The sequence below is a fragment of the Dermacentor albipictus genome, chromosome 6 (assembly GCF_038994185.2).
Source record: "Dermacentor albipictus isolate Rhodes 1998 colony chromosome 6, USDA_Dalb.pri_finalv2, whole genome shotgun sequence".
Lineage (NCBI taxonomy): Eukaryota > Metazoa > Arthropoda > Arachnida > Ixodida > Ixodidae > Dermacentor > Dermacentor albipictus.
This window is the reverse complement of record NC_091826.1, coordinates 72,473,694-72,534,641: the sequence shown is the minus strand read 5'-3', so window position 1 is coordinate 72,534,641 and position 60,948 is coordinate 72,473,694. Positions and strand designations below refer to the sequence as shown.

The following is a 60,948-nucleotide window of genomic DNA, read 5'->3' as shown; positions in this document are numbered from 1 at the left end:
TACACGGCCATACAGAAAGATTTATTATTCGTAAATAAACCAATGCTCGCGGCAGGCGCGAGTAGCCAGCGCCCGAGTGATCGGCAGCAGCCATCATTTATTTCTTTCGGAACGGAGCAGCCTGCTGCTATTCGAAGAAAATTCAGTTTTATTCGGCATATTAATGCATCCTTAACGCGTGCACGTCACTTTGACGCGTTGAGTTTTCGCGGTTTTGTGACGCCGCGTGAAAGGCAGGTGACGCGGCTGCAGTCACTCTTGACCCATAACCGTGGGCTAATGGGGAAAGGCGTGAAATCATAAAAAAAAAACTATTTTTCTTTCGTTCGGTCAAGCGATGCGTAATCAGTGTCTACACGCCATATGATATGGTGAGCTATCGCGGTTTTCGTGACGTTGTGTGACTGACAGGCGAAATGGGGGTGGTCCAAAAAACGTTTTTGACCAAACGCGCAGGGCTGATTGCAGAATTGCAATAGGAGAAGTTTGGAATAGCTTTAGGTTATACCGCCACTGTTTGCTTTCCCTAGCGTATAGTAGCCAACAAGAGGCGTTTTCGGTAAACATTCCCGCCTTATTTCCTCTCTATCTTTCTCTAGCTGTATGCAGCTCGAATAAGTGAAGACCACTTACGTGCATTTTGTTTTTATTATGACATACGAAGTGGTAGATCAACCTACGCAATAAATACGGGCGCCTTAGTATACAGGCCTATAGATCAAGACTCTTAACATATTTGTCGCTATCTCTGCATACTTGATTCACCCTTACGACGGCACCGATGAGCGTCAGGGTCAGTGGCGGTGGTAGTTCGGGAATGAAAGTAATATCGTAGCATTGTCTGTCTACAGTATATGTGCTTATTCTTCGCGTTCATGGTCTACGTTGCGCTTTATTGATGCTTATTAAAATAAATCAGGCAGTTTACACATGAACGTCGCTTGCCGGTTTATCCAGTCACGTATGTATATGGTAGTTCATGGGCACCAAGCCACTTACGTCATCCTTCACCTCAACTTGTGGTCACACCATTAAGCCTCACCTTGAATGTCTCATCTAGAATTTCTCATAAGGTGTCGTAAAAAACGACTTCCTGCTTCCGATTTATTGGCATTGACCGATCGGGCCCCTAGCGTTTAATGACATTATTACTCACAAAAATTGCGGCAATGTTAAAGAGCGCTAATTCACACCCAGCACGTTTCTCCTGGAGTTGACAATGTTGACGCCGGTCACAAAGCGTTCGATCATATTATACACGGTTTCGCACGCGTCGAACAGCACCTGGTGTCCAGAGCGAGTCAAGACAACATATGTCAGGTCCTTGGTCGTCTTGGCGTAGCCGACAAGTCTCGACCCGGGCCCGGACACATGCCAGGGTCTCCTAGCTGCCTTGCTCAGTGCCGCTGTCCCCGTCCAGTTGAGCGACAGCAAGTATTTCTCTTGCTTGACCGCTGGGAACACCGTGTCTAGCTGCCCCCAGAAGACCAGCATCTTCGTAGCGTCGAGCAGGTACTCGACTTTTTCTCGGAGGTCCACGATGTAGTCGCCGGCAAGGAACAGCATGACCAGCAGCCGGCTACTCTCTACTGTAGCCTGGGAGGGCAGGTGCAGAGATTTCTTGAAAAGCGGCTTCTGCATGTACCGGTAGTAGTGGTCGAACTCCCGGGGCCTCCGGTAACCGAGCAGGCTCCCGTGGTCACTGTAACCGGTGAGGTTAGTGAAGAGGCTGCCAGAATAGTGCAGCCGGAAGACGGTGTGACTAAGGAGGTGCAGCGCCACAGTGCGGTTGGTGGTCCACAGCTGGCGGATGCGGTGCATCGCCTGTGCGAACACGTCGCGCCCGTTGGCGTCGAGCATGCCGAAGTGGTACAGCGTGTCGGCAGAGTCCAAGTGGTCTAGGGTGCGGCCGAAGACTGGGGACGCAGCAATCAGGCCGGACACCTTGAGCGGTAGGCCGGGATCCGCATTCGTCATGAGGCTGTGAGCCAGGGCTACGGCTCCTCGAGCTGAACGGAGAAAGAAAAGCAGCGGCCTTATGTTCAGGCGAAACACGGGCAGGGACAGCGGGTGAAAAACGCCGTTTGCATCTGTGTGCCTGTAGACAGGCATTATGAAGGGGAACGCGAGAGCGCGTGAGCTGCATTCTGCGTCGGCCGCTTATGCCACTGCCAAATAGCGGCTGGAAAGGTGATAGTGATGATATGATGATGTTGATGGTTTCTACTGGTATTCGCTTTGAAACAGAACGGCGACCATCGGCTAATATGCGTAAGCTAATTATCTTGTACCATATCTATTACAATCTTGTATTTTGCCTGTCTACTATATCGTGTAAAATTATCCATAGATATGAGGATCCCACGCCCCATATCTTTCCTGCTCATTTTCCACCAATACTCTGACGCCTCTTTCTCATGTAGACCACTGTCCTCTTAACGCTTCTATCAGTTTTGAACCGCAGTGCCTCTGAAAGATGGACGTTCTCTACTGTTATGGCTGGATAAATGCCGTGAGATTTCTTTGCTGAGTCGTCTTCCTTGAAAAATCGAGACCTTGTCAGCTTTTCACGGTTTAGCAGAAATTTTCTTTCCTCATTAACGTACCGGATATGTAAAACTCCACGGACTAATTTGTTTTGATTCCTTGCATCAAGTTTACCCCCTCTGTTTCGGTAACTGTTTTTTTTTTCATGACTCTGTGTTGTCTACTTGGACTTCCAATTACCCTGTACTTATCTAACAGCAAAATTGAGCGTGCAGGCCCTACACCTGGTATATTCATGAGCAGGCAATCGGCAGAACTACCAATGCCAAGCCACGAACAAAAAACTCTCTCGAACAGAGAAAAGGGGACGCGGCAGCCATAGTTTCCGTCAGCAGCTGTGAAGCTTCCCGCCGCCGCTGAGCGACGGCACCATAAGCGACTGCCCAGGATCAGAAGTCACGCGCACGCGTGTTCTCTTTACCAAAGGTGCTGTGTGTACTTGTGCTTCGAGGTTGATCGATAAAAAAAAATGTTTCTCAGAAGAAAAGTAACTTGGGCCAGAACCAATCTCACGATAACTGTCGACGTTATTGAGACCAACAATAAAGCACTAAAGCGACACACCGTATTCCTGAAGGCACCTTTAGGAAATGTAGTGTCATTCCAAGAGTTTCATTGCTACGGCCATACGCGACCTGCACTGTCTCCGCAATCGGCCCAGTTTGCTGACTCTCGCTCGTCAAGATCGGCCATGACGGCGAACGGTGACGCAACGACGACGATGAAATGACAAAAAAGAAAAGATTGACATTAGGGGAAAGACGAAGGTGGTATGACGATGCCACCACGACAACGATGGGGTGGCGATACTGAAGTGATGACAATGGTATGACGATTACCGCGAGACAAAGATGGTGTGAGGTCAATGGGACGTTGTTGAAAGGTCAATAACGTAGATGAAACTATGAGGGTGGTATGACGGCGATGGCATGACGATAAGTAAATGACAATTCTGCAGTGATGAATATGGAATGGCGATGGTGGCGTGTCGACGACGGCACGACGAGAGTCGCTGAGCAAAACTGGCGTGACGACGCCAGAATGTCCACGACGGCATCACGACCGCGAGCACATACATAGTGGTGCAAGCTGGTAGACAACTTGACTAACTGCGTCGGCGTAAGACACAAGACAGATAGTCAAGGTGCCTGAAGTAGACAAAGAGGGCTAATTGCAATAAAATACATAAAAAATAAAGCTTTGACCACACAGGGTTGCCTGACAAAAGAATAGCCAATGGGCTTGGCGCTGGGCTTGTTGGTTCATGGTATATAGTAAGATAAGGGAGCATAAAAAAAAGAGATGGGCAAGACTTGGACGCTTGAATTGTTCAGTCTCATCAGTGTCCATTTTTGCGCTCCTTTAACTTTACTATGAGGCAATGGATTTTCTTTATTTTCCCGCTGATACCTTCGCGAAAGCGCTAGCTAATGGCCGCCAATCTGAGTGTTAAGAGAAATCTCCGCGAAACGTCTGACATCTTCCATTTCACAGATTAGTGTGGGAAAATTTACTGCCACTTGCGCGAAGTATTAACTCCTTTACTAAGTTTTTCTAAGGATAAATTGATTCGTGCAAGCAATCGAAGGGCAAGGATTAATTGCATAGTCCTAGGACTTCCGTACTTCAGAAAAACACATCCGTTAAACGCTACAGCCCTCGTCTTGGGCACTGGCCTTTAGCTAAGTGCGTCAAGATGTTAACGGAGCTGCAAGAACCTCGGTTTTACACTTTGTGGGGCGACATTCCGGTTTTTTTGTTTGTTACATTTTCTTTGAAAAAAAAACGGGTACAAGTTGTTATGCGAGATAACCACAATTAGTTTTAATTAGCAACATTATAGAAAGGAGTGACATACTTGCCGTTGGTTCGCCCGCTAAACCCCACCAATCAATCAAAGCCGAGCCGCTAGCATACTGAGCACTTCCTGAGGCACTAGTTACCGAAACTGCTACGTCTTTGGTTTGGATCAAGGAGAAAGCGGCCCCATCAATTATTTTGTTAGGTATCAGGACCGGTCATCATTTCTCTACAAGGTAACCGTCAGTGCAGTACGCCATGCAACATTGTTATTACCTTGTACTGATTAAAGCCAGACCCGGCGCAACGCTTCGCATTTAAATTATTTTTAAAAGACATGTTTTTTGCCGCAAGGTAAAACACATACACAAGGGAAACACATTAGAAGACAACACGGGTGGCCTGTGTTTCTTCTATGTTTCTTCCCGGTGTGTGTCTTTTAGCTTGCGGCAAAAAGCGTCTTTTAGCAAGCACCAACTAGGCCAACAAGCAGTTCTATTGCAATAAATTGTTTTTCTTGTCGTGTGTAAAAAGAGTGCTGCAATCTGCACCACTTGCTCCGCCGTCGAAAAATGGCGATGGAGAAAACGCTGAATCATTGAACGGTGAAATGACTAGCCCGGACGGCAACCCGCTACCAGTGACGCAGCCAACAGTCTGCCGCCGAAACATCATCCCCGCGATAAAGGTGGATCCCTTTCTTGCTAGCCATCACACACCACCCGAAAAGCGACACAGACGCTCACCAATGTTAAGAAAGTATCAGAGAGCAGACATTTCGGCGCCGACACGGAAGACTTGTTCGCAATAGCTTCGTCAACGCGAATACTGAATGCAAATGAAATTTTATTTTTTATTATTAGCTGTCTAGAATGGCACAGTGGGTTATGGTCCATATTTTAGTCTGGGACTCCGAAATATTTTGATCACGTGCAGTTTTTTTTTTTACTGTGCACGGTACACGAGTGTTATTGCAGCTGTTGGAGCTTACATCGAACCTCTAGCATCTTGCTTAGCAGGGAAACCCACTGCCACTGCGCGACTGCGGTGGCTATGTATCAATCAAGCAATAAATCAAAGTTAACGATGAACATCATACCTTGCTGGTGAAGCAGCGCACTGACACGGACACAGTGAAGACAAACAGGAAAAGACGACACTTCATTCACTGTGTCTTCACTGTGTCCGTGTCAGTGCGCTGCTTCACCAGCAAGGTATGATGATCACTCACCAACTAGCCCAACTTTCCACTTTACTTAACGATGAATGTGAATTCCCTGTGAAGGCTCGGCGTGGGGCCTGACAGGCCAATTTTTTTCGCTTTGGCTGGCGTCAGTTAAGTTCCTAAATCCTCCAGACCGCGCAATATTTCGTCACACTGTCGACTTCGTCTTACGTCGTGTTCCTAATCCTTTCGAAAATACTTTTTGACCCTGAATGCATTTTCCTTCTGGCCCTGAAGTCGAAAGAATCGACGTGACCTTCACGCCAACGTTCTCAACTCACTTCCGTAACTCTCGCCGGCGAGGTAGAGTTCGCGGTTCCTGTTCTCCGGGAACAGCAGCAGGAACTGCCTGAGGAACTCTCGCATCCCCGCCACGCAGTCCTCGATGCTGCGCGCGTAGCCCATCGGGGACTTGCTGAAGCTGAAGCCCGACCCTACCGGCTGGTCTAGGAAGATGACGTTGAACATCCTCTGGACGGTGTGCGGTCTCCGATAGAGGATCCCCTCCGAGTTGACGCCCAGAGGGCCAACCTCCAGGAACTGGCCGAACGTGCCCGACTTGCCGGGACCTCCTTGTAGGTATATCATGAGCGGCGCTCGCTCGGGATTGCTCTGACGAGGAAGAAAGTCGAAGAGAGAAGTTGCACACAAATTATGTGACGTTCAGGTGCGAAGTTTGACGCTGACCCGCAATGCCCAGTGGCTATGGCATCGTGCTGCTCGAGGACACGGGTTCGATCATCGGTCCGCGGTCACTGACCGCGGCGGCCATATTTCGATGTGGGCGGAAGGCAAGAACACTCGTGCACTGAGGTTTAGGCGCGCCTCGATTAATTCAAAGTGGTCAAAATGAATCCGGAGTCCCTCACTACATGACGTGTCCCTTGATCGGATCGTGCTTCTGGCACGTAAAATCCCCGTAAGTCGCTCTTCTTCTTTAGGTTGGTGGCAACCTGACTGGCCGACAAAGATACACGTCGCCTAAAGACGTGAAGGGAGGGACAGACCAAAAGACTAGTGAAATTTAGTGGATGCCGCGCAATGTCTGAAACGTTCGGATTCGTTCAGATTCGGCAGATGAAATCTCTGCCCCTCCACACCGTGACGCATCCATTCAACAGCAATAATGGGACACTTGCCGTGACGCAGCTGAATGCTTGCATTCCATATACAGTTGAGCGTCCTTCGTTTTCGGGTCAAACTCGATAATCTCACATCTTAGCACCTCGAACAAAATTTACGGAAACCCGAATAAATTCGGTTTCTCCCCGAAGCTTGTCGTTTCGTAAAGGATAATTATAAATGCAGGTGTCTCCAAACTTGCAAATGCAGCCCACCTTTTGTGAGCAAGTTGCAACTATATGTCATAATAATAATACTAGCACTAATATGTAAATGTGATATTAGGCCCTATCTTCAATTAACGCTCATACGAAAATCGGGATGCGTAAACATATATATTTAGCAGCTGCGGCCTTGAGTAAACTAAACCAACGTTGTGACATATTTAGTGGCCGGGTTTACAGGGTGCACAACAATCATGTAAACGCGTCGGTGTACTGGGAAGCGGATTACTGCAGCGCTGACGTTGCTGTCGATTGCGATCGGTAGCTGCGACGGTGTGAAGATGTTTACCGAGCTAGATTCATTTTAAACAGCGTAAAAAAACACACGGACAAGGAAGAGCACATGACCAGTGCTGTCTAGTGATGTCCGTGTCTTTTTTGGTGCCGTTTAAAGTGAATGATCCGTACCAACTAACTCGCACCCAGACCCTTCTAAGTTACCGAACCACGTTTCGTTCGAAGCAGAGTGGCTGATGAGTCTATTTGGTATTCCATTAATTTTGTTGCAAGAGAATATACGGGGAATTAACCAGTAACGAATGACGACAACAAGCAAATATGAAAGACGGGACCGGCCTCGTATAACGCAGAAATGCTCCCAATGCATAAAATAATGTAAGTCCACAGTAACTTTTTAGTATAAGGAAAAGCATCACACCTACTGCGACGCTTTCCCGTGTGCGCTTGTTTTTCTACTTTTCCTGTGTTAAATAAAGTGCACCTTAAAACAAAGGGAAGAAGTCATCGCTGAACTTGCCTCTATGTTCTTTTTGTTGTTTTGGTTTCTTTCAAATTTATTCATGATGTCTGAGTACCGGCATTCGTAGAGACGAGCCCGTCACGTAATGTGCGAGCAGATTTTATTGCTATTACATGTTCTTGTGAGGGATTTCACTCGTTTATTAGAACGTTTGCCTCTAAAGAGGTACTATTTTATGTGTTAATCAGTAAATGTTACCAGAAAAATCTCCGCACTTTAGGCAGCCGCACAATAAAACCCCAAATTTATCCCCGGGTTCTCTCTCTAATATTCCACCAAATTTTTCTCCCCGAATTTGAATTGAAAAAAAAACGATTACAGAGGGCCCTATAACATACTAAGCGTACACGAGCATGCTGTAATTGTTTCCATGGTTTTTAACAAGGGTTTCTTATAAGAGGCGAACCGTTCATTAAATCTCATTGCTATTGTGGTCAGTGCTACACTTACATTCACTTGGGACAACAATAGTTGATATTTGCGCACACAGCTAAGCACACAATAAGCCCAGACAAAATGTCACAGCATGCATGCTATGGTGACTCAGTGGCTATCACGCTTTGCTGTTGAGTATATTGTGTCGCTGGTTGAATTTTCAGCCACGGCGGCTCCTTTTCGACAGAGACTGAATACACAAAGCAGTGCTGTGCTAGGATTTTGGTGCACTTTACAGAGCTGCAAGTGGCGCAAACTAAACGGAAATTCCCCACTATGGCGTCCCTCATAAGACACCGTGAAATTTTAGGAAGTGAACTCACACAACTTATTTTCGACAAAACCAACAAAGCAACTGGAAATTGACACTCAGCCTAAATTAGGAGAATCCTTGCCACAGGTTCCTATTTTCGCTCTGTTATCTTTTATGATCAGTTTCTTAGGACAAGTCTCCCGTCTTATGGCATAACTGCGCAGCATTTGGCTTCGATGACAGTATTCACAAAGATCGTTGTGATGCTCTTGTAAAGCAAGTACAGTGGTTCTTTTATAGCATCTTTTCATTTTCCTTACATTTTCTTCGTATCTTGTATGGCTCCCATGTTTCGTAATGTTTTCTGCGGTTTCAACATTATAAAAGCCATCACGGCACTGCGTATTTTGTGGTTTTCGTTTCATATTACAGGGCACATAGCAGTGGCACAAAAAGTTCGAGAGATAACTTTAATCAGGAAGAGAAGAGCCCAATCTTGCTAACTGGCCTACGAAATAGGAACTTCATAATTTGTATGTGTAACAACGCTTGTACGCGTACTGAGTAAATTGAGGCGAATGCTTCAATGTAATATAAAATTCTGATAAGCTAATGGAGCAGTCATCTTAAAACTCAAACTTGCTCAAATCCAGTTTCGGAGCAGCGTAAAAGGAGTTACTGTTTTAACGCAATCCCAATGCAGCACTGTTATAAGAGTTCAACGGGACTTTCTGTTTAAGTACTACACTCCTGACGAGACACGCCGACTTAAAAGCCAGCTGACAGCTGCTATGTCTTCGAACGATCTAAACAAACACTAAGTAGGCTTTCGTATTAGGCATGGCATGTGTGAGCACATTAAAAGAAAAAGTAGACGCTTCCGTACGAGTGTTACGTAGACCTTGCAAAAGAGTACATTCAAGCAATTATTCGGCGAAAACCGTGCCCCCTTTTCACGAACTCAAACCCACTTTAGGTACTCTGCTTCCATTAGTCATTCCTCCTGAAATCTCGCAAAGCGTGTCAGAGCTGACGAAAACCAGAGTATTTAAAGAAAGCTTAGCTCAGGGTAGCTACAGTGCGAATTCAAAATTTGTTGAATCGCTTTTCGAGCAATTTAGCACACTAAAAATTTAATAGCAAGCGAAGTTATTATTCGCTGGTATTGCAACATACGTCATATGCGACTAATCATGGCTGCCGTCGTCAGTATTATAACAACCCGCAAGACCCGCTCGTGCAACGAGACTGTTCCTGAATGTACCGAGTACGCTTTATCACGTGCTCGTGATTGCGCGGTTACCCCCAAGTTAGCTAGACCGTATACGATGACACACCCTATATAGCGGGTAGAGCGTGATAGACGCGCAATTGTAATCAACGGCTGCTAACCGCGCTTGTACCTATCGCTGCCTGCCGAGTTGTAACATCATCATTATCAACATCATATTTATGTTCGCTGCATGGGGAAGGCATGTCTCGGTCATCTTCAGTTACCGCTGTTTTGCACCAGCTGGCTACATCTATGCACTCAAACGTTCATCACACAAGATCGTTCTCTTCCGTCCATCACTGCACGCACTTCTCTTTTCTCTTGGTGCTGATTCTGTGAATCTCATAGGACACTTTTTCTCACCGTACGTATAATATGGCTAGTCCCGCTCCTTTTATTCTTTATAACGTGCAATAGAAGAACGGCTACCCTTCTTTCCTTTCTTATCCACGTTGCTGTCTTCCTGTCTCTTAACAGTTTCGCTCTCATACAGGCTGTCCCACTCACTTTGAGCCAAAATTTAATAATATGCAAATGCCGCGTAGATGGACAGAACCAAGGTAATCTTGTTTGCTGTCGCTTTGAGCAAGTCAGACGATTTTTTTTTTGCATTTGGCCTAAAAACATGATTAGTTACTATTATTTATTCATTTACTGGAATATAATATTCTGAACAAAATTGTAATTGATAAAGTGTAGGCCATCGTACGAAAATTCAGATCCAGCAGTCTGTTGCTCCATACGCGCTACATGTGTATTTTCTATGCCTAATGGAAAGCCCGCGAAATACACATGGTATTCAAATGGTATATCTTCATTGAAAAGGCACGGCTTTAGTCGATAAAGCATTTCTGTCTGGGTAGGTTGTCTGCCTTATTTCCCGCCGGCCAGCCCTCGGGACTACCATGCGACAATACCGTTTCCTAACTAGGCCCTCCGATGCAAGCTTTACCTGAGCTTGCATATATATGAAGTACAAATTCGCCTGCTGTTCCTTGTTGACGGTGATGAAGCCGGAGTATGCAGTGGCGTTCGCTCTCATCTTGAACATTTTCACGAAGCTGGCATCCCGGGCGGATTTAAAGGCTTTCCTCTCGATCAAAGGCGTCAGAAACTGGCCGCTGTAATCGGTCTTCTGCGATCTGAGAAAATACAAGTAAGCGTGAAGTTATGGCGCACAATAACTAAACAATTTCAAACATCCCTCAAGTAATCTTTAACACTGAACAACTTGCTAATCATAATAAAACCCGATTTGCATTAGCTAACAAGTTCTTATTACCTAAAATTAGAACTTATTTTTGTAAATTAACTTCTGCGTTCACAGCAATGTCTTGCAGGAACTGTATTCCAACGGACATAAAGCTGTCTCCTAGTATAGGTAGCTTTAGAAAGCATTTATTTTCATATTTACTTAACTTGTGAATGCTGTGATGTAAATTAAGATGTCCTGCTTGCTTCATTATGTTGTAAACCATTATTTTTCTTTAAGAGTTCACCATATCTCAGTCCACTTGTTTCCTTCTGTCAGTACTTGTTAAACCTCTGCCTCTTGTCTACATTTCACTTCCCCTGATTTGTCTTGTTTTTAATTCAGTACAACATGTAATTCTGTACAGCGTTATGCCATGTTTTCAGTTTACTTGTTTTCTTGCATTAATACATGTTAACAATTCTACCTCTTTGCTGTATTTACATTACCCTGAATTGTTCTGTTATATTTTATTTGTTCAAAACGTAATTCTGTATACTATTATATAATGTCTCAGTTCTTTTGCTGTCGTGTGTAATTATTTGAAGACAACTTTACAACTTTGCTGCATTTTCTCTAACCTAATTTGTTTTGTTCCTTCTATTTAGAACAGGAGGTCCCCTTACAGCCTTGAGCTTTGGGACCCCACTCTGTACTATTTTCGTGAGTGAATAAATGAAATTCTTTTTCTTCTTGTTCTTCTTCAATTTCTCTCGAAAGTGAGCAATTGCGAAGATGTGCTTGATTACTAGCTAAAGGAAGAGCTCGCTAACGCTCTTGGAGTAACATTGTAGAGCATGAAAACGAGGATGCAAGAAGTGACATGAAACAGACACACACATCTTTATTGTGCCTTCTTGCGTCGTCATCTACATGCGCTACAACAACACACGAAGATGTCATACAAAAAAAAAACCGCATTGCAACACTGGTCGCAAACAGAATTTTGATAAACCTGAATTCTTTAGAACCCTCCCCTGCCTAATCACGTTCACTTCTGCTTCTTCAAGCGGTACCGCCACTAGACGGCGCAACGTGTTCAGCGGCAATCGCGAGAGAGGAGTCAGGCTAGATCACACTCGCCATGTATGACGTCTTTCTATGGTGGTTATAGGGTATGTTGCCACATTGCTTCAATGCTGTTCGCATTTGCGCCTGCAGTCATCCTGAGAGTCTTTCTGAGAGAATTCTCATTTTTTACTCATATTTGAACATATCTCTGTATATCGCCCGCAAAAGTCGAGCCGGGTTACTGACCTTGACACTGTAGATTCCACAGGCGGACCTTCTTGCGACGGTGAACAAAGCATTAGACACAGAAAAAGTAGAACAGACATTTTCGCAATCACCTGCATATCTTCAGGCTTTTTCTGGAGATCCCGCAACAGCTACAAAGAAAGAAAACAGCACATAAGTATAGATAGCTGCATGAAGCAAGGTTAGTAGTTTTATTGGTCGTATAAACTTTCAAACATTTGCTTACTAACTGAATCAACTGATTAAATGATAGAATGCGTAAGCGTGACTCAATGAGGACGTAGAATGCAACAGACACACAGAGACAACGCTGTCTTTGTGTGTCTGCTTTTTTATACGTCCTTGTTCAGTCGCGCTTACACATTCCATAATGGATTCAAACCAACTAGCCCCTCAACGTGTTTCAACTAAATCAACCTGCACAATGTCACGCGCGCACAGGTGAACGTGAAAACATCATGCTCGATGAGCGTGCAAAGTCGCTGTCAATATTTTGGAGTCAGGAATCGCGGCAGCTGCAAGTGAATTGAGCTTCAAGTGAACGCGAACGAAACGTCAAAAGCACAGCGCGTGAGAAGTTACCGGCACTACGCGCACTCTGCAAACATCGCAGATCGCTCTGAAGATGAGGCTCGTGCTGGCGCGAACTTGACCACGTCGCAGATCGCTTTCACTACACACTAGCGGCGGCAACGCGTCCCTACGGCGTCCGCCAAAGGCATCTACCATGGCGTCTACGATTCGCGTGGCCAACGCCGTTGCAGACGCCGCGGTTGTCTCCACTTCGTACGGAGCGGCTGGCGAGAAGGACAACGAGGCACCCTAGCAGCCGCCGGCGAAGAACGCCCCTCCTCCCTCGCCTGAACCCCCTGCCTCGCGCGCCACAGGCGTGGGCACGTATCCGGGCCGCGTTCCTCGCTCGCACACGCAAGATTGAACAGCGTTCGCTGGCTCAGCTTCACACGCTTTCACTCATACGGATCCGCATGGTGACGCCGACGGCGAAGGCAGAAATGCGGCGAGAGTGTCCATATAATTGCTTCATGCTACATAAGGATAGTCATGCTGCACAAAGACAGTCATGCTTTCTTTTCTGAATTATCTTTTCGGAATGGCCTCGCATATACTTTGACGCATAACTTGAACTGAAAAAGAAGAGGATGTTTCTGTCTGTTACGTTTTTTTTCTCCAGTGATAGGAAGTAGGTTTTCCCCTTACATAGTCGCGCGCTTGTAGACTTATTGAAGGCTCTGTTTTTCAGAATAATAATTATTAGCGAGTGCGCCGTTTGCCTCGTATCCATCTTCTCCTTTTTGTTCAGTCTTGTGCGCTGCCCCGCACAGCAATCAGTATGAGCACCGTCGAGTGAGCGGATGTGATTTTAAGAAGAACGAATGCTGGTGGGCGTAAATATAAGCGATAACAGTGGATTGCAGCCCTACTCGAGTCCAAGTGAAAGACGGTGACAGCGAGTGCAGTGGGCATGATTACGATGGGAGAGATACCGGTGTCACATGGCTACTTCCGATGGCAATCGAACGCGATCAGTATCGCTTTTCTTGATCGCGATAATGAATACCGCTATACGGTCCAAAGAGTTGGATCAAGTTTGGCGAGTTCAAGCGCATCAGGTGTCATTTGCGGATCCAAAAAGCTATGAAATCTCTAATATGCTGTAAATATGTTTGATGTAAAGTGCACATATTAAAAAAAATATTCTTGAATTTGTCATTGTGGGTAACGCTGTTATCGTGTGCTGAGAGTATACGATTCTCAGAACTACGCGGTCGTTAGCCTACGATCTAGAGGCTCGATCGCGATGGCCGGATGGCACGGATGAAGATTGTCTGAATCTGGAGCGACTGTGTAGCGGCAGTCGATCTAAAGCGACCGTGTAGCGGCAGTCGATCCCGATTGTGCTCATTGTGAATCGGCCCGGCCACGATTGAAAGTGACCATATGACGCCGATACAAGTGTTGGTGATTGCGAGTGGACGCGAGCTTGAGTATTTGTGGGTGTTTGCTGTAAGCGTGAACGAAAGGAACTGTGAACGTGGGTTAGTGTCTGCGAGTAAATGTGGGTGCGACTATATAGGAGAGTGAGTGAACACCGATGACTGAATGTTATTAGAACGCGTGAGTGAGCGTGTAGTTTGAAAAACGATTTGTGAGTTGTGGGAGCCAGTTGTGTCACTTAGTTTGCCAATCTGTGGGCCTACACAAGCCACGTCTATGCCGTCTGTGGTTCGCCCTTTAGCCACCATTGCCCTTTTTACTTCGAAGCCCACGAAGAGGAATTGGTTCACTAAATCCCCGCTAAGGAGTTGCTCACGCTGCCTTTCCCACAGTACACGACGAGTAAATTGTATAGAGAGAGATTCAGAATGATGGACGACGAGCTTATGGCGGACAATACGTGATTAAGGACCAACGCTTGAGTTTTGTAGTTGTGCAATTCCTACGCAATAAAATATTACCGTTCAATGTAGCCGTCTGAGCATACTTATTTAGTTTAAAAGAGGATGTGCACGATTTATTATACTGGGTGTTTTGCTCTGGGGCAATATTTGGCTCCTATTTAAAAAAAAGGCATACTTTCGCCCGAAAGGTGAAGCATCGATAGCGATAGCAAATTAATGGATATCTATCGGAAGTAAGGATAGTAGTTTTATCGGGCGTATAAAATTGTACACACAGGCAGACTAACTAAATTAACAAGCATAGTGTCACGTGCGGACAAGCCAACATGAACACATCTCTTACCCGCCGTGGTTGCTCAGTGGTTATGGCGTTGGGCTGCTGAGCACGAGGTCGCGGGATCGAATGCCGGCCACGGCGGCCGAATTTCGACGGGGGCCAAATGCGAAAACACCCGTCTACTTAGGTTTAGGTGCACGTTAAAGAACCACGGGTGGTCGAAATATCCGGAGTCCTCTCCTACAGCGTGCCTCATAATCATAAAGTAGTTGTGGCCCTTAAAACCCTATAATTTAATTTTTTAATGAACACATCCCAATCGATGACCGCGGAATCTCCCTATCGCAACACTGTACCGAGGAAACGTAGCAGCAGCGGCTAGCGAATTGACCTTTGCGCTGCATCTAGTGCCAACACGAAGTAAGCCACGAAAACACAACGCATGGCGGACTCTCTTCCCGTCACAGGTGGCTTTCAAGACACAGTCGCCGGGGCTGGCGGGCGCGGCCATTCTATTCTCTCTTGGTGCGTGGGTCGGACGATGTTGTACTTTACGTGACTAGCCACATGAATTTTTGTGAAAAGGCCTTTTGATTTGGTATAAAGGACATATCTTATGCTCCGCCACGCAATGGGCTTTTGTGCTGCATAGTAGAGAAAATAGACAGACATGGCGTTGTTGTCTTTCATGATGGAGCAGGTATCACTGCCGGTGGCTTTTTAGAATTGTTGCATGTGTATCTTGACGTCTAATTATGCTATGTTGGCCAAAGGAACTTACCCGCAGAAGGAGGACATCTGTATTGGTTCTTCGATAGCGCCTGTACACACTGACTTATCCTTAGCCAAGTGTGAGAGGAATCTTAACATCCAGTTGCATGGTTTAAACTTTGTTTGTATGCTTAGATACGTTGACGATCTTTGAATTCTTCCTGACTTGCCAGATAACGGTGATATTACTGTAGCAGTGAAAAATGTGCTTATTGTTTTTGAAAATGCTTTAGGTCCACTAACCGTCACGCATGGGCTTTCTGAAGAATATCACATTCGGTTTTTAGACATTAGCGTTCAGTTTTTGAGACAACACGTGTGCTGGATGTTTGAACCAAGGGCGAACAAGCCATTACTTCCATTCGGGTCTGCACAATCTAAACTCGTCAAGAGAAGTGTTGTATTCTCTTTCCTTACAAATGCCTTGAAGCAGTCCTGTGTCCACAAGGCGCAAGAAAAGTTTCAGTCGCAGGTATACCGCTACAGTGCAGCTTAATACGCCTTACGTTTGCAGGTCGATGTCCCGGAAGGCATACTTAAGAACGTAAAAAGAGCTGGCCACACACGAACACAGTTTACAGAAGGGCCAAGCCTGGATAACGCTAAGGCAGGTATTCCATATTTTCATGGAATTTAACGCTACCTTAAGATGGTAGGTGCGCAAACGTTGATGTTTTTTTCCGTGCCTAGAAAACTGGTGTCCCTGAGTAAGCAAACTTGCGCTGTTTTCTAAGAGAAAGCTCAGTGCTAAACTAATCACAGACAGTGTTACGCACAATGTGTGTCGTATATCAGATACCTATCTCACGTGGTAAAGTCTGCATCGAGCTAACTAGAACTGCATTACCGATCGGCTTAGGGAACACCACAACAATGTCAGCACCACAATTCAAGGTCATCTAGGCGTGCACTATTGCCACTCTGGGCGTAATCCTGTCTTGGACAAATGCAAGATTATATCTAGAAACAAATCAAGCATTGGTAGAAAAATTGTCGATGCGGCCGCAATTTAACGCGCGGAAACAAACTGCGTCAGTTGTCCATCGTTAGCCTTGTGTAAAAAGAGATGACCTCCTTAGATTCAAGTGCCAGGGTGCGATAGCATTTCGAGCAGGCTGTGCGCGCATGTGCGATCTCCTCGTTTCTTTTTACAAGTGCTTACTAGAGAACTAGCTGCGCACCGGCAAAATTATGAGCACTTTAAGATGGGTTGCGTAGGCCCGGCGATCATAAAGTGCTGGTTCTATAATAAATGTTTATCCCCCCCCCCCCACCCCAGCAACATAATTTTTTTAGTTGAAAGTAAGCGCTGCGTTTGTGCACTTTGTGCGCCTCCTTTGTCTCCATTGGTTCCCGTGCTGTGTCCTCCTACTAATTTAAGTAGGCTAGCTGCTTACGATACAATTATATGCAGCTGAGCAACGTTGTGCTTGTCCGCGGACTGAAACAACACTGTCATCTGTGCTGCGAATGAATCTTCGCCATGCATGCGAAGTGGTCATCATGCTCTGTTTACATCAGCCAAAGGCGAGGCAAGTGCTTACCTCTAATTTCTTTCCAAATATGCGCATTCACGCCTCCGTGGTTGGTAACGCCCTACACGTCGAGGCCAATTTTTGGGTTCCACAGAAGCTTAGATCGTTCCAAGGCTACCACATCATGGTGAAAATTTTGTGCCGCGCCGTAGCTGATGATGACGCCCCTTTAAAATGCACGCACCCACAATGAGTGATGGGTCAGAAATCGGGTAGTTCTAGGCTCAGTTAACACATTTAAAAACAAAGAACAGGAATAGATATATCTTCGAATAAAAAAGTATATGTAATTTAGCTAAGAGACCAGATGAATGGACGGTCTAAGGTAAAAGAAATAATAACGTTGTTTGCGCAATATGTGATTAGAAGACTCTAGTGTAATAATAATAATAATAATAATAACAGTAAGGAAAGTAGGGATTAGCATGGCATACGCTTTGTTGCATCCTACGTTATGGCATTGTTCCTGTGTGGCTGCATTCTGCGCGTGGCGTACGTTTCATTACTTACTGTATAATTCTATTATGCTTGAAAATAAAAACACAAAGAAAAAAAAGAAGAGAGAACTGCGATCCCCCACAGTGGGTATGCGCCATCATAAAAGGAAGACGAAATGAAATGAAATGCAACAATGCGTTCGTTTTCGGTAACACGAAGGAGCGCGCTTCGTTTAAAATTGCGCAAGTAAATCTAAATAGAACCCGTAACTAAATTTAGAACTTAACCGGACCTCATTGGTAGGCCATTCCGGGAAGTAGATATCGAACAGCAACAGACATACTAATCAGGGGCCGGCTTCCTTAGTTGATCCCCTACGCACACTTAAGAATTCTGCCTGTATACAGCTGCAAATATGTCTACTGACAACGCGTCAACATTAATGAGGCCTAGAAAACAAAACCAATTAGCATACAGACGCTGAGCTCAGGACTTTTGCACAAATAAACATTTGGGCACGAGTTAAACATGCACTGAGGGAGATAGCATGGGACTAAAGCTGCAGTTCTGATTTTAACTTTTTAATTGCTATTTATAACATTTATTCGCTCGTACGAAAGCAGCGTTCAGAGTCATTGTCTGTTACGACGTTGGATCCGGGAATAAAGTGAATGTAATTGCATTTTCTGTCTGCATTACTATATCTTCGTTATTGATCGCGTTCATCGCATATACACTGCGCTCTAATAAAAATTTAAGAACTCATTTCATGTACACGTAAACATTGTGTGGCGGTTGAATCCTTCCTACCCAATGACATATATACTGTTTCGTAATGACTGAGCCAAATGTCGTGGCAGTCATTACCTCAACACAAGGTAGCACCCTCGAGCCTCCGTTGAACGTCCTAGCGTGTTTCAAAAGCCCTTACAAGGAATGCCTCATTTCCATTCGATTTATTGGCAATAATCGATCAGGCCACGCATGTTTAAAGGCATTCCTGCATTCCTACTTTCAAATGTGGCGGCGATGTTAAGAGCGCTAATTCACAGCCAGCACGTTTCTGCTGGAGTTGACGATCTCGACGCCGGTCACAAAGCGTTCGATCACATTGTACGCGGCTTCAGAGGCGTCGAACAGCACGTGGTGTCCCGAGCGAGCCATGACCACGTATGTGAGGTCCTTGGCCGTCTTGACGTAGCCCAGAAGCCTCGACCCGGATCCGGACACATGCCAGGGTCTCCTCGCTGCCTTTCTCAGTGCCGCTGTTCCCGTCCAGTTGAGCGACTGCAAATATTTTTCTTGCTTCACGACGGGAAACACTGTGTCTAGTTGCCCCGAGAGGACCAGCATCTTTGTAGCGTCGAGCAGGTACTCGACTTTTTCTCGGAGATCGACGATGTAGTCACCGGCGAGGTACGTCATGACCAGCAGCCGGGTACTGTCCACTGTAGCCTGGGAGCGCAGGTGCAGAGATCTCTTGAAAAGCGGCTTCTGCATGTAGCGGTAGTAGTGGACGAACTCCCGGGGCCTCTCGTCACTAAACAGGCTCGCGTGGTCACTGTAACCGGTGAGGTTAGTGAAGAGGCTGGCTGAATGGTGCAGCCGGAAGATGGTGTGACTAAGGAGGTTCAGTGCCACAGTGCGGTTGGTGGTCCACAGTTGGCGGATGCGGTGCATCGCCTGTGCGAACACGTCGCGCCCGGTGGCGTCGACCATGCCGAAGTGGTAGAGCGTGTCGGCGGACTCCATGAGGTCTAGGACGCAACCGAAGACTGGAGACCCAGTAATCACGCCGGACACCTTGAGCGTTAGACCGGGATCCGGATTCCTCATGAGGCTGTGAGCCAAGGCTACGGCTGTACGCGCTGAAGAGAGAATAAAAATTAGCGAGCTCTGTGTTCGGGTTCAACATGGACAAGGACGACGGGTGAAACGTGCCCGGTGTATTTACGTGTCTGCCTACATGTAACCCCTGCGCTTTTATGAAGTCCACCACTCGGTCGTGTAACATGCGCTCCGCGTTGGCTGCTTGTGCCGCCGCTAGCTGGCGGCTGGAAAAAGCTCAACAGCTACGAGTGGAATCCGCAGGTCTTCTGTAACGCTACGAATAGCTGGGGGACATTGTGCACGGAGTAAAGAAAACTACAAGCGGCACCTACATTTGTCAGTAGCGTAACTCATAGCCGACTAATTGCAGCACCATAAAGCGGACGCTGCGGATGACAAACCGCGTGCTTTTGTACCTATGCTGCGAGACCGGCTAACCCCATCATCATCATCATCAACCTGCTTACATCTACTGCAGGGCAAAGGCCTCTCCCATACTCCTTTAACTACCCCGGCCATGCACTAATTGTGGCCATGTTGTCCCTGCAAACTTCTTAATCTCATCCGCCCACCTAACTTGCTGCCGTCCCCTGCTACGCTTCCCTTCCCTTGGAATCCAGTTCGTAACCCTTAATGACCATCGGTTACCTTCCCTCCTCATTACATATCCTGCCCATGCCCATTTCTTTTTCTTGATTTCAACTAAGATGTCATTAACTCGCGTTTGTTCCCTCACCCAAACTGTTCTTTTCTTGTCCCTTAACGTTACACCTATTATCCTTCTTTACATAGCTCGTTGCATCATCCTCAATTTAAGTAGAACCCTTTTCGTAAGCCTCCAGGTTTTTGCCCCGTGCGTGAGTACTGGTAAGACACAGCCGTTACACACTTTTCTCTTGAGGGATGATGGCAACCTGCTGTTCATGATCTGAGAATGCCTGCCAAACGCACCCAGCTCATTCTTATTCTGATTATTTCAGTCTCATGATCCGGATCTGCGGTCACTACCTGTCCTAAGTAGATGTATTCCCTTACCACTTCCAGTGCCTCGCTACCTATCGTAAACTGGTGTTCTCTTCCGAGACTGTTAAACATTACTTTAGGTTTCTGCAGATTTATATTTAGACCTAGCCTTCTGCTTTGCCTCTCCAGGTCAGTGAGCATGCATTCGAATTAATCCCCTGAGTTACTAAGCAAGGCAATATCATCAGCGAATCGCAAGTTACTAAGGTATTCTCCATCAACTTTTATCGCCAATTTTCCCAATCCAAGTCTCTGAATACCTCCTGTAAACACAGCAGAAATTTTTCCCAAAAATACGTTCATGGTAACGCAGGCCACATCGAGATGTTTGTCAAAAGGCTAACCAGAGCGCTTTCTCTCTCTCTTTCTCTCTCTCTCTCCCTTTTTACTTTCAAGTGAAGTCTAGCATGTTTATTTACAAAAAGAATGCACTATTCCTGCGGGAGACAAAGACTTAAGGCAAAACGCCAGATGAGGCCTTGGCTCCCCGACCAAAGATCCAGCCTGCAGCAGTGGGCAATACACTGAGAAAAAATTAAACCAAGGAAATAAAGTAAGTAAACGCACTAAAGCTTTTTAGAGATGTTCACATTTCTTAGATGTATGTAGCATAAGTTCACCTTCAATTGTTACTACGTGCGCAAGTCTACACACATTCAAGACCGCTTTTTAGACCATATACACCTCCGCGAAACTGCTAGTAAATTTCACTAATACATAAAACTCGGCGTCTAAACCTACCGAATAATAAAATGCATTGTGCAAGCTACCCCACGTAATTCAATTTAATCCAGAGCCCATCTCTGCATCCATGCATATGCTCTTCCGGAAGGAGTTCCACAGCTCGCGTCTTGATGCGACGGTCCTCCGTTGGTTTGGTGTGTAGAGTGCTTATTTAGTAGCAGGGGTGGGAGTTAGGACACTGATTAGAGCACCATGTAGCTGTTTGTTAAAGGTTATTTTCTTTGTTTTGGGGGGAACAAAACATGATGTGATTTTGTGTGCTAGACATACTCAAGGAGCTCTGATTTGTAGGTTTCACTGGAGAAGTACTGTACTTTGTGTTGATGAGTCCTATAACTATCTTAATTGAATCCGAACAAACTCCAGCATCGCCCAAGCATCCTGAGGATGAAGTCATTAACAATGGCACGTGTATGCTGCGGCTCAAGGCTACTACTGGCATGTCGATTGCTTTGCAGGGCAGGAGCTGGAGAGGGTGGTTAGTTATAACGGGGGAGTATTCACCTCTTCTTTGCTGAGAGACTCTACGGGCAGTGTGCTACATGTGACAGAAGTTGCATTTGTTGCAGCCAGTAAAACCAGCGTTAGCTCAACATTTACGGCGGAAATGACATTTTTATGTCCTTCGTATATATAGACAGCATTCCCGTCTTGATTAACTCGTCTGCTGACGAAGACAACAGGGGGGAAAAGGTGATCTCACCGAGATATTGAATGACTGGACCCGAGGGCAACCTACTACAACAGAGTTAAGACTAGAATAGCAGCTTGGGCTTGCTGGCTTTCCATCCTGGTGTTAACTGCGCAAAACGTAGACGTAGTCAGCGCTTGTGGTGTCGTCTTCTCGTCTCGTGTCACGTCTACGTTTTGCGTTGTTAATACCAGGAGAGTTAGGGTGACGACGGAGCACCACGAGCCGCGATAAAAGTGGATGGCCCACTTACCATCCACCATACACTATGACGTAAACACATGTCCCCGAAAACGAAGAAAAATTTTAAAGTATAGGTTTCGGTTGCCACGTGGGAGCCGTGCGTGTTCGGTATGAATCGTGAGCAATGAATGTGAAGCAAGGAAGCAATGAATGCATGAATCACTCTCAACAAGGAATGTGAATTCCCTGTGAACGAATTTCGATTAGTTGTGAATAAGGTGCCAGTGTGCAAGCATAAACGCCCCGTTTTATTGCCATAGCATTTGCACGGGCACTTGATTCTAGCTTGCGCCGCCGGCACTACCACTGCCGTCATGCTGTCATGGTAACGACGGCGCATCCTCGGCCCACGCATGGAGAAGTCACGAGAAATGTGAGAGACGCGCAGTGCGTTTGTCCGCAAGACGTGCTGAAGTGCACGCACCTCCACAGTCCACTCAATCACCTCTGAAGCAGAGCCAGATCTGTGTTTGACCTTCAGGTGCTGCCGGCCCGAATGTTTTGGCCACAAAAACAATAGTTTCGTGCATACCCCCCTCCCCTACCGCTGCTCTGGATGGCTAGCGCTTGTGTTCCAGCGCGGTCATGACCCCACCGTGGTTCACACAGTGGTCTCGACGGATCGGACAGTAAGCTGAAACCTAACAGTGCCGATGGTTTACATTGCCTCCCATCTCGTGCACAAATGAGGTTCGACGGGTGCAACGCCTATGACGGCATTCCTCATCACGCTAATGTTGCGAGAGACCCAGTACAGCTGCCAGGGCTCCGTTTCTGCTGCGCTGCAGCAGCTGCCTTTCTTGCTATATCCCGCCAACACACTGCACCCACGTATTACTTCAACATGAACATAAGAGGTCAAGGCCTTGCTGTAGATTTCCATACCTCGTTCTTCGGGTGAAATCTGAATACTTCGAAATAGCTTGTTTTCACATTAGTTGGCGTTTCTTCTGCTTTCATTGTGATTGCTATCGACCGGACGAAATTTCCTCAGACTCCCCCATTCGCCTACACTGCGTTCATCTAGCCCTTCCCTAAAGGTTACGTTTTAGGTCCTCAAGCTCTAAAAGTCTCCACGTGTCTTTCGGTGAACACTCCGAACTCACTTCCGTAACTCTCGCCGGTGACGTAGAGTTCGCGGTTCCTGTTTTCCGGGAATAACAGCAGGAACTGCCTGAGGAACTCTCGCACGCCCGCCACGCAGTCGTCGATGCTGCGCGCGTAGCCCATCGGGGACTTGCTGAAGCTGAAGCCCGACCCTACCGGCTGGTCTAGGAAGATGACGTTGAACATCTTCTGGACGGTGTGCTCTCTCCGGTACAGGATCCCCTCCGAGTTGACGCCCAGAGGCCCGACCTCCAGGAACTGGCCGAACGTGCCCGACTTGCCGGGACCGCCTTGCAGGTATATCATGAGCGGCGCTCGCTCGAGATTGGTCTGAAAAGGACAAACGCCAAAGAGAGAAGCTGCACAAGTTATACGACATCGAAGCGCAAAGACTGTAGGCAACCCATCTGGCAGGGGAAATGCGTGTGGGCAGAGACACGAAGCGCATACCAAAAGAGTACACAAATCTAATTGACGTTTCGGCACGTTCAAAACTCCACAGGGATTCGAGATATCCAAAACCCTGCACGTCCAGACCATGATACGCACGTTGGCCGCACATGACGGGACACTTTCTACAATGTATGCTTGTTGGTTGCGTCACATATAGGGTGGGATCATTTTTTGAAACATATTTTTGGTATGTGAGTATGTGTTTTAATTTATCGTGCTTGTCCGCATCCCTTAATAAGCCAACTTAAGGACTAGGATTGAGTCATCTAAAACGGGAGATATTTAAAAATCCTGTAAAACTTTAATATGATCACCCCATATACCGAAGCATACTGAACACGCTATCTTTGATTCACTGGTTTTAATTGTTAACAACGTTTTCGATTGGGAACCGAAGCGTTCACTAGAGTTCGCTACTCATTTCGTCAGTCTTTCACTTCGCCTATTTGGGCAAGATTAGTTTGCGTGGTTGAAGTCAGGCAAGTACTGCATGCCAAAGACAAAATGAACAATCTGCCGCGCTGACTTGGAGGTTGCGGTGCTTTGCTGCGAAGCACGAGACTGCTGGTTCGATTCCCAGCCTTGGCAGACGCACTTTCATGGAGAAAGAATGTCAAAATGCTCGCACTCTCATGTTTAGGCGCACATTACAGAACCCCAGGTGCTCCAAATTGGCCGGAGTCCTCCCCTAACACATCCCTCATAAACCACTCTACAATTTATTGGCGTATACGGGTGTGTACCATTTCACTTTGAGACAAAAAAAAAGGAAGAACTATGCTATCGTAAATCAACACTGAGCTTAAACTGGGAGAATCCGTGCCATCGGTTCCTAGTTTTGGTCTATTATCTCTTTGTGTTCACTTCCTCGAGACAAGCCTGCCCTCTTCTAGTACAAATGCTCAATATTTTTCTCTAGTAAAATTATTCAGCACAATTTTTATTATTATGTCCGGTAACACTAGAACGAAGGATCATTCTTGTTTTGTTTCATCTTGTAGTTTCCTTGGTGTTGTTTTGTTGTTTCTTGCATACTTGCCACTTTTTCTGGTGTTTTCGGCTGTTTCAAATTTTTCGGCAGCAAGGGCGGCAGGGCAGTATACTGTTCTGTCTGTATTGCATTGTACATAGCTGTGGTTCGAATAATTTGCAAAATAATTTTATTCATAGAAGGAAGTGTAGGTCCGAGCTCAATTACGACGTAGCGATTGCGTAATTTCTGTAACAGAGCGCTGCTTGTATACATGCTATCTAAGCGAATCAAAGGGATCGAGTGTTTCATTGTTAATTAAAATCCCGTTAATTTAAGTAAGCATGCATTTTAAAGCTACGTGCGCTCAAATTCACAGTGGCAGTGCGGTGCAAAAGCATTTACAGGTTTATTGCACTCACATTTCCGCACTGTCATAGCAGTCCGCCGTGATATTGTAGTTAAGCACAGAAACATCTTGCGAGACATTCAGATTCGAAAGCCCGATCAGAGCGCAATGCCTGAAACGGTCTAACCAACCACTGTAACTAGGCCTTTTGTAAAAGACCTATACATTCCAACACTTGGCAAGAAAAGTCTAAACGTTTCACAATGCATGTTACCTCAAACTTATACAAAGCACATCCTGCTATTAATCGGTCAACTCTGGTAATTTATTTCTCAGTGGTCACGGTAATAGCAAGATGGCAAATAAGTTAGCCCTTGGTCATACTTGCCCTGTAAAATTCACCGATGTTGAATCACTTTTGCAATATTTGAGCTCAATAATACCTTATCCCGCAAGTGAATATTTTATTCGGTTTCAATGCCACATACGTCATGTCTGATTAAGCGTGACACCAGTCATCACAATTATATCATCCAACTAGGTGCGACCACGCTAATAAATTTTTTGTGTGTGACGAATCTTGCAGTCACATGTAGAAAAATATTCTAAACACTCTATTTACTTAAGTAGCTCAAATACTCCTTCCCCGGGGCTTCAAATGAGGAATGGTCAAGCATACATAAAAAAAAGTCAACAACAAGAATGAATGCTAATTACTACAATGCAAAATAACTATGAACAACAAATACAACCACCTAGCAAATACAACACATATAGGGGTAAAATAAATAAATGTGTACATGTGTAATATTTAGCGCAGTAAAATAAAGTCGTAAGTGCGCTTGATATGTATATACATATATAAAAATGCCAATGCAGCGCGTTGCAACATGGAAACAGCGATCAAAGCATAACACTGTAATGTCAGTAAGAACCGATTTGTTTTTATTGGGTTCGGTGTTTACAGCATCTACGGGTAACTTGTTCCAATATTTTGCCGCCTGGACGAAAAATGAAGTCATATGAGCAGAAGTGTGGGCATGTGAGGGATTTTTGGTGACTGATGCGAAGCTAGGGTCGGTGAGTGGGAGTGATGACGGCGTGGTTTGCCGATGAATGAAATGAAAATTATTGAAATGTAGAAAGCTTCGAAATTTAGCAGTGGCATTTGAGACTGAAAGCTTTCCCGGTACGTATTTGAGTGCTGTGACGTTAGTTAGATGAAAGTTTACTCTGAATAATTGAACCTCGACGAATTATTTTGGACCGATTGCCACATTTTTCACTGGCTAATCAGATCGGGGTCTCAAGCTGCGCTGGCGTACTCGACTTTCGGTTGTACCAGTATTTGGTAAACAAGATTTTTTACAGAACACGAGGTGTTATGCAAATCACGGCGTAAATAAGCGAGGGTACGGTTAGCATCGTTTGTGATGTTATTGTGTGAGACGACCATGTATATACAAGATCACGAGATAGCCAGACGCCGAGTTATTTATATTACTCTAAGGAAAATATTTGGGAGCCGTAAATTGCGTAACATGTTGCGGAATATGCGAGAGCCGATGGTGGAAGCAATTGAGCGTGGTTTTTTTTTTTTGTATTGAAGGACCTCAACCGCATGTCTCGCCATTTTTCGACGAGATGCAGATCATTTTGGAGTTTGGCAGAGTCGAGGCTGTTATTGATACTGCAGTAAGTACAGAATGCAGAATGTACCGATTACATTAGCAGGCTCTCGATATTGCCTAGTTATCTCAAAGTTAACTGGAATATAGACAGACAACAGCTATAAATAGGGACAACGTGATAGGCGCGCCATTGTATTCGACGACTGGTGGCCGCATTTGTGCGTTCGCTGCCGCTTTGTTGTCATCATCATCATCATCATCATCATCTTTATGATCACTGATGGACGGAGGCGTCTCTGAAAAATCTCCAGTTACCGTTGTCTTGCACCCACTCACTCCCTATTATGCCTAAGAACTTTCTGATTTCTCCACACCACCCAGTTTTCTGCCATCATCAACGGCACCTCTTCTTTATTCTTTTTTTTTTCATCCATTTTATAACTCTAATAGGCCACTTGTTATGCGCCCTACGTAATAAATTGCCATGCGAACATCGATGTTTACTCTTCCTGTCAAACACAAGATTGGCCATGGCCATCTGCTCTCTAACACCACAGCACTTTCTTCTTTCCGTAAATGGCACAAGTTCGGCCAGTAAAACGTCTCCTTCCAATTAGGTTGTTTGCCTTCATTCTTGCGGCCCAACAACCGTGACTATCACGTGAACATGTCGCGTACAGTTCCTGACTGGACCCTCCGAAGCGTTCCTTACCTGAGCTTGCACATAAATGAAGTAAATATTCGCCTGCTGCTCCTTGTTGACGGTGATGAAGCCGGAGTATGCCGTGGCGTTCGCCATCATCCTGAACATCTTCACGAAGCTGGCATCCCTCGCGGATTTGACGTCTTTCTTCTCGATCAAGGGCGTCAGAAACTGCCCGCCGTCATCGCTCTTCTGAGATTTAGCGGACCGCCTTTTGAGGCAAGAGAAAGAAGCGTGAGAACACCATGCATAGTGACTTACAAATTTCGATCGTGATTGAATGAATACAACGCTGTTCAATTATGAGGTTTTACGTGCCATAATCATGACCTGATCATGAGGCACGTCGTCGTAGGAGGACTCCAGATTAATTTTTACCACCTGGGGTTCTTTAAAGTGCACCTAAATCTAAGTACATGAGTGTTTTTGCATTAGGCCCCTATCGATATGCGACCCCCGTGGACGGGATTCGATCCCGCGACCTCGTGCTTAGCAGCGCAAACCCAAAGCCACTAAGCAACCACGGCGTGTAAACTCAACGACGTCCTAGCTTATACTAACTAAATAGAAAGTGCTCTCAAGCAGTATTTTAGAGTGAAAGAAGTAAGTTTGAAAAAAATTATGCACATCCAACGCACATTTTCGAACCTATGTGAAGCGCAGCCTTCGTGAAGCGAATAAGTAAATGCTACAAATCTGCCAATTCCATATCTGTGTCTTCAGCGTAGAAAAAGAAAAGAAAAAAACCTGACGTCCCGTATCTGCTCTTACGCATCCGCGCTTTACGCAACGTGAAAACTCATATATTGGCTCGTATTTCTTAATTTTTTATTACGTATTTTAAATGTACGGCCAGATTCTTGGCACATCCCCCGTTGAGGGTATGTACCATTGTATGAAACTTATCATCACAATCAGCACGCTGTGGTCCTCTCAATGTGCTACTTGGCGTTGGCACGGTAGAAGCATACGTGCGATTCCGGCCTAATGTTAATGACATGATGTAGCACAAGGACGCAACCACCAGAGACATATCACTTTACAGGTGATTGAAAGGAATTCAGGTGCGGTATATATGCTCTTTCCACTGCACAGAAGCATCAGCTACAGCCTACGTGCTACAGTGGGTGGTTATCAGAGCCGGCAAAATCATTTGCAAGATTTAAAAAATAAATTTATGCTCCCCGTAATTTATCATTAGTTATTAGTTCATTATTTGGCTGGCTTCGACAAACACTCAGTGTAGTACCTCGATTGTGACTGATCCGTCTGCGCATTAGAAAGAGTATATAAAGTGTAGTTCAACGCCTATTAATAAAGTTGTTAGCAGCCCTCGTCGCATGTTGTTTGTCTCGTTGTGGCTGTGCCCTTGCACTACATTATGTAATTAGGTAAGCACTAACTAGTTCAGAGACACGTGTTTCTGTGGCTTAACAGTTAAGGCATCGGGCTGCTGTGCTGGGGTGGGGGCAAGCTTATATCCTAGCATCTGACACGTGTGCAACACAACAGCAGCACCGGGAGAGCAGCCACGGTCCCGAAATTCCAGGAGGATTCACAAAGAAATCTTCGCTTTAGGACGCTATTTGTCTTCAGACTTTTACTTATTGGCAACTCCAGAATCTGTCACTTGTACTGGCAGCAATGTTCGAATAAACAAAAATGGCTACAACACCTATGTTCGCGGAGGCTCTTTCACTGGGTGCTTTGCTCAAGCTTCTCGGTCGTGGCGTAGAACCGAGGTGTTTTCGACGAACCCGCAGTGTCCCTGCTGCCTATTACATTATTTTGATCGCTGCCACGGATTTCAGAATCACGTCATTCTCGGTGCGTTATTACGCCATACCCATTGCGCCGCTTCGAGAACCAACGCAATCCCTACAGTGGAATTTAGTCCACGCGAAGTGTCAGTTATGGTGCATTCTTATTCCCTGAAGAAGGCGGCAGTGGTCGTTTTATTTAATCCAGAACTACACACGCTTCTGTATGCCGCATGCGAAATGGGCCAAGTTACTCACCTTGACAATGTGTATCTCAAAGCCCGACCTTCTTGCGACGGTGCGCAGAGCAGAATGCATAGCAAAATTGCTACACAGATTTTCGCAATCACAAGCATATCTTAGGGATTTTAATCGAGAACCCGAAACTGCTGGAACAGAGAGAAAAAAAGAGACTTCAGTCGCTTAGCGAAAAACAAAATCCAGCACTTTCGTGTGGGAGAGGCCCGCTGAGTGCTAATGCGCATTCCGAAGGACCAGAATAATGTTTTGTCATACCATACCACACTTTCGCAGTATTCGAAAACTACAGATGCATGGCTTACCGTCAATGCTCTAGGTCAAATAACGGAAAACTTGAATGCACATGGGGAAATAATTGAAACATCTTAAAATTCTCTTGGCAGATCGATTTAACTAACTGCAACCAACTCGAATAACTGAATCTTGCCGCCCAATGGAGGTTATACTAAATAAAAAAGAAATAATGAGAAAACCGCCTGAAGCTAGCATGTTCAAGGCACACCAATCAGAAATCTCCTGTGTCATGCATAGAGGCCATAACATGCTTAAAGAATAAGAAATGCTGCTCGGTATAATTATGAGGTATGATGTACATTGAACGTTGAGTATTCATAAAATAATTTTCTTCACGTCTACACAAGCAAGTCTCCAAAACCAGCGCTTCTAGTTAATTCTTCGGGCACCATTTTTTGACAATATTTTTTTTTCTACCGCGGAGTCCACAGCGAGGAATGAGTGCGGTAAATTTCTGTTCAATAATTATTCTCACTGCCTCTCTTGCAGTATCAGCCGAGCAAATTTGATTGAGAGGCTTAACTCCGTATTATCAAACAATCCACGACTCGTACCTCTTTCTCCCCTACATGGATGAATGGATGGATGTTATGAGCGTCCCCTTTGGAACGGCGCGGTGGGTTGCGCCACCAAGCTCTTGCCGTTATACTGTCTAATGCTCTACCTAGGTTAAACAATAAAAAAAGAAAGAAAGAAAAACACTATGAACTCCCACAACCAAATATTCTGATCCCCTATTGCGAACTATGCTTTTGTACGTCTCCGTTTTTTGTCGTTTCCCTACTTTTCTTCCACCAATCCTCTAATCGCCTCTTACTAATTGCTATTGCGGACATGTTTACTTTTCCCCTGCTTTCGCGGAACCCAAGGGCTTCAAGGAGGCCAGTGGTGCCTAAATCGAATGCTGGGTTGATGTCTTCACATTCTCATAAAACATGCTCCATTATTCATATTCATGCACCGCCCCTCGGCTGAAAAAGACGCTAACTTTCTCAAGAATTGCCACGGACGATAAAGAAACGAAGCGACCACTTCTATGGAGGTGTGGCACTGCCGTAACTACTTCCCTTGAGTAACGCTGGAGTGCTGATGGGAGTGACGTTCTAGAATACGAGGATCAGAATAATGGACTGCGAGACCATAGGTATAATATATACGGCTATTACATGATTCAGAACCACAGGCGCGGAGGCTCCGAGTTGCACAACGTGTGAAAAGCACAAAATTACCGGTTAACGTCATCTTCCGAGACTATCGTTTTCTGTAAGACAAGAGGTGCCACCGTTTTTATTATAAATACCAACAATTTTTCTTCTACTATCAGGCATGCTACAAACACCGGTGGTACAGGCGGAAGTGGCGTCAGATTTAACAACAATAACGTCAACCTAAAGGGGGCGTTTGGATGTTTACTCTATTTTTTTAGAAGCAACACGTAAATGCGTAGCACCACGTAATACACAGTAGAGCCTCTGGTACCCTTAGGACTGCATGAAAAGTGCTTCAGATTTTAACAAACAGTAGCAGTAACACCCTCACGGCTACTCCTTTTTCTGTTATGGTGCTGAACAATATCAGCGACAGTTTATAAACTCTTGCTCGGTGCATTCGCAATGATAAAATGCACGGGTTCCCATATGCAGTTCTAGTTGCTCGACAAGACGTCATACACATGTGAACCTTATAATATACCTGAAGCAAAGAAACAAATTCATTGACGCTGGTGCTAGGATATTCGCACTCATGTGAGACTGGACAGGCCACAGAGTAGAGCATTGGAACAAAATAATGAAATGTACGGTGCACCAAGTTGGCGTTGGCACTACCATAAAGATAATTAATTCGAGAAACAACTGGATATATTGGCATATTTAAAGGACTAAGCCAGCGTTTAAAAACAGAGTTGCCACCTTAAATAACTACGTAGTACGATGTACGAAGTATGCGCTGTCTTCATCAGCGTTCTCAATATGGCAGCGTTTTGACCTTCATATATTGCCCTAGAGGGCGCATTATAATTTGGCAGGTGTGTACAGCGATTTGTAGATAACTAGCGCTTCAGTCTCAAAATTGTGCGGAAATTTTCGTCAAGTGGCGATTTCAGATTGGACTGGACTGACGGTGGCATGAAAGGTAATTGTGAGAGGGTTTTGCTGCGATGCATTGAAGCTTTTCAGTACAGCAGTTATTCTACGCAATGACCCAGAGACGAAACAAGGACTCAAGCAAAGATGAGACAGAGAGCTGGCAACAAATATTGAAGCGCAGTGCAGGCTCTATATTGAGTAACAACCACCGGTCTTAATTAGGGACGCAAATAAATAGGAAGACGCGGGCATAGACGCGAATAACCGACAACATCAAGAACAAACGTTCCGAATTTACACAGAAGAAAATCATGAACAAAAACATCTGTCAGCCGTCGAGTGATACCGATCGCGATGGTGCTATGAACCCTCTTCCTCGTACCAGGCAGGGTAAGAGAGATAGGCATAAATAGAAAGAAGAAACCGGGAGGGTAACCAGAGGAGAGATCCGATTTGCTACCCTGTACCGGGAAAGTGGAAAGGCGCATTAAATAATGAATAAAACGAGAAGAGAAACCAAACGAAGAGAATAACTAATGAGGCAGAGCGCTGTCACATAATCTGGGAAGGTGCCACATAGTGATGAACAATGTCAATGTCCCACTCATGCAGAACAGGTCTCTCAGTGCACAGTATAAATTGGTCGCACTGACCAAACTGCTGCATGCGTCTAACGAAACACATGCAGCAGCGCCATTATGGCGGCTCGCACTGATGTCCGTGTAGGCCAGTGTCATATCAATGTTTTCTGTGATTGTACCACGCAGGATTTTACCAACACTACAAGCCAACATAGGCAACACCCGTTTAGACGAAGAGTGCCTAATCTCGACTGCGGGGCCAGCCGTGGGCATGTAATTTGGCACACTGCGGGTTTGATGACGCGGCACCTGACGACAAAACCGTGGGGAGCAAACACTGGCGGCAAGCACAGGATAAGGACAGGCTGAGCATTGTCGCGGTTATTCTTTTGTTTTTTACCACGAGTTTCCGCACTCGCCTGCAAAAGGTGGCTACCCCGAAAGCGCTGCGAATTCTGGTCCATACGAAGGTGGCTGCCAAAAACCGAAGCCGCTAGCGCAGATTACGATGCGGCGCAGACCAATGCATACGCAAAGTGCAGCGCTGTGTTGGACCTTGACGTACTACATACCAAGTGCTCATCCCGTCGTGTTCGCATGAGGCAAGAGCGATTTAAACGCTTACCTCTAATTTCGTTCGAAATGTGCGCAGTCACGCCACCACGGCTGGCTATGTCCCACACGTCCAGGCCAATTTAGGTCACATAGATGTCCCTAGATGAATCGAGGGCTACCGAATCATGGTCAAAAATTTTGTGCCGCACACGTGAGCTTCGCGGCCACTTCAGTTTTGTCTTCTTCTCTCGGGCCGGTACCAATGATAATTTACGAAATCGATTCGATCAGAGATTGTACGCGTCAGCGGGAGAGATTGGCCACGCATGAGAAATGAAATCACCGAAGCAAGAAATAACAAAATTTTGTGAACGGGATATTGGCACGTTGTTATGAAGGGAATCACTTAAGCACTGCCAGGAGTATGGTCTAAGAATTTAGTTCTTCATTGCGCTAACAGTCCCCTGAAAGAGAAACACTAAAAGCACAAAAATAGCGGCGAGCACAGTCAAACCCGTACCTGCCTCTCCTTTGCCGAGAGAGGGACATCGTGAGGGGGCGAAGCATCTATTACCCGGTGCAAGAGGCTGCGAGAGATAATTCCAACAAACGCCATGTGCTCTGAGATTGCCCAGCGCTCGAGGATGGCGCGCAATCGTCATTGTGGCACTGCAAAAAAAAGAAAGAAAAAAAACTGGCTGAGGCTTAGCTTGGTTAAGCCTAGTCAGATGCAAAGCATATTGGTGGCTAAACTTGGTAAGTAACTTGTCGCCGAGCCGCATACTGAGCACGTTGCTTGGCCAGACGTTCTTCCCGCTCTTCATCAGTCTCTTTAGCACGCCGCAACCTTCGCTTCTCATTCCAACGAGCAGCTCTGTCTCCAGGAGGCATCTCACCTCGTGAGTGTCTAGCAGAGGCAAGCGCAGCTGCTTATATACCGCCGCGACGCCGCGAGCGACGGCGCGAGTCGGAGCCCCGTTTCTCCTCTGTCGTGACGTCACGGTGTCACGTGGTATTGAAGGCGACACCGCCGCGCCTGAGTAGCTGGGTTGAGCTCTAGTAATATGCTTCGCATAAAAGAAAAAAAAACTTCCGAGGAGTGGATCCCAGATAGGGCTGTCCTGCAGCCTATCTGGGACTACGCCCTGGAAACTGCCGTGGCCGGCCGGATGTAGGTGATCAGGGGCGTTATGAGAACTTCCGTCGCCACCGAGAGCGTTGACGTTCCTATAGCATCTCGTCTTCAGCGGCGGCCGTGGGGTTTCCTCCAAACTCTCTTTTCTGTTCCCTACCCATGCTCCCGCAGCCAGCATAAGCCATATGGCAGTCCATTTCTTCAATAAAATTGATAGATTCATTAATTTTCTAAAGTTACGCGTAACTATGGCTAAATAAATGTTTTGGCAGTGCACTAAAATGTGCTGAGTGCCTCCGCAATTCTTATACAGCTATACATGTGCTTCCCCCTGGTGCAAATATTTGCTCCTGAATGCTTTCGTCCTCTAACAGCTCGCTCTTTCCTCAAAAAAGCAATGTTTTGCCGCTTGATACACCGCACCTTCGTGCCACTGCCCATCACACCCTAATGTCCCTCAATAATCTTAAAGTACCGAAAGGCTTTGAGCCACACGACGACGCCAAGCGATAGTCTGATCGGTGACATGTGACCTTGCTCCGCCCCTTTGCCGCCATGAAAGTTCCTGCGCGCCGGGCGCAGTGCGCGCGTTTTGCCTGTTGTGCTATGCACATTGCTGCGATAATTTCGTTCCGGCAGGACCGGGATGCCTTGTCGCGGTGCGGTTGGGTGCCGAAACCGGACGAAGGATGACAAGAACTTCTTTTGCATCCCGCGCGGCAATAAGAACCTAACCAGAAGAAAAGCATGGTTGCACAGAATTGGGGGACGGACGGACTTTGAACCGTCGGTGACTGCACGACTACGCGAGGCAAGTGAGATACAACGATACAAAGGTGCGATAGAAAGTATGCACGTGCGTTTGTCGAGCTGGGATAGTATTTCACTTGCGTGCATGAATGTTGATGGCCGAAGTTTGTGGAGATTATTTCAGTTCGTTATGAGCCCGCTGAATAGCTCAGTATGAGCTAGGATGCGAAGGACGGAAATGCCGTGTTGCTGTGCGGTTGAGTGCCGAGATCAGACGGAGGACGGCAGGAAGTTATTTTGCATCCCGCGCGGCAAACAAAACCCAAGCAGATGATAAATGTGGTCGCATAGAATTTGACGGAAAGACTGAACCGTCGGTAACTGCACGACTATGCGAGGAAAGTAACGTATGGCGATGCGAAGGTGCGAGAGAAAGCATACACGTGTTTGTGCAGAGCTGTGATAGTATTTCATTGGCGGGCGTGAATGTTGACGGCCTAAGTTTGTGGAGATTATTGATTTTAGTGCATTATGAGCCCACTGACTTCGCAAGTGCAGTATGACCTAGCATGCAAGTAAATAGTGGGGCAGAAGCGCATTAACTCGCTGACAAATATCCGCATTGCGTTAAGTGCAATAAAAATTAACAAATTTCAGCAGCGAATTGTACCTTTACACTTTCCTGTTTTTGTGCGCGCATTGTTAACTGCGCTTTACAATATGTCCAAAAATGTCATTTCCAACTCTGAATATGTCCAAAAAGTCATTTCCAATATCCTAATCGTATTTTGTGCATTGCATATGTTAATAGATATATTCCTAAGTGCCTGCATTACTCTGCTTTTAAAGACAAATACTGCATAGCCACTGCTACTGGCCATCCAATAATAAAGTAAAATACATCAAAGTACATTACATACAGCTGCGAGCTCGCTCCATCCATGTCTTCCTTATACTCGAAGATGTTTCAGTATTCGGCGAGTGTTGGGCTGCTGAGCACGAGGTCGCGGGATCGAATCCCGGCCACGGCGGCCGCATTTCGATGGGGGCGAAATGCGAAAACACCCGTGTGCTTAGATTTAGGTGCACGTTAAAGAACTCCAGGTGGTCAAAATTTCCGGAGTCCTCCACTACGGCGTGCCTCATAATGAGAAAGTGGTTTTGGCACGTAAAACCTCAAATATTATTATTAATCGGCGATGGCATTTCACTGACGAAAAACAGACAACTGCAAATACCATAAGAAAAACGCCAGAAGCGATACACGGATCGCCAGCAAAACGCAGTGCTGTGAAAAACACAGTGCAGTAATAGCTAGGCCAATCCGCGTGCGTTTCGTATAAGGTACCTCTAATTCTTACGGGGCTTTAGCGGTCTACGGGGGCCGAAAATGCATAAACGCAACAATGCGCGTCACGATTCAAGTTTACGAGGCGACGTCGCACGGTTCACGAGAACAGTCAACCGCATTCACACACGCGCACACACTGCGCTCGATGTTGGTGTGACGCGAGATTAGATCGCGCTGGCAGCCCTAATACGATCGTGGAGACTCGCAGCCACGATACATACCGGCGCTTCAAAATGTCACGACAGTTGCACTGGCTCGTAGCACTGAACCACAAAACACAACAGCCGTCGTGTAATCGCTACGCGACAGACACACTCAGCGGCAAGAAGGTTATTGGCGCACTCGTTTCCACAAACACACAGGATGTTGTTAAGTTGCCGTGAGGCTCGCACGGTTCAGCGAAGTTATGTCGAAAGTTTTTCGGTCCAAGCCGACTGTCAGCCTTCTTTTTTACACGAATTCTTCGTTCAAAGTAACCGCTGTGTGTGCGCAGCACACTTACAAGCAAATGAATTCACAGAGTAAACGGGAATAAGCGCAAGCAATCCCCAAGGCTCGCGCGGTGATTGAGCGCGAACGAACGAGATGTAAACATGCGGAATTGATGCGATCAAGCCCTCATTCCGCTCTCTTGAGCGTTCTTTTTTTTTTCAGCGCTCGTTTGAAATTGCCGGACTAGATTTAGCAGTTCGGGCTCTTCATTCGTTTTTCACCGCAGTCAGGCACCAGTAGGTTTTATTTCCGTGCGAGTGCAGATATTTTTTCACCTCACGAATGCCGCGGCGCCGCGTTTTAGCGGGGGCGCCACCTGCTACAGGAACTTCCTAGGTGGCGCACGCGGCAGATGTCGCTAGCTTGAAAATTATAGAGAGATCTTAGCACACCCGAGTTGGTGGCGCCATCACGCGGCGTCGCCCTGTACCTTGTCGCACCCTTCAAGCGCCGCGCTGTTTTTCTTGATTCTCCTGTGTGGCACTCATAAATACTGCGTTTTACAAGAGTGAGGCAACATAAGCCCTGCAAATAGTTCTGCAAGCACACGGAAGGTGAAGCGCGCATGCCGGGTTCATTTATGTGGAATACTACTGCGATGATTGAGCGCTCAGTGTTTTCTCTACTCGTAAATCGTTTTGCCCCCATGAGGATTAGTCTCAGTGTTACTACCCTTGAACTTAACTCCCAGCCTTTTGTCACGATTTCGTGACCTACATTATCTTAGCTCCTGAATGCGAATATGGCACTTGAGCGAAGGAAAGTATGGTTTTGAAGTCATATGTAGTCATCTGACAAAGCCATCTTGCGTGTGGTCATCTCCTACTCTAAGAAGGATAACTGGCGCGTGGATGTTTCAACGAGGGTAAACCCTCTGGTGTAGAATAATCATTAATAAATAAAAACAGAAAGAGTGCGGCACAGGACGAGCGAGTAAGGAGCGTAGGACAGCGCTCTGTCATGAGCTCTTTACTCGCTCGTCCTGTGTCGCGCTGTTTCTGTTTTTATTCTAAAGGTGAACCAACCGGCCCATTTGAACACACTAATAATAATAATCAATTGCACGACATTCATTTAAATGCTTTACGAAAGCTTTGCTTCTCAGATTCCAGCATGTGGGTAAGTAGTGCATAAATAATTTATTTTAAAGTGGGGCTTTATGTGCCTCCGTTCCTGGGTTTGGGTAGGTTCTAGCTGCATAAGCTGTATAGTACGGTGGCTATCCCGGCGCGTGTGGTGTATTTATTGGTGAATCAACAAAGGTCTTCAGAGCATGGAGGAATTGTTCAAGTTGTCTTTTGACAGAGTGCGCGCTGGAAACAAGGGTTATGTGGACGATGTTGTAACTGACGCCATTGTACTGAGTAGCAGACAGCTAAAGAATGCTACAGGTTCTCGGGTTCCTCAGCTTCCCCTCTCCGTTGAAGCGGCTCTGTTGGTCACGCTATCATATACTAACATACGTAGCATGCCGAACAAGCGCTATCTGACCTGTTTTATGTTTTATAGAAGGCAGCATTTCTCACATGTTTGCTTTGACGGAAACATGCTTGCATCAGAGCATCACTATGCTGAAATTCTCCCCAACATAGACCGATATGCTACATATCAGCACGACCTGACTGATAATACGGGTGGCGGTGTTTTGCTTGCAGTAAATAAAGGTATTTCTTCTTTTCCAGTTGACACCACGTCCTCCCTTGAGATTACCTGGCCTGCTTGCGAAACAGCTTGTCGAAATACTTTAATTGGTGGCTGTTATCGCCACCTCGGAAATGTGCGTTTCCGTTGTTGATCATCTGCGTCCAGAAATGTAGATCTAGCAATGTTTACCTTCTGGGGGATATTAATTTGTCCCAAATTTATTGAGCACAGTTGACATCCTCTTGTAGCGCTGCAAGCGATTTCATTGACTTGACTCTACACTATCATCTTTTTCAAGTAATTGACCAATCCACCCACAATACTAACGTTTTAGACTTGATACTATTTAGAGCTCCCGAAACCGTGTGTCCGATATCATTTTCAGATGGCTCCAGTGATCATAAACCGCTACAACAAACACTTCAGGGGCCTTTGTCGTTTCATTCGCTTCAGCATAAAAAATCGATAATCAGAACAAAGCTAATTGTCATGATACCAACACCAAAGTGTGACTTTTCTTGAACCCATCATTTCAGCCATAATTTTCTTGTCCCTCTGTCAACTAAAGTTGGCTTCTTTATAAGGAATAATTTCCCGATTTTGTTGAGAAATACATGTCGTATGTTTCTGCAACTAACGAGAAAACGAAACCCTCCAGCGGCGACTATTTCCTGCAGACGGAACTCGCTGCTGTATTAGACGTGGCCAGCCGCTTTTGACTGGATCCACTACAACGCAGCGACACGAAAAGTGCGGCCAGCGACAGCTGTCAATATGCGTACGCAGCGCTACAAGTTCTACGAACCATTGGTCGAGGGTGCCTTGGGAATGAAGCATATTCCGGAGCATGGACACAAGGCGGGGTAAAAGTAGGCACAGCATCAGGCTTGGGGGTACGTTGTCTTCGTGGAAGATCATCGGACTGCTCTATGCTCGGCGGGTTTTGTCTATATCAGGCACGCTCGAAATGAAACGAGCAAATCTGGCTGCTCTTCAGCGGGGTCCATTCTACGAGCCCCAGCGGTGCGCACGAACTCGGACCCCTTCTGCCACTTATCGACGCCGATGGTAGCGAACTAGAAAGCCAGGAGAGCTGGCGATCGCTGGGAAATGGTATGGTATAGGCCTAGATAGCTGGCAGTCGGATCCAAGGCCCACGGCCCTTGCGATCTGTCCGAAGCTCGTAATAAAGTACCTTATTTGTCAGCACAATGAACGTCTGCACATTTATGTCGCTCGTAAGTGAGAATACAATTAGTTTTTCCGAAACCGTTGGTAGCGATGAGAAAACACGTTAGCCAGGGGAGCCGCTTCGCAAAGACGATTGCAGCGGCGGCCGCGCTGACCGCTTGCGTATCAAAATCACGCCACCGATGTACTATTTCGCGAAACGTTTTAAAACGTGCACACACTTTCGAGGTCACCTTACTCCGAGTTATTTCGTTTCTCAAATTTTAGCCGGTTTTTGCGCTGCCATCTGCCGCGAAAAAGAAAGATAAACACACCTGGGTCATCGGAGCGGCAAAATACTTGCTCGCAGGGCTCACCCCGAAAACAAAAGGACCTCGTGACGTAGCGTTTTTTCAGTTGTTTACAATCCTTCCTTTATATTGATGTCGCGAGGTGCTGCGCTTTGCTGTTGGCTGCGCGCACGTACTTCAACATCCATGTTAAACACGTTCTAAACTATATATTCGCGATTGATATTTTGCAGACAGTGTGTGCTTGTGCCCGCATAAATCGAACTGACACGTTAACTCCGAAATTTTGTGTAAGTACTCCTTTATAGATGTATGCAGGTTTCGCGTGGGCATTGGTTGAAAACCAAAGTTAATCGATCGTGCGCCAACATGGGTATGCATCAGAGCGCGACAAAAAAGCAGGAATGCGCCGCGACCTGTAGCGAGATTGGGCACCGAAATGGATACTCAGCAAATTCGGCGGTAAATAACGGTGAAAATTTTGGTGTGATCACCACCCTAAAACAGGGCTTGCATCTAAGTTCCTGGGTTAAATCAGAGTCCCCGCGCCACTAGCAGGAGCGGCAGGAATCAGGCGGCGGAACTAAAAGGCTGGAAAACGCGGCCATATGCTGCGTTGATGATACGTTCGAGTTCGGCCGTGCTGGCCGTGGCATACCATACCAGGGTGCACGCAGAGGTTTCGAGAGGATAGTAAACGTGAAGCTACGAAGGAAGGAAGGAAATCAACTTTATTCGAGGTCCTGCAGGCCACGAGAGCTTTGGGCTCTCATGGAGTGGACGTCTCACACGACGGAACCGGGAGGTTGAGTTTCCTGGCGGCGTCGTGGACCTACTGGACGGCCCAGAGTTGGGGAGCTAGTTCTTCGCTCCGCATTGCTTGCTCAAACTTGCGCTTCTCCTGTTCGCAGTTTATGTGAGCTTGCGAGCACGGCCAGAGTAAATGATAGACGTTAAGGGATGACTGCAATTGGTGCTGAACGCCGATGGTTTTTTGTTGGATGCACCTCGTACATTATCGATGTGCGTCACCTGCTACGCCGCTTCTCATCCCGCCCGCTTTGCCAGGCACCTGCTAGCTGCCAGCGCGCAGTCACGCTGTTATTGCTACAGAACAGTACTCACATCAAGTGCTGTGACACGCTAACTCGCTCGTCATATCGTTAGAACACCGGTCGAAGAGCTCGAACCCAGTGCTGAACGTTGGTGTTACTGCCAATGCTGCGCCCGTCGCGCGAGACAGCCAATTTGTAGACAACCTTCCTTGTTTTTTTATCACCAAGCTGGGTGCGCTATATCAAGAAGACTGTCATTCTTGCCTTCGCAGCCGCAATATAGAACGGCATCTGATAAAGGAAGTGTAGCAATATCACAGAAAGCGTTCTTGAATAACAGTTTTATTGGTTTCGTTGAAACCACACACTTTGAGCGTATTCTTTAATTCATCGTGTGAAGCTAAGAACATCTGTACAATAGAATTGAACACTTAGTGTTAGTTAACAGTGCAATAAACGCAACCAGTTTGCTAAAATGTTGTAACCGAACGGCAATAAAACGCGAATATATATCAGGGATTTTTTAAAACGTACGCGACAGTAAAATGACAGTGCACATTAACAGCTTTTGGTGTCGTTCAGCTTTTGCTACAAGGGCATCAGCCGCAACCCATAAAAGCGAGAAAATACATACACGACCACACTATTTGGGTTCGTTTAAAATACTTCCTTGCGGAACGCAAACTGGTGCCGGTTGCAGTGATCGTGCAGAATCTGGCTCAGCGCTGGCGGTCCGCAGTAAAACACGGTCACCTTCCCTTTCTTTTGTTCCTTGATCCCCTGGAAAACTTTTTCCCAGTCGGGCCTGCCGGGCTGGGTCCGGCTCTTGAGCCCCGATATGAGACACCGCTTGTCCTTCTCGTGCAGCAGGTCTAGCGCTAGTTGGAGACCCACCGCCTTCATGTCCGTACGACTCAGCGCCGACGTGATGTAGATGTGAACGTCCAGGAACCGCTCGAGGACGTCCCCCAGGAGCGCCTGCTCGGCCTCCAAGTCGCTTAGGAGTCGCACGAACCACTCGAGAGACTGTTGGCTGCGGTTGATCCAGATGAAGTCAACCTTGCGAAGCTTCATCACGCTGCTCGGGAGCTTCTCGACCCAACAGTGGCTACACTGCGGGCACGTGGACCGTGCCTGGTAATACCTATTTGAAGAGAACAAAACGTCGACAATCAAGAGAGAAGTGCTATGGCGCAGAGAGTGGTTCTTTCGAGGGGAATCAGCTGTTAAAGACAATAGAGCAGTGTAGGAGTGCAGACTATCTGCATAGTACAATGAATTGAGTAAAAGGAGCAGTTCGTGCTTTATTTCATTGCTTCTGGATGAATTTCCGGGATAATAGTAGATAGGATCCCTACAGGAACAAAGGCGAAAAGTCCGGAGGGTAAATGTTTTCGAACTTGACTATTTGCCTCAGACTGGGAGCTACTCCTATAGACTCGCACAATTGACCGATCTACCCGGTACTACAATGCAGCCAGATGGATGGATGACTACACTATGTCGTCACGCGGATAAGATAATTTCGTTATGCTTCTTTACGTGCTTGGTTCAAGTGGATGTAGTTGCATTGAGCGTTCATATTCAAGGCCTCATTTGTGTATTTTTTGCTGCAGCGTGTACTTTACGAATGTACACCTGCCTCTTTGTCGCCTATCAATCGTATTCTCGTACATATGTCTGAAAGATTACTTGTTCATGTTGCAACTATGTCATTGTCTGTAAGTCTATGTATTTATACAACTCAACTTCGGAATGTAGCCGCAACTTATGGATCTTAGCCACCGGTGAAAATGCGTAAGCAGTGCGGCAGACTCAACTGTAGATGACAGCTACACTATGCGAAGCATTAGAAATGTCTCAGGGTATTTGCTTGCACATGAAAAATTGTTAAGGGTGATCTATTCCGCCTTTCAAGGCATGCGTGCGCGGCAGAATGGAAACGCGCCAAGCGTTTCAACGCAATGGATTGCACGTTAAAGGTGTTTTATTTCACCTACCAATGCGTAGTACGTCCGAACAGTGTCAACTGAAGCCGCAGCAAAAGTATTAGTAGCTGCCATTCAATAAACCCACCCAAACAGATGCGGTTTTTCTGAACATGAACTATTCCTCTCATGTGCTGAACAGCGATTTTGATGCATTGTCCAAACGCGCACGTGCAACGTCTCTACCGAACTTTTCCGCCATCAGAAACAACTAACCATGATACTACGGGCCAGACAAGAATAGCTCAGTTGAGGCTTGCGATCAGTAGTCTTTCTCGTCTCGAGCTTTTGCGTTTTCTATTGCAAGATTTTTTATAACAAGCGCAACATTTTCTACAACATTGCAAAATACTTCTGCTTGACTCTCCCCATACCAATTCAAGTACTGCTTTTCAGCTCCAACTATTTGTTTGAATACACTCGGCTTGCGAAGGCCGATTGTGCTCTAATATGCTCGCACGAGTAAGCATACACTAAATGGAAGGCTAACAGTGCATTACAGGGGTATTAACAACATATCTCTAGCCTGCTGGTTTTGCTTTAATTTCTTTTTTTAGAGGTTTGGTACGTCTAAACTCCAGAAAAACAATTCCAGCGTTGCAGCGTCCTAAAATAGTTTAATACAACAGATTTCTTGAAGCAAGTTTTCGTTTCTTTTCTACTCTGTTCTGACGTCCTGACATAGCTTTGCTCACGTTGTAGCAGACCGCTGAGGCATCTTGACATTCGCTCCAGCATCGCTCTGCTGCTACATCGTTCCACACAATGATTAGCAACATACGAGGCAACTTAACGAGCCGGAGCGGAGTCAGTGTGCTTGAGTTCGTAAAGTCCGGCTCCCACGTGACCGCATACTGTGTCATGACGTCACAAGGCAGTACCATCCTGTGAAACGAAACCAAAGCTGGTTGTGGCGAAGCTATTGTAAAGAGCACGCATGGTCCTCCGAGGCTTGTCCCCATATTTCCTAGTGTTTCGAGGTCTGGGACTTTGCACTTAATGCAAAAAAAGAGTGAATAGTCCTAAGTAGGACGTCAGTGCCTCTTCAACGGTACGCTTACCTGTACATGATGCTCTGAAGGATGCTCGCGAACGGCGTCACTCCAATGCCAGCAGCGACAAGAACCGCGTGCTGGGCCTGAAAGATGTGGCTCGAAGGCGAGCCGTAGGGTCCGTCGATACGCACCGTCAACGGGTTTCTGGCGATGATCAGGCTTGTGTAGTCCGCGTAGCGCGCCCCTGTCTCGAGGCCCCTCCCGACGATGGCCTGCAGTTCGTGGCCGGTGTCCAGAAAGGCGCAGCTGTCCCTGGGCTGCGTGCCCCGAGGCATAAGCACCACGCTTTCCGAGTCCCTGAGCCTGTTCTTGTCCAGGTAGGCACCCTCGAGTCCGTCCAGTGAACGCAACCGCAAATCCGAGGCGCTCACCTACGTAGGCGAAATATATACGACATACCCGCGGTTTGAAGCGGATATAGAAATGCAAGGATGAGACCAGAGTATGCGAAAGAAAGAAGCTTCTGGAGCTATTGCGTGATTTAACGTCCCGAAACGGCATGGTCGGCCGCCGATTCTTTTGCCATCTCAGGGTTTTTAACATGCACCTAAAGCACGGTACACGAGCTTTTTTTTTTGGATTTTGCAGTCGAATTTTGTATGCACATTCTCATTGATATTTTACTACATCTTTACTGCACTTGCGTTTGCAACATTTAAAATGCGTCGTTTTACTTGTCACGCACTTTTCTCTCGCGCGACGTTTTGCGTGTCTGTATCGTGTCCGAAAATAAGACGCAATGCTATGTGCGGGCCTTCGATGATAAAGAAAAACGGGAGTCTTCGGGTGGTGAGGGTGATTACAGCATCGGTCAGATTTCGTGGGCATTTTAGTTTCTTATTTATTTTTCAGCTGTGTAGGCACCAGTTCTGACTTTCGTGCTTCGCGCAAATGTATGGCGATATCTCACCTTCAGACTACGCCGATTCACTAATACAGGAATATGCAGCAAAAACGACAACAGCAAAAAAATAATAACTATTTGAGTGAAGCCGTAGGCATCTTTGTAGAAGCAGAACTGTTTCTGCAACAAACTGATTAAGCATGTTCTGCATACTCAATGGTCGCTTGCTGATGCCATTCTCTGTAGGATAACCTTGTTCAGAGTGAGAAACACGTAGTTCTATGGTAGCAGTAGCCCCTTATTTTTGACGGAAACAAAGCAGATGCTCCACACCACAGGATTCCTGAATAGCATCGAAACAAATCATGTAGCTTCTAGTCTACATTTCGCCCTGAAGGAAGAATAATTTCGTTGTTCACTTACCCTTCCGGATGGAGGAAGCTCAGACGCTTCGCGCCTGAAGTTGTCGAAGTACTGGTAAAGGTGGTTCGTCCAGCCCCCGAAGGAGCGAATGTGAAGCCATATGACGTCGTCCTTCTCAGGCGCACTGCTGATGGTGAACGGATGCCACTCGAATCGCGCCAGACACGGAATGTTCAGGTAGATGTAGTCACCGGGGTGATAGTCAAAGTCGGGAGGCTTCTTCAGCACTAGGTGGATAACTTTAGAGGGCAAGATGACCCCCTTGAGCACCGTCGTCATTCCGTACGAGCTGAAAAATCTGCAGGCACGCGCCAACATCTCCATCGCGAGCAGCAGACCGGGGACGAGGAACCACTTCCAGAAGTTGGGCGCGTGCAGCACCAGGACGGACCAGAAGACGGTGTACAGCAGGTGGGTGAAGTAGAATACTTCGAACCGGCCACTGCGACGTAGGCAGGGCAGCGAACACACGACCATCACAGTGAGGACAACTAGAAGAACCCAACCGGTCAGGGACGCAGTGCCGCCTACCCAGCCGATGTCGTGATGGGTCGTGAACAAGTAGAGCGCCAGCATGTGGCAGTCGCCCTTAGAGAGGCGAACAAAGTTTAGCACGTGAGCAACAGTATGAAGAACGCTATACACAAATATGCACCAACCTGTCAGCTTGTGATAATATATGCTGCTATCCAGTGGCAGGAATCTGCCCGCACCGTGGCTACGAAGCCAGGTGACACAGTGTCTTAGTACTGGAAGTGCCGTGAAAGCGCAGACGAAGTTCAGGAGCTGGCCAAACTCGCGGGCGACCAGCTCGTACTTGCTGTGTAGACCCATCGTTGGCGCGTCGGGCATCCACTCGACTTCGGCGCCGTCTTGAGTGTTGAAATAGTGACTGTCACCGGAATGGTTCAAACCGGCCAGTGCGCCCATCTGCCAGGTTAGCACTTGAAACCAGTAGCGATCGATGCTCTCTCTAAGATCCCGGTGTTTCATCGATTCAGCTTCCATACGACTTAGGAACACCGTCAACTGGAGTGCGAAGAAGAAAAAGCAAAAAGCTACGCTTACTGCGTTGTTCCTGACATAGATCCGCGTAAGCTTCTTGGGCCAACGTGACGCAAGCGTTGGTTTCCCGGAACGGCGACTTGAGGGCGGAAGAAGCCAGCGCTCCACACTGACGGTCAGGTTCTCGTAAAGACCCGGCCTGCTCTGAAGCTGGCAGCGGAGTTCGTCCAGAGTTACAGACCCCGTTTCGTCGCGGTCGGCGTCTTCGAAGAGCACGTTGGTCAACTCGTCGAGTTCGTACTCGGTAAACTGAAGGCCGTTCTCTTCCATGCACGCTCGCATCACGTCTCGCAGTTCCTGCGGTTGGATGAGACCATCACCGTCGACGTCATAAAGCTGGAACAGGATCGTGAGTTTGTCGTCCTGCGACTTTTTGGCGAAGCGCTTCATGGCTGCCATGAACTCGTCCAGCGATATGGTGCCAGATTTGTCGGTATCGAACAGTTGGAACATTCGCTCGGCAAAGAAGGCGTTGCGGGACTGCACGATCTGTCGGAACTGCTCACGGTTCAACTCATGTCCCGGTCCGACTGCTTCGCGGAATACACGTTCCAGGTGGCTCAGGTTCTCGAAGGTAAGTCCAGTAGGGGATTCGGCTTCGGGCAGCCTGGCGATGATATCCATGTCGTGTCTTGGCACCAGTCGACCTAGCCTCTAATTTAAATAACTCACCCTTGCACGGTCGTGGCTGAAATATGCTTCAAGCTATCTCCAAAAACTGATATTGCGAAGTATGCAGCCGCATTGTCAAGTCGTAAACGCCAACCAAGGAAACCCGCACGTGAAGGATCGTGGAAACTTACGGCACTTCGGTGCTGCAGCTGCAGTGGAGCGAATACCACTGGGCTCGTACATTAGAATCGGCCAGCCCAGTGTGCTGACCGGAAGCTGATTTATAAGTGACGTTCGTGCCTGCGTAGCAATCGGTGGGTGTCAACGCGAGCCGCAGTGCGCCACCGCTGCCTTAAAGCCTTCCGGCAAACGGTGAACTTGCCGCACAGCTCATGGCCACGTTCGTCGCAAGCAGATATCTCGCCGATTTTCCGATCTTCTCTCTGTGATAGCCTTCAGCCGCCCCTCCTTTTACCGCACGTGTTGATGAAACACAGCTGCAAAGTAGAGGTGCTTGCAAAGAGCAAAGCAAGCCAGTTGGGCCCACATAAACAAATGTAACCGCATGAGTTGTACAGCTTTCGCCGACACGTACAACGTAACAGCACGTGATTTCCGCCTGCTGCTTAAACACTAAAACGTGTCGCGCTAGACTGCGGTCGACTTTGTAAACGGATGCTCACAGTGGCTTCGATGCGGCATAGCGGTTGTGGCGCAAGAAATTCAAATCCGCAGTGAGGTTGATAAGTTCGCTGCGTTCATCAGCAGCGGGATACGTTCGTTATAGCACCAGTCTGATTTACGAGCTACGTTTTCATATCGCCGAAAGCTACAATACTGCGCGAGCTTTCTGATCAGTCAACGCCCCCTAAACATGCTCAAGTTCCAGCACTACTAACGATTTGCTCATCAAAACTGCATGTAAAAAAGGCTGCATACTGAACATATTTAGGGACTACAATAGGGTAAACAAGCTTGGGCCTATAGTCACACAGTAAAAAGTAAAACAAAGGGCACTAAAAGTGAACTTATCACCTGAAGTCATTGTTAGAAAACATAATAATTGCAATGACAACGACTTTTTCTTTCTCGTAGAAGTTTATACCTAAGTGCAAACTGCTAATTGACACTTCTTTCCCCGTGTCTTAGTCGTTGTCGTCTTTAAATATATCCTTAAAATTGGTTTGAGTGTTACTTAGGACAGTAATGAATGCAACAGCCCTGCACTCCATTTAACTTGGTCTGTATCTTCTTGACGCTTTGCTCTATACAGGAGGTCAAACCTGTGTCAGAATGCGAAAGAGTTCCTTCACCAAGAAGTTTCACACAGCCCCGATCAATCTTTTTTTTGCTATCAGCTGAAAGAAAGCGTCACAGCGACTGAGCAACAACATGAACATGGTGCCAAGAATGTGGCGAGTGTACCGCGCTGCATAGTACGACATGCATCTACATTGTCGTTGCGTTGTGTGCTGCATTGACTGCATCCCGTGAAAGATGTGTCGTATTGATGTGTTCGTGGGAAAAAGGTACGACAGATTACACACACATATATATATATATATATATATATATATATATATATATATATATATATATATATATATATATATATATATATATATATATATATATATATATATATGTGTGTGTGTGTGTGTGTGTGTGTGTGTGTGTGTGTGTGTGTGTGTGTGTGTGTGTGTGTGTGTGTGTGTGTGTGAAGAAAAAAAGTACGACGTACGTTAAATAAGCATAGTACATTTGACTGACGTTTCGGCTGGTGGACCAGCCTTTGTCAAAGTTACCACCATCGGAAACATCAGTTAAATATACTGTGCTTATTCAACGTACGTCGTACTCTTTTTCTTCATTTTGCTACCGGGGCCAGTGTGATTTCCTCGGCCATAACGATATATCTATATAGATAGATATATACGTAAGCTGTTGCAGCGAACACTTCAAAGTTTGTTAAAGGTTGTCTGTGGCAGATAGCTTAATTCTAGCTTATGCGTCGGTCTATACTCAAAGCGGCGGACACTACTTGCACAAGAAATTTAAATGCAAAATCGACTAATAACAAGAATACACTAATTAACTTTTTAGCTAAGGATCTTATGACCCATATTGCAATTTACAAATTCTAGCATTGGATTTTGTAAGGCGGATCCACTTCGAACGAATTCTCAGGACGGCACCAGTTTCGAGATAAAAATTCCTGAACTTTGCCGAGAAATGCATTGGCTGTCCGCTTACTTGTGTGCTTGAGTACATGAAACGACATTTTGTTAACAAATTATCACACTTATCTACCTTTCAAGGCCGACTGATCACATTGGTAACAAAAACCCTTTGATAACGAGGCCGAAGCGCCGCTCTGACCATACACGAAACGCGAAAATCGACGTAATAGACATAGCATGTTTCAATATCCCGGCATTGCTCGCATCGCATCGACAGAGTGCGCGCACAGCTATATTTCACGCCAGAAGCTTGCTTCGGACCAGAGCCAAAATAAAGTGATGGTTTTAGTTTTCATGAGAGTGTATACGTGCTGCAAAAACAAGTTGATGGCATAAAATAAAAGCAAAATAAAGAGGCTGGGAACCGACCCGCGAAATGAGAAATGGCAAAGCAGATGCGTTCAAGAAAGTAAATAACCACTCCTAAATGAGCCAAATTGGCAATCGGGAAGCCTACACAAAAAAACAAACAAAAAGAAAACAAATCAGCTTTCAGTGTGCCCTTATTATCTATGAATTCGTAAATGCCGTTGAACACCAGCCGCTACCTAGAGGACGTGTTCGAATAGGTCTCCTTTTAATGTTAGACAGTACTGAGTCCGCTTTATCACATCTTCAGTAGCTTTCTTGGTGGTCGATGCTCGAATTCTACGGCAGACATCGGTTATCGTTGTCATAATCTAGTCTGACATCCGCCTCGATCATGTAAGCCCGATCTTTCACATAACCCCAAAGAATGAAATTGAGTGGGGAGAGATCAGGTGACCTAGCCGGCCAATTTACAGGCCCGTGTGTTCCAATCTATGGCGCATGAAAAGTCGTACCAAGCCAGTTTCGGGCTCGGCTGCTGCTGTGTGCTGGTGCTCTTTCTTATGATACCAGATAAGTCAAGACGTGACAGTGGGTCTCTACTGAAAATTAATCCACCACTTCAAAGCTTTCGTTTACCTAACGCTGTCTAGCCAGTGCGTGATCAAAGAAGGTGGTCCAGATTATAGCATGGGTAAATTCCACACCCCACATTGAACTACCGCTGGTACTGGTACCGATGGCGCTTTGACCAGTATGCATTGTAGTCACTCTCATAGTAGGCATTATGGAAATTTACCTGTGCGTTACTGTGAAAATTCGCTTCATCTGTGCGCATGATGTTGCTCAAGAAGCCCGGTGAGTCATCGGCTTTTGTGAGGACCCAACTGGAGAAATCTAGACAATTCTACAGGTCCCTATCTTTCAAGCATAGGTGCTGGCAAAGGTGGTATGGGGTAAAGGCCGTTGTTTAGAATCCTGCAAACTGATGACTTGGGAATCAGTATCTGGGCGGCCACATCCCGCACGCTAACATGATGGTTTGATGCAATAAATGCTAGACCATCCATGCATAGACTAGGGCGGAAAGATGGAGTCGTACACCACTGTTTCTCGAAGCTGCCGATTTGTTTCAGGTTTTCATCATTTCTGATTATAGTTGAAGCGTTTGGCCTACCGCCACACTTCCATGACTGATACATATTTGCGGCTTTCCTCTTGTTGTCATTTGCAGCTCCCAAGGCAAGGATAATTTTTACCTTCTACTCATTTGAGAAAGACATGATGACTTGGACGACACATATTCACCTTAAACGTTTGCACCGATGTTGTCGATTCGCTTTTGTGATGATAGGTTTTGTGGCAAAATAAAAAAGAAAAAGAACCATCCGTGCACTTTTATCCTAGTGCAGGGCAGCAAACCGGAGGCTTTCACTCTGGTTAACCTCCCTGCCTTTCTCTCATTTGCATCTCTATCTCTCTCTTTCCTGAGCTGCATCGTCATGCATTATGCCAGTGTTATCTAGGAACATTCAGTTTTATGGAATGCAAAAATGAGACTGCTCATGTGAAACATTCCAGAAACAATTTAATTGTCGGACATTATGCTTGGCTCCATTTCTGAGGGATTCTTATGTTTAGAAGCAAATTCTCGTGAAATATGCGCTTGTGACGTCCAGTTCTACAGAAATTTCTGTGGTGATCGCTCACGTCACATCAGCTTGCATGTCCACAACCACAAACTACAGTGAACATAGTTTTAAAATATTGTAGGCGTAGAAAGATGTCCCTTACATTATCACCTCATTTCCGTCTTGCTTCCTTAGGTATGCATTCAAATGCCAAAAATCTGTTAACAGCCTGCTTTGAGCAGTACTCCCGCAAACTCGTTATATTTGCATGCCACGTGCGTGACAGTACACCGAGATCAATGCAGCGTAATGAGCGTCCGGCGTGCGTCTGTGCTTTTTTCACATCACCATCAGCAGCTATGCATCCTTTCGCGTTAAAATACGACTTGAACAAACCGCCACTTCTACCAGATTATAAGGCAAGTGTTTAACTTTACGGGGAAAACTCTTTGACAAGAAACTGCCACACCTTGGCTTCGGCTGTTTTTGTAGCTAGGCTACGTGGCTAGGAACACATTAGCAGCAAGAAAAATGGAAGATAATTTGGCCAATTAGCTACAATCTGCTCATTAGTTTTATTTTCGATATACACTTTTTGGCACATGTGATTGCGGAATTAGAGCCGGGAAGTAATTCACGTCTGCTTAGCAGAAATCCTAAGACTAGCGCCGCATTCGATATACCTGACCTTTAAAAGGTACCTTGGACAGAGATATGTCTGGACTGAGGGGAAATCTTAGAGGCGGGAGCTACTTCAGCCAAAGTAAAAAGATCCCGACGTTTTACATCCTGTTCGGTACTTGAAGTGTGTGGCTGAAGCGGCCGAAGGAAGATCCTCATTTGGGCTCCTGTGTTTATGTTGCTGATTCCTCTTCTCCGTACCTTCGCGAAGGCAGTGGACGCACACGGGGGGAGCGTCGCCGCGACTGGTTCATGTTGCCGGGAATATTTCGAATGTGCCACGACTCAAGGAAGGGATTTCTTGCTGGGTTTGTCTTGATGTCGATGACACAGGCACGGTCAGAATCCATCACGCGATCGCTTTTCTTGCAGTGCTGAGTGAGAGTGGTACTGTATGCTTCAAGTTCCCACACGTCGTTCGTGTGCCGGCGGGTTGTGTCAGAAAAGCTATTCGTTTCACAGGTGGGAATGGCGGGACACTTTGAACACGGCACTTGGTGAACAAATCCCCTGGCATTTCTCCTTGGACGGTTGGACCTCCGACCGCGGGAGCAGCCTGGCGAGCATCGACAATAGCCTGTGCGCTATCTTGGCACTTTCTTTCGCCGTCACATTCAAAAGCTGTTCGCTAATTCCGGAAACATACGAAACGGCGACGCGGCGGACTGACTTTGTCTTCTATGTCGCCGGCAAAAGGGGGGTACAGGAAGGAATGGGCGGACGACCTTGTCGATGCCACACACGGCGCATGAAGGCTTTTGTACGCGCGTTTTTCCTTAGCTCTGTGGTTACGGTGCTTTCTTCTTTCTTTCTGTGCTATTCTGATGCGCAGATCGTATTTGTGCCAAAAGAAAGCATTGAAATCACCGAGGCATTGATTTCGGGCTGCAAGGTGGTGGGAACTATACTGCTAGCCCCAGCCGGTGGGCATCAGTTTTCTATTCATGGAAAACATAATTCTTTCATCATGTCGCCGGACTAAAATATGCAGCAAGCGATATTCCCGGCAAACTGGATCACCTACTGCTTACTTTAGTTGAGATTGACAAATGGGCGAGAAAGGTGCCCACTTCCGATTTCTTTATGACGCAAAAGCAATCGTAGACATAGTCAAGGTTTCGACGAAAATTCGTCTGGTAAGGCATTGAAGTAAAAATGGTTTGCAGTCACTGACCAAGGCAAACAAAAAGAAAGACGTTTCGGAACCCATACGGGTTTCTTGTTCACAATGAGGCGGACAAGACGAGTAGTGGAATATTAAAAAAATATGTTTGTGATGTAATGACTGATTGTAGATTATTTGCGTGATTCCTGCGGTTCGGTTCATGTTTCTGGTTGTCGATTCGATGAAGGATGACTCAAGAAGAAGCCGCGTTGTCAGACTTCGTTCTTTGGTTAAAATTGCCTTGTTATACCAATCAATGTGATGTCCGGACGTGCGCGCATGCTCAGCAAGCACACTGGAAGCGATGTCTTCATTTCTGACGTCACGCTGATGCTCCCTGTATCGACGTGTGAACCGGCCAGCTTCGCCTATATATACCTGGCGGCAACCGCCGCAAGGAATCCGGTAGACAACCCCAGGTAAGTTGATATCTGGTAGGCGGACCTTAACGTTCACGAGCATGTTCCGTATCATGGAGTTTGGCAAGAGTCCAATGCGCAAGTTGTACTTCGCAAACACGCAGGACAAAGCTTCGCTTATCCTGCGAACGTACGGAATGCCTGCGCTGGCGGAAAAAATCTTCGGATTAGCTGTCACTGGCTGCAAAACTTTCTTTTCAGTTCTTGCCACAAAATGGTCGGGGTAGCCATTTCTGGAAAGTTCCCGCTGTACCATCTTGAGCTCGGATTGCAGGCCGTCTTTCTCAGCGCAGATCCGCGTAGCACGCGTCACAGCGATGAAGCAACCACTTTCTTATGAGCCACGGGATGATTAGAATTGACATCAAGGTACCGGCCTGTGTGCGTAGGCTTCGGTATACGGTGAAGGACAAACTTTACCAATTGCCCCGTTTGTCGATGTTTATAGGCTGGTCCTCTCGCTCAGGATTTTGTGTCTTCGTTAGAACGGACTCATGCAGCAGCAACTGCGTTATAGGCTCACTTGCGAATAACGAGATGACGTCAAACGAGACGATGCACTCGTGACTCCATACGGCTACCTCCTTCATAGGTTCCACAAAGTGCCAGGCTCTGCTTATGTGAATAGATGTATTTCCCACGACCGTAGCGAGAACGTTGGGAAGACAATTGGATAAGGCCCGGAGTGTAGAGGTTGCGAAATCCGCAACTGCGCTCAGAGGAACGCTGAGCTTGTGGCGCTTGTTAAACTACAACGAAGAAGTGACTTCTTGGTAGAACGCTCCTATCTGTGTTCTCTGGTTTCTGGCGAACTCTTGGGAATTTCCTGGTGCCTCGGCTCCCGGTCTTGTGGCCATGAACGTGGAGCCTTCCAGAGGCCCTCCTGGCCAGAAGTCATCACGGCCGTCCTTCACGAGGAAGAGCGGAAATATGCTCAGTGAAACCGAGGACACTGAGCTATACTCCGTGTCGGGTGAACACTCATGGGATGATAGCTTGATCTCTGTCCGCAGAAAGACGGCCAAACGGACGATTGTCAACGCGAATATATCAACGCAAGCGAGCACGGCGACTCTGAAGTCAAGGCCTGAACGCTGCCCTCACGCTATCGTGTTCGTGCCCGAGGAACCCTCAAGCAATCTCCGATTGCTCAACGGGCAAGAACTCTGTTTTCTTAAAGGACAAATTAAGGACATTCGGATAAGTACGCGAAAAGATGTCCTCGTAATCGATGTTTCCAACGGGCGTGCACTCAAAAACTGAAGCAAACCTCCGTGATAGGACGCATCAAATTGCGTTTTTATAACCCGATAGAACTTGCATCCACAGCAGGTGTAATTTGTGACAATGATGTCGCCATTCCCAACGCAGAGTTGTCTGTCCTCGTCAAACCAGCAAGTGAGGATGTCGTCATCACGCATGTGGGCCGCCTTGGAACGTCGAGCTGCGTCAAACATGTTTTCAAAGGAGACTGGATACCATCTCACGTCAAAGTCGGTCACTTCCGACACCCTGTTCGAACATTCGTACAAAAGCCTCTTCGATGTAATCATTGCTTTAGGCTTGAAGAAGTCAAGGTTGTCTGTCCAAGCTCGTTACTGTGTCCTCGGTGTGCTGAACCTCACGCGGAGGACACTTTCCGGGCTACTGTCCTAAAGTGCCGCAACTGTAACGGGATCCATGCTGCCTCGCCTAGGGACTGCCCTCGCATCAAGAAAGAGGTCGCTGTTCTCAAGCAAATGGTTCGGGACAATTTGAGATACAGGGGGGCTTCTGAAACGATCCGGCGTCGGTGTTGGCGTCACGGAACTTCCTCAAAAAAGGCAGACACACGAAAGGAGAGGGGCCCTTCCATTGTCGCTCCCTTGATTCCCCATTCAGGCCACAAAGGGGCTGAACAGTACAAAACAGGCAGATCAAAGTAATCTTTTCAAGAAGAATGGTCTGCGCTGCCGAGCCAGCAACTCCCCAAAGAACCACAGATTGTCAAGCCCGCTCGGGAGCCTACTCCTGCTGCTGATGACATGCTCAAAGCAGATCGTCAAGTTATTTCGATGCTAGGTGCCCTAATTGATGCCATTCAAGTGATTTTGTCGAGCCTTGGAACCACGTCTGCTCGAAGTGCACTGAAAGTACTGGACGCCTTAAGCGCAGTGCTTGAATGTCTCGAATAGAGATATGGCCAACCATCGCCCATCCTTTGGAGAAGAAGTCAAGGCAGCGTCAGTCATCCAGTAGAACGCAAGTGGACTGTATATATTGTAAAGGGGGTTTATTCGGCTCGTAGAGCGGCAGCGACAAACTCAGCACCAGCAGGTAGGGCGCAGCCAGCGAACGAACTGGGTACGAGCCACGCGATGTTAACGGGGCTTTTCAGCCTGCAGATCTTCTTCGTCACAATCACCCCCGGAATTGAAGAGTAGCCATCCTGGAGACCTAGGAAGAGGTGGGCGGATCGCAATACTGTTTCAGCCGGTCAATGTGGACAGTCTCTCGCCCCCGACGATGCAGTTCGGGAAATGGCGATACGGGTTCGACCACGCAGTTCACTGGTGATGTTTGCGCAACCACGCGGTACGACCCGTGGTACTTCGGGAGGAGCTTGGATGAAAGGCCAGGAGCAGCAGCAGGCGGGAGCCAAAACCACACGAGTGAGTCGACCGGGAAGGGGTGAAGGGGAGGATTGAGGTCATTACGCTCTTTTTGGCGGCACTATTGAGCAGACGTCAAAGAACGGGCCAGTTGTCGGCATTTCTTGGCCTGCTGAGCAACCGCAGAAAGAGGTGAGAATTGAGCAGGGCCCGGCCGGTACGGGAGAACCGTATCAATGGTGCTGGAGGGATGGCGGCCATACAGCAGAAAGAATGGAGAGAATCCGGTAGTAGCTTGAGAGGCAGTGTTATATGCGTAAGTGACAAACGGAAGTACAAAATCCCAGTTGGAGTGGTCAGATGCAACATACATTGATAGCATGTCACCAAGAGTTCTGTTGAATGGTTCTGTTAAGCCATTGGTCTGTGGATGATAAGCAGTAGTAGTGCGGTGAATAAGTTGGCATTCAGATAGGAGTGACTGCAGGATGTCCCAGAGGAATACGCGGTCTCGATCGCTCAACAGTTCACGAGGTGCGCCATGGCGGAGAAGGAAGTTTTCTAGAATGAACGAGGCGATGTCTTTTGCTGATGCGGCAGGCAAGGCGGTGGTTTCAGCATACCGAGTAAGATTATCTACGGCGACAACAATCCATCGGTTGCCAGCACCAGTAGACTGAAGATGCCCGTATATATCAATGCCGACACGGTCAAATGGCTGAGCTGGGCAGGGAGGTGGTTAGAGAGATGCGGCGTAGAGATGCGGGACACATTTGCGTCGCTGACAGGCAATGCAGGAGCGTACGTATTTGTGGACGAAAGTGTACATCCCTCGCCGATAATATCGTAGGCGAAGCCATGTGTAGGTTTTTGACACTCCGCCGTGTCCACACTGCGGGTCAGATTCAAAAGCGGAGCATAAATCTTCTCGTAACTGGCGAGGCACTACAAAGCCATTTGCGGCCGTCATTGTGGTAGTTGCGGTGGTATAAAAGTCCGTCGCGGATTGTGAAATGCTGCGCCTGTCGGCGTAACGCTCGAGCTGCCGATGTTACCGGAGGATTTGACAAAAAGTCGAATATCATGACGATCTATGGGTCTTTTTGATGCTCCGAAGCCATGTCTAGGATGTCAAGTGGCGAGATGTCATGTCTGTAGGTAGAAGTGCTGCTGGCTGAAGTAACTGAGGATAGCGAGATGGCATCGGCGTCAGGGTGTGTGCATCCAGAGCGATAGACGACACGGATATCATATTCCTGAACTTGGAGGGCCCACCGAGCGAGGCGGGCCGACAGTCTCTTAGGTTAGACAACCAGCAAAGAGCGGGATGATCCGTCACCACATCAAAGCGTCGACCGTAGAGATATGGGCAAAATTTTTGAAGAGTCCATACGATAGCCAGGCACTCGTTTTCTGTTACTGAGTAATCGCCCTCAGGTTTCGTGAGGTCACGACTGGCATAAGCAACTACGTATTCGGCATTAGTGTTCTTGCGTTGTTCGAGCACGGCACCAAGGCCGACACCACTGGCGTCAGTGTGAAGTTTTGTAGGTGCGCTTGGATCAAAATGGCGCAAGATTGGCGGAAACGTGAGTAGCTGACGAAGAGTCGTAAAGACATCATCAAAGGCTTCCAACCAAGCAGAAAGTTCATTGTCGCCTTGGAGAAGTTGGTTTAGTGGTGCGATCACAGTAGCGAAATTGCGAACGAAACTTAGAAAGCAGGAGCATAGGCCAATGAAGCTGCGTAGTGCTTTCAAGTTAGTGGGCTTCGGAAATACGGATATGGCGCGAAGTTTAGCAGGATTAGGAAAAATGCGTTCTTTGGAGACAACGTGGTCTAATATAGTCAGTTTTCGAGCTGCAAATCGGCACTTTCTTTAGGTTAAGCTGGGGACCAGCATTCCGGAGACAGCTCAAAACTTGATGTAAACGCCAAAGACAGATCGGAAAATCAGGGGAAAAGATGACAACGTCGTCGAGGTAGCAGAGACAAGTATGCCACTTCAGGACGCGTAGGATGCCGTCCATCATGCGTTCGAAGGTGGCGGGCGCATTGCAGACACCAAACGGCATTACAGATGAATTCATACAAGCCTCCTGGTGTTACAAACGCGGTTTTAGAAAAGTCAGCGTCAGCCATGGGCACCTGCCAATAGCCAGAGCGGAGATCTGAGGAGGAAAAAAACTCCGCTCCTTGCAAACAGTCAAGTGCGTCGTCAATACGCGGCAACGGGTATACATCCTTTCAGGTAAACTTGTTAAGCCTTCGATAATCGACGCAAGATCGTATGGTGCCGTCTTTTCTTTTTTTTTTTACCTAGGACGACTGGTGATGCCCAGGTACTACTAGAAGGCTGAATGACACCGCGATTGAGCATATCGTTCACCTGGTCATTGATAACGCGTCTTTCAGTCGCCGATACTCGGTAGGGACGCTGTCGAATTGGTGCGTGGCTCCCAGTGTCGATAGTGTGCGAAACAGTCGTTGTGCGGCCGAGTGATGTTGCTTAGCAATCAAAGGAGGAAGAGAAGCCTTGGAGCAAGCGAAGAAGTTCGTCGCGCTGCGTCGTCGTAAGGTCACTGGCAATAGCTGGCGTAAAAGAACGCGGCAGTGACTGTGGACGCGATTCCTCGAGAGCAGCAATATAAGTGGAGTCATCCATCGTGTCAAATATTGAAGATGAAGTCAGTGGCTCTGCTCTGCCAAGGCTTTCACGGCGGCGTAAAGTAATTCGTTCAGCCGATGGGTTTGAGACGCACATGAGAGAGACGCCCACTTTGAACTCGAGGACAGTGAACGGCATTGGCAGTGAACGGCGGCGAACCAAGAGCTCAGACGGAGTGAATACGGTGCCGTCATCTACAGAGTCACAAGAGATACTGACAATAGTCGAAGACCAGGCAGGTATGACGGTGTCTTCTGAAACAGCTATTTTGCGACAATGGTCCTTATGGTCAGTGATAATACCGGTCGAAAACTTCAACACCTCGATGTCGGCGCGGGCGCAGTCAGTGATCGCATGATGTGTGGAGAGAAAGTCCCAACCTAATATGACGTCGTGTGAACATGATGGCAACACGATAAATTCTATGATATAGAGGACCTCTTGAATTACGACGCGAGCAGTGCAGGCGCCGGATGGCTCAACGTGCTGCGCGTTGGCAGTTCGAAGAGACAGTCCAGAAAGTGGCGTCGTCACTTTTCCGATCCTGCGGCAAATACGGGCATCTATCGCTGAAAGTGCAGCGCCGGTGTCGACAAGTGCTAGCGTCAATGTTCCTTCCATTGCGACTTCCATGACATTCTTCGGGGAAGTGTGATGCCTTATAGATTTCGCTGACGCCGCAGTTCTCGCCACCTGAACTCCGATTTTTAGTTTTCCTGTCGCAAAGGGCTCCACCGCCGGTGCATGGGGGAAAGGGAGCGGCGGCGAGGAGAACGTGAACGGCGAGCGACGGAGAATGCGGTGTCGACGGCAGGAGGAGATTCAAAGGTGTCCGAATAGTTGCGGCGTTGTTGGAAACATGGCGCGTATGGACGCACATTTTTGGGGACGTTCGGTGTAAGCAGGCGACAGTGACGTGCCACGTGTCCAGCATGGCCACAATAAAAACAAATCGGACGGTTGTCTTGCATGCGCCAATGGTCTTGAGGTCGTACATAGTGCACCAGTAAACGGACTGGAGGGGATACGGGTGGGCGCAAAGTTGGGCGAAGGGTGCCGTAGGTCTGTGGCGCAGGCCTCATCGCGACTTCGGCATACGTCAGGGGAACGACCATCGGAGCCTCCTGGAGAGAAGGCGAAATGTGGTCGGCTACCTGCTCCTTGGTGACAGATTGGAGAGCGGGCGCCAACGGAGTACTCGGCTGGCCGTGTGCAAGTGGAATCAAGGAAAGCTGATGAGCCACCTCTTCCCGGACGAACTCCTTGATCTGTAGCACCAGTGAAGTGTTATCCGGGGCAGCAGCCAAGCACGACATTGAAGTGGCCTGAGGTGTAGATTGGAGGGTGGCTGCGCGTTGTTTGCGCAGTTCATCGAAGCTTTCACAGAGGCTGACGAGTTCAGAGACTGTCGACGGATTTTTCGCCAACAGCATCTGGAAGGCGTCGTCTTCAATGCCTTTTATGAAATGGCGGATCTTCTCAGCATCACCGATAGGGATGTCGACGTGGTTGCAGAGGTCGACAACATCTTCTATATAACTTGTAAATGTCTCCCCGCACTGTTGCGCACGGCCACGCTAACGTTGTTCGGCGCGGAGCTTGCGAACAGCGGGGCGCCCAAATATCTCTATCACGTTAGTCTTGAAGACCGTCCACGTCGTCAGATCACGTTCGTGGTTGCGGTGCCACACGCTGGCGACACCGCTCAAATAAAACGACGCGTAATTCAGTTTTTTGTGTCCTCCCAGTGGTTGTGCATGCTCACCCGGTCTAGTCAGTGAGCCAGTCTTCTACGTCATTGCCTTCGGTACCAGTGAAGATACCAGTGACGGTACCAGTGACGCAACGGGCCGGGGCAGACCACGGTAGTCACCGGGGAAGCGGGTTGTGGTTGTGGTGGTCCTTTTTCCGGCATTTTGACGATGGGCTGCAGTGTCCGATTACGAAGTTCCAAAATTCTGGTCCTACTCAGCGGCTCCACCAATTATAAAGGGGGGTTCATTCGGCTCGTAGAGCAGCAGCGACAATCTCAGCACCAAGCACCAGCAGGTAGGGTGCAGCCAGCGAACGAACTGGGTACGAGCCACGCGATCAGTGAGTGAGTGGGTGAGTGAATAAACTTGAATGCAGGTCCGGCGAGGACGCGAACTCGTCGCGCACCCGGCTATATATATATATATATATATATATATATATATATATATATATATATATATATATATATATATATAAATGTATAAATTCTGCGGCAGAACGGATGTTGTAGTCCGCCGCCAAGGTCTGGAAGTGGTGGCGGTGGCTAACACTCCCAGGGTTCTACTAGAAAACAACTACCCAAAAAAGTGGATGGGAAACGGCACCGCGGTAGCTCAATTGGTATAGCATCGTACGCGAAATACGCACGTTGTGGGATGGTTCCCCACTTGCGGCAAGGTGCCTTTAATCCACTTTCATTTCCGTTAATTTATCGTTCCTTTA

General features: G+C 47.0%; 3 protein-coding genes across 4 annotated transcripts; all 3 read right to left on the bottom strand.

Annotated features, from left to right (window-relative positions):
* Positions 1 to 872: 872 nt before the first annotated feature.
* On the bottom strand, positions 873 to 17,326 carry LOC139046909 (venom serine carboxypeptidase-like). Its single transcript, XM_070520836.1, has 5 exons — positions 17,161 to 17,326; positions 12,149 to 12,279; positions 10,592 to 10,781; positions 5,854 to 6,184; positions 873 to 2,009 (listed from the first exon to the last, which is right to left on the bottom strand). Exons 1-5 carry the CDS (start codon positions 17,185 to 17,187, stop codon positions 1,183 to 1,185), a joined length of 1,506 nt encoding a protein of 501 aa, XP_070376937.1. The 5' UTR covers positions 17,188 to 17,326; the 3' UTR covers positions 873 to 1,182.
* Positions 17,327 to 18,154: 828 nt separating this feature from the next.
* LOC139061182 (probable serine carboxypeptidase CPVL) lies at positions 18,155 to 33,111 on the bottom strand. 2 transcript variants are annotated; one of them, XM_070540833.1, is made up of 5 exons: positions 32,942 to 33,111; positions 29,352 to 29,482; positions 27,343 to 27,544; positions 23,227 to 23,557; positions 18,155 to 19,457 (listed from the first exon to the last, which is right to left on the bottom strand). In XM_070540833.1, exons 2-5 carry the CDS (start codon positions 29,447 to 29,449, stop codon positions 18,631 to 18,633), a joined length of 1,458 nt encoding a protein of 485 aa, XP_070396934.1. In that variant the 5' UTR covers positions 29,450 to 29,482; positions 32,942 to 33,111; the 3' UTR covers positions 18,155 to 18,630. The 2 variants fall into 2 exon arrangements, with proteins under 2 accessions (XP_070396934.1, XP_070396935.1); XM_070540834.1 differs by having other exon boundaries at positions 29,352 to 29,479.
* Positions 33,112 to 41,103: 7,992 nt separating this feature from the next.
* Nox (NADPH oxidase) lies at positions 41,104 to 47,314 on the bottom strand. The gene is made up of 3 exons (XM_070540832.1): positions 45,090 to 47,314; positions 43,829 to 44,193; positions 41,104 to 41,923 (listed from the first exon to the last, which is right to left on the bottom strand). Exons 1-3 carry the CDS (start codon positions 46,776 to 46,778, stop codon positions 41,437 to 41,439), a joined length of 2,541 nt encoding a protein of 846 aa, XP_070396933.1. The 5' UTR covers positions 46,779 to 47,314; the 3' UTR covers positions 41,104 to 41,436.
* Positions 47,315 to 60,948: the final 13,634 nt, after the last annotated feature.

What these genes read in the sequence shown, in the direction of transcription:
- Nox (XM_070540832.1), bottom strand. Translation starts at nt 46,778, where the DNA reads ATGGATATCATCGCCAGGCTGCCCGAAGCCGAATCCCCTACTGGACTT. An exon ending in AGCTTCCTCCATCCGGAAGG is followed by an intron (nt 44,194 to 45,089) that starts GTAAGTGAACAA and finishes TCGCCTACGTAG; the next exon opens with GTGAGCGCCTCGGATTTGCG. An exon ending in CTTCAGAGCATCATGTACAG is followed by an intron (nt 41,924 to 43,828) that starts GTAAGCGTACCG and finishes CTCTTCAAATAG; the next exon opens with GTATTACCAGGCACGGTCCA.
- LOC139061182 (XM_070540833.1), bottom strand. Translation starts at nt 29,449, where the DNA reads ATGCTTGTGATTGCGAAAATCTGTGTAGCAATTTTGCTATGCATTCTG. An exon ending in TTGAGATACACATTGTCAAG is followed by an intron (nt 27,545 to 29,351) that starts GTGAGTAACTTG and finishes TTGCCTCAAAAG; the next exon opens with GCGGTCCGCTAAATCTCAGA. An exon ending in TCATTTATGTGCAAGCTCAG is followed by an intron (nt 23,558 to 27,342) that starts GTAAGGAACGCT and finishes TGTCCTTTTCAG; the next exon opens with ACCAATCTCGAGCGAGCGCC.
- LOC139046909 (XM_070520836.1), bottom strand. Translation starts at nt 17,187, where the DNA reads ATGCGCATATTTGGAAAGAAATTAGAG. An exon ending in TATTTGGAAAGAAATTAGAG is followed by an intron (nt 12,280 to 17,160) that starts GTAAGCACTTGC and finishes CTTTCTTTGTAG; the next exon opens with CTGTTGCGGGATCTCCAGAA. An exon ending in TCATATATATGCAAGCTCAG is followed by an intron (nt 6,185 to 10,591) that starts GTAAAGCTTGCA and finishes CTTCCTCGTCAG; the next exon opens with AGCAATCCCGAGCGAGCGCC.